This window comes from Mytilus galloprovincialis, chromosome 5, assembly GCF_965363235.1.
Source record: "Mytilus galloprovincialis chromosome 5, xbMytGall1.hap1.1, whole genome shotgun sequence".
NCBI lineage: Eukaryota > Metazoa > Mollusca > Bivalvia > Mytilida > Mytilidae > Mytilus > Mytilus galloprovincialis.
The window spans coordinates 97,658,204-97,725,431 of record NC_134842.1 but is presented as its reverse complement, the minus strand read 5'-3'; the positions used below and the strand labels follow the sequence as shown (position 1 = coordinate 97,725,431).

The 67,228-nt window shown below is 32.7% G+C and overlaps 1 protein-coding gene and 2 long non-coding RNA genes across 4 annotated transcripts in view; all 3 read right to left on the bottom strand.

Moving 5' to 3' along the window:
* The window catches only part of LOC143076843 (uncharacterized), a 5,553-nt gene extending 547 nt beyond the window's left edge, over positions 1 to 5,006 (bottom strand). Inside the window, exons 1-2 of the long non-coding RNA XR_012978804.1 lie at positions 4,957 to 5,006; positions 421 to 609 (exon numbers count right to left, since the gene is read on the bottom strand). This is a non-coding gene — a long non-coding RNA (uncharacterized LOC143076843). The remainder of the gene's footprint in view (positions 1 to 420; positions 610 to 4,956) is intronic.
* A 4,603-nt stretch (positions 5,007 to 9,609) lies between these two features.
* Positions 9,610 to 13,871, bottom strand: LOC143076835 (uncharacterized). Of its 2 annotated transcripts, XR_012978803.1 has the most exons (3): positions 13,530 to 13,871; positions 12,554 to 12,699; positions 9,610 to 9,976 (listed from the first exon to the last, which is right to left on the bottom strand). It is a non-coding gene; the product is annotated as an uncharacterized LOC143076835 (long non-coding RNA). The 2 variants fall into 2 exon arrangements; XR_012978802.1 differs by having other exon boundaries at positions 12,554 to 13,871.
* A 15,843-nt stretch (positions 13,872 to 29,714) lies between these two features.
* LOC143074874 (uncharacterized) lies at positions 29,715 to 41,328 on the bottom strand. The gene is made up of 8 exons (XM_076250099.1): positions 41,285 to 41,328; positions 40,322 to 40,389; positions 39,606 to 39,731; positions 38,135 to 38,259; positions 36,938 to 37,025; positions 34,292 to 34,402; positions 32,037 to 32,161; positions 29,715 to 29,826 (listed from the first exon to the last, which is right to left on the bottom strand). Exons 2-6 carry the CDS (start codon positions 40,383 to 40,385, stop codon positions 34,296 to 34,298), a joined length of 510 nt encoding a protein of 169 aa, XP_076106214.1. The 5' UTR covers positions 40,386 to 40,389; positions 41,285 to 41,328; the 3' UTR covers positions 29,715 to 29,826; positions 32,037 to 32,161; positions 34,292 to 34,295.
* Positions 41,329 to 67,228: the final 25,900 nt, after the last annotated feature.

Below are 67,228 nucleotides of genomic sequence, written 5' to 3'. Positions count from 1 at the left end.
CGAGGTAAAGTTGTATGCAAAATTTTACAAAAATCTATGACATAGCCCATTTTCTTTACCTTGACCTTAAAACCTGTTCTCGTCCGGAATAAGATCGTTAGATTAACATATGGACGCTAAACATATTGTTTGTGTAATAGAATAATGGGTGCACCGGTGGATTTTTATATTAATCTTTTGTTGAACATGTTTTTCTCTTTTTTTTTTTGTTTTGAGGGGAGGATTTATATCTTACTTGCTTCAACAAAAAAATATTCGATGGCTAATACAGCTGCAATTTTTTTTTTCAAATTTCAACTAAAAAAAAAAGCTGATTGAAACAAACAATTCTTTGAAACTGACATCACCAAGATGCTTGATTGTTTTATTCTATTTCATTTAATGTATTGCTACATATGGAGACAAAACGTATTTACTCACATTAGTAATTCCTTTCCGAGCAAGCCTGGTTTTTGTCATTGTACCGATTCCTGGCACCTTTTCTACTCCTATACCTTGCATAGACCGGCAAACAAAACTAATATGTTTCGCTGTTGGTGTCACCTCTTCAAAAGACATGAATTGTTTTTGCTTTTTCGTTGCCATTATGAAAATGATGATTAGAAGACGCTGTAATTAAAAAACCAAACATGTGTAAGACCATTGGTCAATGATTATAGCTATGGTCAATACACGTACCTTATCGATATTTATTCCATTACTGTTAAGTTCTGAAATTATACATTTTTAAACTGTAACTTAAAATGCACTGTGCTTTGTTTTTGCAAGACTTGACCAAAACTGTTTATGCAACACTTGGCCAAAACAGGAAGTCGTTTAAATGACTTCTCTCCCCCCCCCCCCCCCCCCCCCGGATCGGACTGAAAAGCGATAAGGTGTTTGTGGTTGCTGTGGTTTTATAAGTTCAGTGTATTATTAACTTTACTTCTCAACCCGAACTTAATTATGATGTCTGCAATCGCGTATGACTGTAAAGGCCGTAATTTGGATTTTATCTAAAAATATTTGTGGCCGACAAAATAATTAATCTGATACAGTTTTTTTAAGTATACCATCCACAATTCATAGCAAGTCTCTTTTCAGTCTAAGACTAGTTCCCTGTCCTATATGTGTTTCACTCTGGCAACAAGAGGGACTCAGATACCCGTATGTTGCCAGGGAGAGAACCAGCCTAGTGCTAGTTAATTTATTACGATCTGAGTTCATTTGATGACATCTTTATATAATACTGTTATTTTGCAAGTGCATAAAATGTATATTGTGCGTTACAAAATGGAAAAGTTTATATCAAACCAATACGGAATAATAACCGTGTAGCATTTATATTTCACTTAACTTTTAAAAGGTGGTACATTTGTACCTAACACTACAGGGAGATAACTCTGTAAAATCAGCTAAACGTTTTAATTACGTTGTGTTGTTAAAAGAATATTATTAAGTTTCTCAATGATCAAAATTATTTGGCAAACTGCTATATAACCAGTGTAATTTTTCTGATTAATTCGTTGGTTCAAATTTTTTGAAATTTTCAAATTTTGTCAAAGGGTCAAAGTAAATACTTTGTCAAAATTTCATGAAAATTAAAGGAATCAAACAAATTTCAGTGATGCTGTTGGGTACAACCTTAAGTGACAGTCCCTCAATAAAACAGAAGTTACTGACAGATTTTAGGCCAATAACGTATATAGTGCTTTAACATTAGCAATCAAATACGGCATATCCAGGGTACATATATACTAAGGGAACGGAAGAAGTCCATTTTATCTAAAAGGACAAATTTTGTTAATTACAGGTTCATGTGTCATGTATTTATAGCCTCTTCTTTTCGACTCGTCCTGAACATACATGAAGTATTTGCCACTGGACGTTAGACAAACTACAATCAATCAATCTCCTTTTCATGAAAACAAAAATGCGATGACTTAACACCTCTTCTTTTATATGAGCCAGTCCATGCGAAAAGGTACAAAAAAGAAAAATTTACGAAATTCTAAAAAGTGTGCATAATTATTGGTAGTAGACTTGTGATTTATAAAACACATTTACTTTCCCTCATATCATCAAGCTGTGAGCTACACGCACCTGCGAGTGTTGAGACCCCCCCCCCCCCCTAGTTTTATCAAGATTTTATCATATTAACTCCGCCTCATTCTGTTTATTAACTCCGCCTCATTATGTTTGTGTCTGTCCCAAGTCAGGAGCCTGTAATTCGGTGGTTGTAGGGTTTTTTTTTATGTATCATGATTGTTTTTGTCCAATATGTTGTACATACATTAGGTCTTTAATTTTCTCATCTGCCTTTTGTAGTTGACTATGCGGTACACATGCACGGGTTTTGATAATTGTTGAAGACCGTACTGTGACCTATACTTGTTAATTTCTGTCTGTGTCATTTGGTTTCTTGTTGAGAGTTGTCTCATTTGCAATCATACCACATCTTCTTATGTTTATATATATATATATTGTATCGACGAGGAGAGTAATATTACAAATATTGAAGGTCAGAATACAGGACGGTCTGCTTAAAAAATCGACAATGAGAGTAGTCTGAAAACTAAATTTCGACAAAATAGATGAACTAAACTTCCTATCATGAAGCTTCTTCCATATACGTAGAAGAAATCAAAACTTTTCTCTTTATATACACAGGGGTTTATTATAGAAAGGAGACGTGGTTATCTTCTAGACAACTCATGTTAGATCGTTTCTGGGAGATTTTTATATGAAGTTAGGAGGTGTGATTGACAATGAGACAATTATCATCAAGAGTCTATAATGATTGGAGTCTCATTGGGGGGTTCCGATCCCGGATCCCGCTTACTGTTTCGTCAGATTCCCGTATCCCGCTTACACTATGTACGTAAGCAATTCTCATTTTTTGTCATTTCCCGGGTCCCGCTAGACCTCATTTCCCGTTTTCACGACACAATAATTTGACTTTCACGTGTCACGCTTACAAAAAATCGGCAATCCCGCGTCACGCTTAGACCCCAATGAGACCCACTATAATATACAATGTACAAGGTACTTTACTTTTACAGCATAAACACGGTTGTCATTCGATATTTCGAAAACAACTATCTTGAAAAAATACGTTCCTGTTGTCAATTATTAAGACTTGATCATGAAAGATCCGGTATGGGGTCATGAAGTTGACCGTATTGAGAAAAAAAATCTAAATTTAATCAAACCGTTTCATGGTAGTTTAGCGTTTTTTACCTCAGAAACTTTATAGCTATCATCACCATGTTAAAAATTACTCCTGAAATCAGACTAAGTTAATTGTAACACCACTGTAAAGGAAGGGTGGGTTGTGCGCTGTAATTTAGTGCATGGTTGTCGTTGGTTCATGACCGTTATATTTCTGTTTTAGATTAAGATGTTAGTTTTCTGAATTGAATTGTTTCGTATTTAACATGTCGGAGACTTTTATAGCCAACTTTATGGTATGGATTTTTCTCTTTGTTGAAGACCGTATGATTGCCTTTGCGTACATCCAATTCATTTAACTCAATCTGCAAGACGAGCGCGAAATAAAATTGTCATTTCATGATGAACGAACAATCAAAAATGTCCTGCACGTTGATCGTTTTATCGATTTCACGAAACACGGCGAATAACGAACCTTTTTCACGGCTGCACTTGTGACATGAAATAAAACGTCAAAACACGATGCACGAAAATAACCCTTTACTACCCTCATTGAATTCTGAGGAGGCCTGGTATATTTGTTGAAGTCACCCAAGATTATTTATTTCCAACTTAAAATTGGCCGATATCTCCAATATTTACTTTTTTCCATTCCTCTCACAGATCAGGGCCAGAAAACTTATTCCTGTTCGTCAAACAATTGACACAATAACGTCATCCTTTTTGAATGAAATTGATCCCTGAAATTATTTTACTTTTTAATGTGATACCTTTTTGGTAGGGATACACATATAACTCCAAACAAATATAGCAATCAAATTGAAGTCTATATAATTTCAGTTCTATAGAAATATGAAAATATATTAGTATAACAATCCCAATGGCAAAATCAAATCGCGGAGCACAGGGAGGAAGTATTTTTTTTTAATTCAATTTTCTTTAAAAGCAAAACAAAATGATATTATTCTGCTCAAATGTGAGGGCAGTAAGTCAAGATCATTTATTCCATAGTAATTGGATTCAGTATATATTTATTTCAATTAACGTTAAACATGTTCAATACTTTCAGGAGGGGGATGGACCTTTATCGGGACTCCGGTGTCGGGTGTTTTTAAGCTCCGGATTTCAGAAATGATCCTTTCTTGATCAGATTTTCGGGATGTCGGGATTTATGTTTCTTTAGATTCGGGACCTCGGGATTTTAAATTTTAAAGACCAGGATTTCGGGACCCCTCCGACCCCCTTTACAGCTTGCTTTCAAACAGCTGTGGTACTGTGTACATTCAGATACACACTTACTTGGATGACAATTTTTTGAAACATGTATAGGATTTCCCATACATTGATACTCTATATCTCTATCCCAAAAATCTGTCCCCTATTCTGGTCCAAATATTTATGACGTCTTGAAAGATATTATTTATTTTTAGGCGTCAAATTTAAAGCAAAACAATAAAATATCCTTTCAAGACATCATTATCATAATTATTTATGACGTCTTGAAACGCTATTAGGCTATACTTGTTTAGGCGTCAAAGCAAAAAACATAAATAGCCTTTCAAGACGTTAAATAATTATTTGGAATACCCCTATTCAAGATGGTGGCAAATAAGGTCAGTAGTGTCAGTAAGGAGCTAATTAAGGGTTTTGTCTATAATTTTTAAAATTTCTTTTTCATTGTGATAAGTTGTTATGATATTCACAAAACGAATGGATCCGGTTGTTGCTAACTGTATTGAAAACCCCTTTTCTTTTAAAAAATGCTCCAATTTTTCAAAATATAATACTGCAAAATGTTAACTTTACCTGTCCAGACGCACCAACAATCTTTGAACAGCGTTGTTGTGAATTTGAGACTGTTTTGATTGGACAATGCAATTAGGGGTGTTCCGTTATTCTAAAGATAAACGCTTTGCAAATTTTCGGGAAATGGTTTATTTTAAAAAAATGTCATTTTCATTTTAAAATTGAAATGTCGATATAGTTTGCAACACAAACCCGTTGAAAAATTACAACAGGTTGAATGTCTTAAATCTTAGGCTCTCACTGTCTCACAGCAGGTTCAGTTGGTTTTAGTCATTACATATTATGATATTCTGAGATAGGGGAAAAGGGGGGGGGGGTAAAATTTGAAAAAGAATAACTTGACCTGGACAGAAGAGAAAATTAATGACTTGGCACAAGATGGGAGGGAAATTAATATCTCGCAGTATAAATTATAAGGATAGCTGGAGGATACACATGACACTGAGAAGTGATCTCGCGTTTATTTCACGAAAACGTGGCAGTAACCAGTACTGTAAATGTGTACGAAAGTGAAAAAAAAAAAAATGCTACTGACAAATAAGCATGCATAGTTACGGATGAAAATAAACGATCAATCCAGATAAACTCCTCCTTTGGATTATGTGTAGATATATTTTTTTAAGTTTGTACTTTGATACTAGATCAGTCTATGCATTTGTGAGCCAAAATGTGTCCCTGTGATAAAAGTTCCAGAGGAACTAATATCACATGAAATATGTTCTGGGAGAACTTTTTTTACAGATGATTTCTATATAATTTGTTCCATTGCTGTAAAATAAGCTCCACACTTTACCTGGTGAAATAAGTACCGGTTTGGTGAAATTTGTTTCTTACCTGATGAAATAAGTTCTGGGTTTGTGAGATTTGTTCCTCACCTGGTGAAAAAAGTTCTTTGTCTGTGAAATATGTTCCACTGGTTAAACAAGTAATCTTATAAATTGAGCATTTGTCATCAGTAAATTTATCATTGAAGTGCATTATAAAAAAATAGAAATTAAAATAGAAATCTTTTTTAGTGTATTGATTTTTTCGCTAAAAACAAATGTTGAGATTAGACTGATACCCGTCCGGTATTTAACCAGTTTGAAAATGTCCTTTCTTCATTTTTTTTTTAAATTCTTGTATATGTATATTCCACGGGTATACTGAGTATTTAAGAGAGAAGATCGTGCGAGGATCACGTCGCGCAACAACCGCATTACAGTCTTTGGAAAGTCTCAATGGGCTCTAATATTCTATAGACCATATATTCGAGTTCGGTGTAATTTTGTTAAGTTTATTGAACATTATTCGTGCGTTTTATTGATTTTGACCTCCCTTCTTTCCCTATATCCCTGACCTCCCCGTAAATTAAATGGTCGTCCCCTTAAACTAAAGGAAAGGTTTTTCTTTTTTCTTCTTAGTATCTTCTATTTCAGTGAACCCCTACGCGACTGTTTTTAAGTTTTTTTTTTTTAGAAAAATAAAGGATTTCACTCGAAAATAGTTTTAAACTCCTGTTAAAAGTTCAGTAGAAATAGGCAAACGCCACGCACAATTTAATCTGTTAAAACAAAACTGCACCTTTTGTTTTAATCCCACCTTAATATCTCAAAATATGTCACATCTTATGTCATTCTGCATTTTGTAAAAAAGCAAATTTTGTTCATTTGAAAAAAAAAATGACAATATATTGACGTATATGTACACATGTATTATGGTTTGGTGTATGTAGATTTAATTGGTCGGTACTTGAGGAACAGTCGGAGTGTGAGTCAAGTAGACACAGTCTGTCAAAAGTTGTTATGGTAACGTATCTAATTAATTCAGAAATCTAAAAATATAAGAGTTAATTACTGTGTTTTTGAGAATATAAACACAAAATTGAAGCAACTGACGATCCCATCTTGAGCAAGATTCATCGCTTGCACGCGTCATGCAAAATACAATATCCATACGCTTTGGTATAAATCAAAAACTAAAAAAAAACAGCATTGAATTCAATGAACAGCAACAACCCCGTTCAAACTAAAATTGAAAATGGAAGTGGGGTATTTGTCAAAGAGACAAGAAATAGTCGAAGGCCATCAAAAGTTCTTCCACGCAGCGGGAAAATCCCGCAGCCGCGGATTGGGGATTCAGTTGGCCCCTACACAAAAATGTGTACTACCAAGTTTAGTGAAAATGGACGTAATGTGTACTACCACGTTTAGTTAAAATGGACCTTTTACTTAACTCCAAAACGTATAAATTAACAAAAATGAAATCAAACATCAAGACTAACCAAGGCCGGAGGCTCCTGACTTGAGACACGCACAAAAAATACTGCGGGATAAAAAACGTTTTGAGAGATCTTAACCCTCCCCTTATAACTCTAGTCAATGTAGATAAACAAACACACAGCAATACGCACAGCAAAACTCACTTTAAAAGAATTCAGAATCCGATGTCAGAATAGGTAACACTAGAAACTAAACAAAACGACAATGATACATAATTTAACAAAAGACAAATAGCAGTTAGTGACATGCCAGCTCCATGTTGATTTGAATTTACAAATGATGTCCTTGTACCGACGATAAACTTTAGAAAATGTTTTGATAAGTTTGTGATATCGAAAACTTTGGTGTAATAATTTTTTAATGAATGGCTATTATCTATTTTGAATTTATTGAACCATAAAACTAATTTTTGACTCTTCACATTGAATAATCCGCGAGGCGGATTATGTAAAATGTGAAGAGTCAAAAATTAGTTTTATGGTTCAATAAAGTCAAAATAAATTATTGCCATTCATTATAAATAAATTTCTATCAATAATAAGGCTCAAAGAACTTTTTATATTATTTATATTACCAATAACAACGTACACACATGTTGGCGTATGAATACACATCGTCAGAGTGGGCGTGTCGCCATCAAAATTGACAACATTGAAAATAAAACTAATAATTTTAACCAATCAGAATACAGTAAAAACACCAAATTTATTTATTCGGCAATACAGAGAAAAACCAAGTTTTCCAAGTTATAAGAATAGTTGACGAATGCCCAGAATCTCTTGGGTAAGCATTTCGTGTCTCTTCGTTGAAGCATTATTTCTGTTTTATACTTCCATATCTACATGAGTGTTGTATGTAGGTTAATTGTTCTAATTGCCCTTACTTTGCATCTTTGAATTACTTTGATATATCTCTTTTAATTGTCTGTCTGTATGGCTCTACCACTGCGCGCTGGTTTATAAGAATATTGCTTTAACTGCCTTTATGTCAAACATGATTCTCTCTTTTATTCGATAATTCATAAAATTATACGAAAGAACAAACTCGTACCAACAAAAGTCTAACAAAGTCGAGCATATTTTCATCTAAAACGTGATACTGCTACTTTCTCCCGTGCGACGAGTTGGACATAAAAACACCGTCCATCCTCACGTGAAATCGTGGACCCCCCCCTTCCGTTTGTGTGTCCGTTTGTCCGTTTGGTCTTGTAAACATTCTCACGTGTACAATTCTTGTAAGATTTTGAAAAAATGTATACCAAAAGTAAGTTTCAACAATGTCTCCAACAAGCTAAGATTGAAATTTAGTGCCTATCCAATATTTTCATAGGTATGGTCCTTAAAAATATAAATAATGGGACATTGGATTGTGAACACACTTACGTGTATACTACTTACCTGATAGAATTTATTTTACAAATCAATGTATCAAATAACTCGAACAAAATGGAAATATCAGTGCCGATCAACTATTAAGAAAAAACAAAGATATACCCTTGAAGTAATGTATTGTTTTAATTCAAAATATCATTGTAAGACTCTCAATCTTATATTTCTCAAAGATATCTATAAAGAAAGTTTAAAAGAAGCAAAACAAATTTAAAATACAAGGTATTACACATTGAAAGATAAAATACGTGGCACTGTATTATTTTCTTGATACATACAAAATATTGAAAAGTTCTTGGTGTTGTGTATTTTTTTATATTGATAATTTCATTTTTTCTGCGGCAGATCGATAGAATAATGCCTTAAGTTATAACATGAAACATAAGACTATTAAAAGTATAAAGAATTATATGAAGAATACTAAATAATTTCAAGAATTGTTTTTTATGATGTGAATTTCAAAAGAAAGGCTAATAAAAGGGTTTTTAAGGTGGTACCCAACACTTTCACTAAAATTAATTTGGCTCGTTTAATTTTCATAAAATTTTGTCAAAGTATTTACTTTGAGACTATAATAAAAATATAAAAATTTAAAACTTTTTGAACCAACCGTTTTGTCATAAAAATTACACTGGTTATATAGCAAATTGACAAACACCAATTTTGATCATTGAGAAGCTTTATATTCATTTAACAACGCAACGTAATTAAAACGTTTAGCTGACTTTACAGAGTTATCTCCCTGTAGTGTTAGGTACCACCTTAAGGTGGCACGGTAGTATTTCCCTGCCATAGGCGACAATGTTAACATTTTTCAGATTTTCATGACTTTCTAACACTCTCCAAGACCTAAAACCTACTGTAACTTGAAGTACTTTCATTCAGATATTCAAAAATAAATGAGAAACACCATCATGACCGTTTACTTTTTTAGCTATTGTCACCAGTCTAAGGGAACCAGTCATTTACATCATATTTGGCCGCAGTAAATGCAATATTCTAAAAAAATTGTAAAAGATTTATTTCAATAGTTACATTTGAAAATTGCTATTTTTCAGACTCATAATTGGTTAAAATACTTGAAAAAAATGTTTCTGGTTGATAATCCATTTTAATGTCCAATCACAGTGTCATAAGTATTCACCTAAGTAGGGTACACAAAGGAGCAACCTAAAACGTTGGAAGCAAATACTACCGTGCCACCTTAACCACCACTTAATTAAAAGAATATGCTGTAAATGTCTTTTATTCACTATCTATAATCATTTCTTAAACTGTCTGAAAAATCTTGAGGTGTTCTTACATCCATTCCATGAAAACAGAGGAAAATCAAACGACTACCCATATGCTGCGGAAATCCAGTTTTCAACTCTGAAAAAGAAGAAATAAGACTAATTAGTATTTTATAATTTTTGACATTAAATACAATGAGCACTGCATCTTATTATGTTTTATTTCAAGTAGAAATGAAATGCACTTCAATTCAAGGTAAAATGGAGACTGATGGTCACATTTAAGGCCAGCTTGAGGCCTTTTAGTATCATTATTTGTAATTATTTCAGGTGTTTTTTTGTCAAATTTCAAAGTATTTATTCCTATTTCATATAAAAAGTGACAAGTAGAGAGCTTTTTTCTAGTGTAATATTAAAACAGTTTATAACTTAATGCATTTCTGTCAATTAGAGGTAAATTATTATTGAAATGGCATTTTATTGGATGTATGATGTCAGAGGTATATATATCTATTACTTTCTTGCACTATAAATCACTCAACACACTCTGACTAACTAGATGCTGAGTCAACGTTTATGCTACTATTGACAGATCCAATTCCACCTGTCCTGACCTTTCCCTGATACAAAAACCCAATTAAATTTCTCTAACTGTAGACAAAGATAAGCTTTTTATGAAAATTTGTGAAATATTTAACCATGAAAGGCAATACTAAAAGAAAAAAAGGACACTTTTCTACCTTAAAACAACCTGATTCAAACAGAAATGGAAGTTCCAAAGGCCTTAAAGTTAAGGATGTTAAGAGGACTTATTTGAGACTTAAAAAGACAACACAAAAAAAAGTGAATTGCATTCCAAGAAGTGTGCAGCTGGTTGCGGCCAATAATGAACTGCCCGAAAACTTTGAAACTACTGTACTTCTAAGACCCAAGCAGGACTCTTCATTTCTGGACTGTAAATCAATGACAGCGGAAAATATCATTAGGTAAATACTAATATTATTATTTTTTTACCCATTTAAATCATTTATTTAAGAAATAGGGGAATGACAAAATAAAAATCAACTGAATTGTACTGTTATTTTACCCCTTAAATAAAATAAATTCAATTATTTTTATGAAAAAAAAGCAAACTTTAACAAAAATAGTTGTTAAACTTACTACAATTAATACTTTAAGACTTCTTTTCTACTTTTATAACGCAAATAATACCTGTACAGCTGTCAAAATATATTTTTACATTAATTTAAACATCTGGTGTAAGGGAGGTAATTCTCGTTGAAAACTACAGTCTTGAAAAATTTCTATTTTCCCATTTAAATAAATTTTAACACTATTCCTGAACATTTTTTTTGTTACGGTAGGGCAGAACAAGACACGTACAGACTGGTACATTTACAAAAAAGCAGTGAAATGTGGAATGAAAGCTTTCGACAACATTTAAGTAAAAGACCAACCTGTAAAGGCAATCTCCAGTGGAATACCCATAAAGAAGAACAAAGAGGCTTTGTATGGAGAGCTACACTCAATTGTGATAATTGCAACTTCATTTCCAAAAAGTACAAGTTATATAAAGAAGTCCAAACAACAAAAAAGGGGCCAAAGCCTGCCGCAATTAATTATGGCATGCAAGTAGGACTTTCGCAAGTTTCAATGGGTTCGTCAGGACTTCGAAAAATTTTATTGAGCGGCAATATTCCTGCTCCTTCAACAAAGGGTATGCAAAATTCTGCCAACAAAGTGAATGAAAAGATTGAAATTCAAAATGTAGCTGATATGGCTGATATAAGAACTGAACTAAAAACAATAAATAAAATGCGGGGTCATCCTGAATCTCATATTGATGTTGAAGGCGACGGATGTTATAATAATCCCCTATACAGTGGTATTGGTAAAACTCCATTTCAGCCGGCAACCCAAAGTTGTTATGTTGTTGTTGAAAACATGACAGATAAAAAGCTAGTAATCAATCTTGTCACAAAAAATAAACTGTGCAGTCATGGAAAGGATCATAGTAATGAAAACATCAATAAAAAAAATTGTAAATGTACACAAAACTTACAAATGGTCGAAAGCATAGGGAATGAGCAGCGGAGTGCAAGTGAGAGCTTATCCAAACTGTACAGTGAGGGTTTTGAAGTAAGACATATAACTACAGATCCTGACAGCAGTGCCTATAGAGCAGCTGAGCAATTGGCATCTAATTATAATTCAAAAGTAACACCTGAGCATTTAATTGATACGCGACACTTTTCTGACAATCACCGAAAACAGATAAAGAAAAATGAAATTTTAACTAGTTTGATGCCGGCTAGGACTAAAAAACAGCGAGAGGATCTAATCGGCAGATTCGCTTTAGATCTAAGCCAAAGATGTCATGCCGAATACAAATCTGCATTAAAACATTGTGATGGGAATTTCCAAACCTTCAAAAGAAAGCTGTCTCACACAGTTGATGCTATTATTCTTTGTTATCAAAGTAAACATTGTATCTGTAAAAGAAATTCTTTTGTTTGCAAGGGGATAGAAGATCCATGGATCAACAAGAGCATCTATTTGCCTAAAACCTTTAAATTAAATCTAACTCTGAAACAGCAGTCAGAATTAAGAAAATGTATTAATTACAGACTAGGCCCAAAAGAATTAGAGCGCACTAAACTGGGAACAAATACCCAAAAATCTGAATGTGTCAACAGAATAATTAGGCGTTCCTTACCTAGAAGTAATACATTCAGCAAAAATTTCCAAGGCAGGGCGAATAGCGCTGTTTCTTCAGCAAACCATGGCCCAGGTGAATCCGTGATGGCTTTATGCTTGTCCGTTGGTGCCCCGGTCACAGCTGGATCTAAAGTTCACACACACCTACAGCAAGAACAAAAAATTTATGAGAACCACAAACAATATAAAAAATTAGCTAAATATATGAAGAACAGGAAACAGAAAGCTAAAGCAAAATTTGAATTATATTCTAAAAATCAGGAGGTAAATAAATATGAAAAGGGTATGCTACTTAAGAGCCAAAAAAATATTCGACAAAAACTGGCCGACACAGCAAGAGGTGATCATGAAGCGTACACGAAGAAGGCTAAAAAATCATAGGATAAGAATACCTTTTGTATCATACCATGCAGTAGGGATAGTGCAGTTTCGAACAGTTTCCTTTTTTAAAACATTCATGTCTGTTCATATTTATACAATGAGGCTCATGCACAAGATGTTCAATTAGGATACATTTCTTATTGTTGCATAGATGACTGACATCTAATTGTTCTCCATATTCATTTTTATTTTGTAAATGAGGATGTAATATTTTATTGTGTGCCATATATACAAGTCTGTGAGTCTTTTCAACAGTTTTTTTTCCATCTGGCCAGGTTACTCTCTTCCTGCCATAGCCAGCTTCAGAACAGGCACCATTCCACTGCATGCATTTATTGCCGAGGGGTAAAATAGAGCTTTTTCTGCATAATTCAAGTAAAATGTTTTCAAAGAATGCTTCCATAATTAATGACTTAGGCTACATGTGTCAAAAAACAGAAAAGAATTTGAATACAGCGGCAATTACTATGACAACATGGGAGACATGTATCTCGGTTAAGGTGGCACGGTAGTATTTCCCTGCCATAGGCGACAATGTTAACATTTTTCAGATTTTCATGACTTTCTAACACTCCCCAAGACCTAAAACCTACTGTAACTTGAAGTACTTTCATTCAGATATTCAAAAATAAATGAGAAACACCATCATGACCGTTTACTTTTTTAGCTATTGTCACCAGTCTAAGGGAACCAGTCATTTACATCATATTTGGCCGCAGTAAATGCAATATTCTAAAAAAAATGTAAAAGATTTATTTCAATAGTTACATTTGAAAATTGCTATTTTTCAGACTCATAATTGGTTAAAATACTTGAAAAAAATGTTTCTGGTTGATAATCCATTTTAATGTCCAATCACAGTGTCATAAGTATTCACCTAAGTAGGGTACACAAAGGAGCAACCTAAAACGTTGGAAGCAAATACTACCGTGCCACCTTAAGTTAAATATTTGTATGCCTGGTTAGCAAAAAGGCGTTTAAACCAACACACGGAAATAATAAATACATTTCGGAATACTTATTGTGTCCCTTCATTTACATAAAAATGTACACATTTCGAAATGTTCGTAGTCCATTGTTAAAATAAGAGGAAGTCACAACATATTACATTTACACATTTATCTATGGTTGAACGAATATCAGTTGTAATAATTTGTTAATTATTCTACGCACTTCATTTATTTAAAACATATCCTCAAAAATGAATAAAACACAAAAAAAAGTAACTTCCCGTACAGTTTAGTATGTATCAAATAATTCTTGTGCACAACGTTTACTAGGATTTATTAATATTTATCGAAGTAAGTTGATTTGACGTTTTGTAAATGAATTGTTAGCAGTTTCAAAATTTAAAAGATATAACATCGTAATGGAATTTGCCTGTTGAAATTAAGAATCTATTTTATAAACAAAAAAAATTGTTATACTCATAATACAGTTTTGAATAATCCCATTTGTACAAAAAATTATGCTGTTTATCTTTTTCCTTACAGGAAATATGAAGCTTTCAAGTCTATTGCTGGTTGCAGTTTTATTTCATAGTGGAACAACTCATGATTGTTTTATTGATAACGGAAGTCATTTCAGAGCAGATTGCCATAATCAAAATTTAACAGGTATTCCGCAAGATTTACCGATAGACATTGAATTCTTGGATCTGAGTGAAAACAACTTGGGAGTTATTCTAAATAAATCATTTGCAAGATACAGCCAATTGAAAGCACTTGAGATTCAATACAGTAAAATACACACAGTACAACCCGAAGGCTTTGGTGGTTTGAATAGTCTGGAAAATTTATCGTTAGCCGGAAATGCACTAAATATATCGACGGATGGTTTATTTATATTGAAAAGTATCCGAAATATTATCAACCTTGATTTTAGTTTAAATATGGATTCACCGAATAAAAAAGGGTTTCTATTTTATCCCGATACGGCATTTCAACAGCTCACACAATTACGTAACTTGAGTATTGACTTGTACGGACAACCAGTTTTTGGACCCGGATTTAGATATTTGAAACTCGATCATTTACAATTCAAAAGCTGTAGTATCAAGGCTTTACATAATAAGACGTTTGTTAATTTTCCGGAATCAATTAAAGAACTCCATCTGACGGAATGTAAACTTATAGAAAATAAAGACATAGAAATTAATGTACTATTTCCTTTTTCGAAGCTGTCCATATTAAGTTTATCCGGTACTTCAATATATCTGACCAAAGGACTAGAATTGCTATACCCGTTTAGAAACAAAAGTTTGGAGATTTTGGATTTATCACATATGGTAAAACCACCTAACTACGATAAACAATCCATCACACCAGATGCCATCATATTAACAGCAGAAAAGACGCAGTATTTGAAAACAATATGTGTTAAAACTCTTTCCTTAGCTGACAACAACATTGTTGACATTCTACCTCATTCATTTTTTGATTCGGATTGGAATCATCTTGACTGTTTGGAACATGTAGATTTGTCGGGTAATCGTTTTGGATTTTCTTCCTTAGGCTTCCAAATGAGAAAAACTAGTCCAAAACTTGCGAATCTAAAAATATTTGATTTTTCATATATTCCTCTTAGATATAAAAGCGCAAATTACCTACCAGTGACTACCGATGTCAACCCAAACCAGTTTCGATTCAAACACGAAGATGAAAGTTGTTCCGATGCAGCTCATAGTATTCTGACACTTAATGTACCAATTCCGTCACGGTTAGAGTTTGTTCGTATAACACACGTTCTTGGTGCACCACCTCTTATCAAACTGAATTTACAGAATACTGCTAGCGTACGATATGTTGATATGTCCTATTATGACGTTAAATGCTTTCCTGTAATCTTAATAAACGAAACAGAAAACAATCTGGAATATCTAGATCTTTCAGGAATTGATTGTAAATTATATTACAAAAACATTCCTTTCTTTCGTGCACTGAAAACATTGATAATGAAAGGAGCGCATTTTTATCGGGCTGTTGAGAATAGCATTAATTTGTTACTCAATGTTCCTAACCTAACCAAATTAGATTTAAGCTCGAACAGCTTGTTTACGATTCCGGCATCGTTTTTAAAGCATTTGAAATATCTCGGAACTTTACGACTGTCACACAACTATTTAAATAATGTTCCGAGTGCAATTGCAGATCTTCGAAATCTAAGGTCCCTCGACTTAACTGGCAACAGAATTTTTACAGTGTTTCCTAATTTTACTTCGTGGTTCAATTCCCAAAGGACCGTAAATACCACTTTCCATCTTCAAATACTTGGAAACGATTTTTCCTGTTCCTGTGAACACCAAGGGTTTATTCGATGGTTAAATACTACAAAGATCACTTTGGATAATGTCAAACCTTACAAATGCCGGCTGACTAACGGGTCAATTACTACCACACAGGTCGTTTTACAGAACTTCCATTCATTATTTAGTCACTGTTACGCAACGACGTGGTTGTATATAGGAATAAGTATAGTTATTTCTGCCTTCATAATTATTCTTCCAACTGCTGTTATTTTTAACTTCCGATGGCGCATACTATTTTTCTTATATAGAAAGTTTCGCAGAATTGTAGAAAGCAATATGAATCTTTCGTATGAATACGATGTTTTTGTGTCGTACGGATACAATGGTTATACATGGGTACAGAGCACGTTGATAGATAAATTAGAAACTGAATGGAGACTAAATGTGTGTCTTGAGGATAGAAATTTTGTTGGTGGGAGGTCAATCTATGAACAAATTGCGCATTCGATTTCTAGAAGCCGTCATATTATATTTGTTGTGACTTCCGATTTTATGTCTAAACCATTTGCTGCTTACGAAATAGATCAAGCAAAAGAAGCTAAATCGTATCGTACTCTCCAGAAAGTAATAATTGTTGCACTTGATATTTGCATCCAAGACATTCCAACAGATTTACGGTCAATATGGAGTGATGTGTCAGTAATTGAATTATCGGAAAACAATAGGGATGACCAATTGTCTTTTGAGAATCTGAGAACGAGGCTTCTTTTGAATTTTTGAGAGTATATGCAACATTAGTTTTTTTTTAAACAAAAGTTTCTTGCATTTTTTTTGTCTCTATTAAAACGACGTGTATATGTTCCAGACCGTATGAGTATTTGGACCGTACGCGTACGGTCTGGACCGTATGCGTACTTTTTCAAAATACGTATACGGTCGGACCGTACGCGTACGGTCTGACTAATATTAAGAAGTTGGTCAAGTTTATTAGATACAAATGTATATAACAGATCAACATAACTTATATCTCAAACTAATATAAAAAGTTCAATAGTAATTGAAATAAAAACTTAATATTTTAACTCCTGAATTAGCATGTCAGTAATTCAGCAATTGCAGCCCAGTATGCTCATTGAAATTGAAGTTATCGGAAGTAAACATAATGTGGGAGGACAATTGTTATAGAATATTTAGGAACTTTAAAAAAAATGCATATGCAAAGGAACATGCATGAACAAAACATGTTAATGTAAAAAAAAAATATGACGTTCCTTGTGGTAGCAAGACTAGTGTCACCTTGGGCCAGAGTAACAAAATAGGATTCAGATATACAATTAAACAAATATTTAATGTCAATTGTTCGCTTATTTACATCATCCATCTATTTGTAATAATAACAATTTGTATAACTAAAAATAAAGATTTTGATAAATGATTGTTTAAAGATTAACCCATATGATCTCAAAACATGTCTGGTCAGCTGGTCGCGTATGGTCGGACCGTACGAGTATACGCATATGGTCTAAATACTCATATGGTCTGGAACATATATACATGTATATATAAAATTGAGAATGGAAATTGGGAATGTGTCAAAGAGACAACATCCCGACCATAGAAAAAACAACAGCAGAAGGTTACCAACAGGTCTTCAAGGTAGCGAGAAATTCCCTCACTTGGAGGCGTCCTTCAGCTGGCCCCTAAACAAATATGTACTAGTTCAGTGATAATGAACGCCATACTAATTTCCAAATTGTACACAAGAAACTAAAAGTTAAAATAATACAAGACTAATAAAGGCCAGAGACTCCTGACTTGGGACAGGCGCAAAAATGCTCAACCTTCCCCATATACTTCTAGCCAATGTAGAAAAGTAAACGCATAACAATACGCACATTTAAAATTCATTTCAAAAGAAGTCCGAGTCTGATGTCAGAAAATGTAACCAAAGAAAATAACAAAATGACAATAATACATTAATAACGTTAACAACAGACTTCTATCAGTTAACTGACATGCCAGCTCCAGACTTCAATTTAACTGATTGAAAGATTATGATTTTATCATACGAATATCAGGCACAATCCTTCCCGTTAGGGGTTTAGTATCATACCATCATAACATATATAAGAAAAAACATAACCCGTGTCATGCCAAAAACTGGTTTTTGAATACAAGTTTTTAGTTTCGATGCAAAGACCCTATAAGTGAATCAATATTAACGCCAAAATATGCAATTTGTAATGACCTGACAACAGTATCGTAACTATATCCCTTCTTAATAAGTCTATTTAAAGGTTTTGTTAGGTTCTGAGGTGAATACTGACATTATTGTGCTTTATAAAGAATATTTCCATAAAAAATTGGATGTGAAATACCTGAACGTATAAGAAGTCTGCATGTTGAGCTATATTTACGAATGATTTCCTTATACCGATGATAAAATTTAGTAAATGTTTTGACTAGTTTGTGATATCGAAAACCCTGGTGTAATAATTTGTCAGTAATACATAAATTTCTCTCATTAAAATCTAAAACATTGTTACATACACGAGCGAATCGTACAAGTTGAGATATATAAACACCGTAAAATGGTGACAAGGGAACGTCACCATCTAAAAATGAATAATTAATGATAGGAAATGAAAAATCTTCTCTTTTATCATAAATTTTAGTATTAAGCTTTCCGTTAGTAATATAGATATCAAGATCGAGAAAAGAGCAGTGATCATTGTAAGTATTAGCTTTATTTAAAGTAAGTTCAACAGGACAAATTTCTTTAGTATACATACTGAAGTCGACATTATTGAGAGCCAAAGTATCATCCAAATATTTAAAAATATTAGTAAATTTGTTTATCATGTGTTGTTTCGATGGGTCTTTGCTGATTTTTGTCATAAATTGTAACTCACAGCAATACAAAAACAGGTTCGCAAAAAGTGGTGCACAGTTAGTCCCCATTTGAATTACGATAACCTGACGTTATACGGAATCTCCAAAGCGAACAAAAATGTTATCTAGTAAAAATTCAAGGGTATATATAGTATCAAAGCATGTCCAATTGACATAGTTTTTTTTGTTCATTGCTACTAAAAAATAACCTGGCGGCCTAGCCAAGATCAGATGTGCATTTCATATTGGGTCTATGTTATAAGCTTGTAAAGACAAGAAGATGAACTTTACATAAGTAATACATCTTTGAACTGAAGAAGAGAATGTAGGGTTTTACAATGAATATCAAATATCATGTATAGGTCTTACCGTTTTGAAAAAAAACCACTAAAATACACGCTGAAAATGGGCAAAATTTCACGTTATGTTGTTTCAGTTAAAATTTCTCTGTTTTTATCAATTGATAGTTAAAAAGTGAAATTAATTTGAACTACATTATTGGTTCACTGTTATAGACAATTTATTCATCTTTCTTATACTGTTTGTTGCAACAAAAAATCTTCAGTGGTTACAAAGTTATGATAAAAAGTTAAATACTATGCAGGTGTTATGAAATTTTGTACTTTTGTTTTTAGCCTTCTCAGTGTAGTGATAAAAGAGAAGAATAAATCAAATTTATGCTATTATGTGTTTTGTTTCCTCTTTTAGTATATACATTATCATAAACTACCTCATTTATCAAAATTGTAGTACCCTAGCTGGAGATATATGCCATCAAAGTTGGATATACAAATAAAGTGAAAACATGTCTTGTCCGTAGACATGCATTCCCTAGTAAACTGGAAGCATAATTACATTACTGTTGCATTGCTAAGTTCCTGTTCTTTTGTAGATATGAAAACACTACTAACATTTTTTTCTACCATCTATTAATAGAGGAAAAAATACAAAAATATGTCAGAATGTCTTGTCCGTAGACACATGTCTTGTCCGTAGACACATGTCTTGTCCGTAGACATGTCTTTTTATCAATATTGCTTGGATTTATGGGTCTTTATTAGTTCTATGTGTTGTTTAAGCTTAAAAATATCTTATTTTTAATAAATAAATTGTAATTTAAGTGTTCTCAATTTTTGTAAAATTACTTTGCAGGAGTGGATTATCAGTCATAAAACTTGTATGTAGTATTCCTCATCATTAAGCTGTTCCAAAACTTTTTCCTTATAAAAGTTGGTATCCATAATGATAATGGCTCCTCCTTTATCTGCTTCTTTAATGATAACGGAGTCGTCATCTTTAAGACTTTTTTTAACGCATCCTGTTCATTTCGGGTTAAATTCTGTTTACATTTACGTGTACGGACGGGAAATTTTGTTATTGTCTCAATGTAAGTATCTAAATAATCATCTTTCCCAGGTTTTGGGGTGTAAGTTGATTTGTTTCTTACGAGAGATTTATCATGGTCCTTTTTATTTCCGAATTCTTCTTTTAAACGGAGGCGTCTAGAGAAATTGTTGATATCAGCTTTTCATTCCGGAACATTTGAATATGGAACGGGAGCAAATTTAAAACCTTTTGATAGCAAATAAATTTCATTTTCGTTTAATGTTCTTTGTGAGATGTTTATATTTTGGGGTCTTTCGTCGGTTTGGATGTTGGGTTGCAGTTGGAATCGGTACGGGTGGTTGTAAGTTTTGGCCTCTCTCTACAAAAGGCACTCGCGCACCTCTTCCTCGACCTCTGCTGTTTCCACCATGTTGGTGATGCCCCCACCTCTACCACCGCGATTAGAGTTATCTATTCTTCCACGACCTCGTCCACGTCTTCCTCCGCGTCCTCTGCCTCTATTATTTACAACTTTCCATTCATCATTATTTTGTTGAAAATTTTCTGAGGACGGATTGCGGCTTTGAGTGTTCGGTCTCTTTGACGATTTATTCCTTAATGCGCTGTTGTCAATTTTCTTGAGAGTTGATTTGGAAGCAACGGCGGCATATGTTCCAGTATTTGTATTCTGTGAAACATTTGGTTGATTAGGGGTTGTATTGCTATTTACATTATTCATGTGTATATCGTTGTTTCTAGCTGGTCGTTGTGGTTTTAGTTTCATTATGGACTCATCGCCATAATTCTTTTCGTAATTATCGAAATGTTCTTGATGTTTCTGCCACACAGCTTTGGATTTTTCTTTTATGTCCTGTGTCCACATCTCGTGAATTTTGCTTCAATATTGCTTTTACATTTTTCGGATATCTCGGCTAATACTGTTGCGTCTATTGACCGAAATGTTTCTTCAAATCGTTTTTGTCTGGATTGAAGCAGTGATATATCCGTAAATACGTTGAAGGGCTAGTTGTCCACGGATTTCTGTTTCTTCACAGTGTTCTCCTTTAATTTCACGTATAAGACATTTTTCCGGTAGACTCAGGTTTTTCATTGTTTGCCACTTTATGTATATTTCTGCGTTTTTATCACACCTCAACGCATTGTAGTACGTATGCTAGTGGTAAGCTCTTGGTGGAATTGAGGGTTAGGCCAATGAAACAAATCAATATTGTGGTGAGACGGATGGACAAGCTGACAGCAACTGAGGAAGTAGACACAGTTCAACTTCAAAGTGTATTTGCACAGTAGGGTACTTTCAAACAAATGGCGTATGTTGTAAGTGTGTATAAGTGGACAAAGCGAAATAAAGAAGTTAAAATTCCTGCAATGGATACATCATCTAAGCCAAAATTTTACCTTAGCTAGTACAACACAAGTACACCAAAAGTACATAACAAACTCCCTGCCTCGGGTATTTCCCCAATAAGTTCGCATGAACTATCAACTACACCAACTTTGTTGAAAGCACAATTGGTGTCTTCCCCTTAGGTCAGAAGTCCTATATCAGGGCACTTGGCCTTGCATTACACTGTTCAAATTATTCAACAATAATCTCCATTTCTGAACATGCCAGACACTTCTAGTACTGATCAAGGATAACAGCAAATGGCTTTCGTGTTTTCTTACAGAATTTCAGAATTTCAAATGTGACGTAATTTTTGTGCCTTTTCACCACTTTTGTGACGTCACTTTTTTCACTTTTTGCGTTGAGGCCTTGACTAAGTCGGGTGTGTCTGTTTTTGTGTTGGTTTATATAATTTATCCACGTTTTGTTTTCTGTAATTAGTTAATACTTTAGTTTTATCATGTATATCTTTTATATTACTTTGATAAAATTTACTGTTTGCAATAGCACAAATTGTTCTAAATAATAATGATGTTCGTATCCCAAGCAGAAAACCCTAGCCGTATTTGGCACAACCTTTTTGAACTTTAGATCCTCAGTGCTGTACAACTTTGTAGTTGTTATGAATTTTGAACTTTTATATCTTGGCGTCACTGGTAAGTCTCTTGTGGACGAGGCGCGTTTCTGGCGTATTGAATTTTAAACCTGATGCATTTTGTTAGATATTTTTCTTGTGTTTCTTTGTCTAATCATGTCTAATATGTTTTCCTATTTATTTGTATTGTAGTCCTGTAATATTATGTTGTCATTTTAATGTTATATTTCACATTGCCATTAAAGTGCGAGGTTTGGCATGCCACAAAATGACAAAACCAGGTTCAAGCCACCATTTGTTTCTTTACAAATATCCTGTACCAATTCAGGAATATGGCCATTGTTATGTTATAGTTCGTTTCTGTGTGTGTTACATTTTAACGTTATGTTTTCGTTGTGTCGATTGATTTCTCTTATGTTTGAGTGTGAATTCACATTACTATAAGACGTTTCACGGTACTTTTCTATCCCAAATTCATGTGTTTGTTTTTGATGTTATATTTGTTGTTCTAATCGGATTTTGTCTAATGCTTAGTCCGTTTCTGTGTGTGTTACATTTTAATGTTGTGTCGTTGTTCTCCTCTTATATTTAATGCGTTTCCCCCAGTTTTAGTTTGTTACCCCGGTTTTGTTTTTTGTCCATGGATTTACGAGTTTTGAACAGCAGTATACTACTGTTGCATGTACTTACACACTCTAACCGACTAATATGAGTCAATCATAATTGGTTCAGAGCAGCACACCATTACACAAACAATTGGCTTCAAGAGGATCCTATTAAATTTATCCAATACAGAACCAACGATGTCGAGTCAATGGCAAATCCTCCTTCTGCCACATTTATGACTCCAATTATGACAAACTCGTCATTTCCTTGAGCTCTACATGCTTGCAAAATAGCAAGCTGACTCCACTAACGATCCATACCAGGGATGCTGGTGCCCGAGACAGGGACCGAAGCCAACAACTCCCAAAAATGCAAATATTCCATCAAAGAGAAGTAATGACTTGGATGGCGTTTATTAACCAATAAAAGTGATTGCCTGGCTGATGTTACTTTTGGGTACGCTCGCAAGGTAAACATAGAGAGAAACTCAGAAACGATCAAGCAAGCGTTAAGACAATTAAAAAACTCAAATGGCGATACATGGATAAAAAATTCCCAATTATGCCAATCGGCAAGTGTTCTTTGTTAATGGCGCAGTATCACCGCCCGCTAAAGGGAATATAAGCAGTCCTTATGTAAATGAGATGAGTAACCACGCTCAAATTGTCACAAAACTATGTATTGTTATGATTTCAACTAATAAGCATAACCTTGGATTGGCTTATCAATATAACTTTTGTCCTTCTGATTAATATAAACATGGAAGACTACCAGATCAATGGAAGATCACCTGATCAATATGCACGTAGAATATCCCATGAACAATATAAAAGCTGTAGATCGCCAGATAGAAATACATCCAAGTTTAATATATATCGACAAATATCACTCCCTTCAAGCTAGAGATCATATTGTCCTTAAGGACAACAGTCAGCATCTCCACGGATAAACTCCAAACATCTCGGTTATGTTAGGCAACGTTCACCTTCACCTGGACACAGAGCAAATTAAAGAGTACCCTAACAACGGAGTCTTTACACAACAATGAGTCGGGCCAGCAGGCCAACGCTCGGCTCCCAAGTCCATTTGCCACACAACATCACCTAATGACAAAACCGAACAGAGGTCTACGTCCTCGTCCGATATGTCATCAAACGAACCATTAAAAATGCCTAGCAGTACGAGGAACTCTATATGACCACAATTTTAGCATGATTATGGACACTGCTGCAATGATAACATTAGTGAATTGCAAAACTAATTCTAGAAGATATTGAAGATTCTGATACCGAAACGCTTCGTGGTTTGGGTGTACAGGGGGTTAATAGGAATATTATAAAGAACACCTCTCTCGACATTGATAGAGAAAACATACAATGGGATGTGTGGAAAGCGCCGTTAACGGACGATGTCATACATGGGCTAGATATTTTGGACACAATGGAGGCAAAGAAACATCAGAGTACTCCCACACTTACCACCAACAACACAGTGATAAATACGGCATTTGTTAACAGTAGGGGTGAGATTTCAACTCAGCAAGTTCCGCCAAACTCTATAATGACTGTTACCATTCAAACTAATAAAAGAACCGACAAGTGGTTTATTTTAGAACAATGGCAAGTTACGTATTGCCCTCGCACATAGTTGGAAAAGACAATAGTTGTCCTTAACAATTTCCAATAATAGCAATCATTATATCCGCCTAAAGAAAGGTACACATATTGGTTACATATAATAATCTGACTATATGGTGGGTACGAGAGATGAAATATGGATAAGTGACGTAAGACATGGTATTGCAGAGACACGAGACAAGGTCTCCTCGACACTATCTCAAACAATGTCAAAGTTCACACAAGTAAATTAATAAGACACCACATTTAACCAACCTATAGCAACGGTCAATTGATTCAATTCAACCTATTCCATTTCAACCATTACAACTGAAAGCTAATACAGAACAATTACAATATGTTACATATTGATTAAAATTTTGATTTTCACTATTTCTTTTTTTATATGCAGCCATATTTTCAAATGTATGCTTTCTAAAAATAACCAAACTGTTTTATCTATATTTTGAAATATATTGACAACAAATTCAAGAACATGAAGACTTTATAAAAAAACCATTACTTTTATATCCGAAATTATATAGAATACCTTGCGGACAGGACAATCTTGATATTTATAACGTTTTTCCGCCATCTTGAAAATGGCCCCAATTTTGGATTTTTCTGAGTGGGTCAACAGCTGAAATCAAAGGGTATACAACCAAGAACTGCTGTGCAAAGTATCATGTTTTCTTAAACAAGTGAGCAATTCTGCACCAATTAGCCGGAATAAAACAGAAGTATGTAACTAATGAAAATAACATTCGGAAACACATTGCATATTTACGTCTTGTTAATTTTTTGTCGATGATCACAAGCCACGAACCATTATCCGGCTCTTTGTAATTAAAATCGTATAAATATAACCGGAAGAAAAGTGACTTTAGGAACTTTTACAATAATTTGCAAAGTGCTTTATATGAACTCTCGTGTTGAATTGAATATTTCCCATTTTAGATTTAAGTTAAATATTTCTTGTTTTAAATATTCCTGTTTTCTTAAATACAATGTTTCTTATTTCAAATATCCAAAGAGATTATAGATTAACTATTTTACAACTTAATCCGATGGCTGTCAAAAGTGTGAGAGATAATACATGTATCTAACACTCGAACAACAAAAGCAATTATCGCTATTTTATAAAGTTAAGCCGGAGGACAATAATCAGCTTATTATTACATAAGATTGGACACTTATATTTATATTTAATGAAAACCTTTTATAATGTTTTAATACCATTATCTTTAACTTAATTTATATGTTTTTTAAACTGTTGCTGGGGCAGTCTTCCCCTAGATTTCGAACTGTAAACTTGGGTTAATAAATTTGTATATATTTTATACGGTCTTGCGTTTAAAGCATCCATAGTGTCAATTATAGACCTAAAAGCTGTAATGTAACCCGTGCCGAAGTTCACGGACTGATGCCGGAATTCACGGGGTTATATAAACATACTGTGTAAACAAGGAATGTATACCATCGCATAGTATAATGTCATTCAACTGGGAAGTCTAACATTGAGAAAGAAACCACCATTCTACTTCTTTGTGTTCAAAATTAACATTGGGTGTAATTTAATTAAATTTGTTTGATATTGTACAATTTTTGTAATACACAATTTCACTATAATAAACGTATTTGTATTGTATTGTGCAAAATGAAAAATAAGAAATAATTATTTATATATGATGATACTTATTTTCTAAATAATAGAATTAGGATTTTTTTTGTTTGCACAGCCTGATGTTAGAGGGTTCGTGTAATGTCCAAAGTCAAGGTCCTATACTGCAATAGTTTTGATGTAACTGTAGGATACATCAGGAACAGACTGATTTGGAAAATATGGCGGAATTAGAAAATCTACCTCCCTGAAATGTCGAACATTGCAGATGCTTATTACATTTATTCCTTAATCATTTTAATTGTAAACTAAATAGGGATGATTTACTTTTTTCATCATGTAAAGGTTTTGATCTGACTGGTTTAAAAAGACGGAAATTAAAGAGCTACACCACAAATTATACTGTACATTGGAGGACACTTTATGAATCTTTTGTCAAGTGTGAAGTCTCTCGGACATTTTTGAAACAGGCAGTGCATAGTTCTGATTTTGTGTAAGCCTAGCGGAGTACGAAAATGTAAAAGACTGTCATCAAAGCTCACAAGAAAAATCTACATTAAGGAGACTTTCTTTATATTAGTCATTTGACATTATCATTGCAATCATACGTCATTGCAATACCTAGTTCCCTTTTTTAGACATTTTCTCTAAATTTTTTGGAAAAGGGTACGTAGTGTTAAGGCGTTAGGAAGAGGAGCGAAAAATATGAGAGGTGCAATCAAACTCATAGATCGGAAATAAAGTGACAACGCCATGGTTAAAAAATAAAAATAAATAATAGATACAGGAAGATGTGGTGTGAGTGCCAATGAGACATCTCTCCAACCAAATAACAATTTAAAAAAGTAAACCATTATAGGTCAATGTACGGCCTTCAACACAGAGCCTTGGCTCACACCGGACAACAAGCTATAAAGGGCCCCAAAATTACTAGTGTTAAACCATTCAAACAGGAAAACCAACGGTCTAATCTATATAAAAAACGAGAAACGAGAAACATGTATAAATTTCATAAGCAGACGACAACTACTATACACTAGATTACTGACTTAGGACAGGTGCAAACATTTGCAGCGGGATTAAACGTTTTTATAGTACCAAACCTTCTCTTTTTTTCTGAAACAATAGCATAACATCACAATAATAGTACACATATTTTTACTGTGATGATAAAATTTTCTCGAGGATGCGTTATATCATTTTAAAAGAAATATCATGATGCGGTTGATTAACATGGCTATAAAGAAATATGAAGTAAGGATCTTTATTATCAGATCGCTGATGAATCATCCTTTACGCAAAGTACATTGTACTATTTACTAAATATTTCTTGTTAATTATCATTACTATGTGTTTGAGAAATAGATATAGGGAGATGTGGTGTGCGTGTCCTTCAAATAACAATTTAAAAAAATAGACCATTATAGGAAATGTTTGAATGATGCATTTTTAAATGTTATCTCGTATCATCGTCATATACTGAGTGTTAAATTTCAGTCTCAACAATAAACTTTCCATTCATAAACTAACATATTATATATATATTATTCAAATCCGTCAAATATCAACCAGTCAAACTAATACAAAAACCGAAAACACATGAATCATGAATTTACCAAAAATATGTATCAATGCAAACATTGATGTTCACTTGTGTTAATATACATTTTGATTGGGTAAGATCTTTACAGTTGACATTTGATTGGGTAAGATCTTTACAGTTGACATTTGATTGGGTAAGATCTTTACAGTTGACATTTTATAGTGTGTCTTTCCATGTTGTGATGTAACACTATTGTTCAAGATAAGGATGAACGTCAGTACCTATTAAAACGGTTAAACCCACTGCATCTGTAAGCACCTGTCATAAGTCAAGAATCTGATGTTTAGAGGTTTCGTTTGTTGATGTGTTTTATACGTGTTTTTCTTTCTCGTTTTTATATGGATTAAACCGTTGAGTTGCTTAAAAAAGAGGGTTTACGATAGTGAAGGCTTCATGATTTGTCCATCTTAAAAAGATTAGATACGAGTTTTTTTTTATTATTAATTAGACGAAGGAAGATGTGATATGAGTTCTAATGAAACAACTATCCAACCAAGTCCCAATTTATATAAGCAAATCATTAAAGGTAAAAATTCGGTCTTCAACATGAAGGTGTGCATTAAACTAAACAGGAAGCTAAACAATGTACTAAGGGTCCCAACAATGACACGTGTTAAGCTATATAAACGGGAAAATCAACGGTTTAATCCATATAAAAACGAGAAAGAAAAATACGTATAAACCACAAAAACAAACGAAACCACTAAACATCAGATTCTTGACTTATGACAAGTGCATACAGATGCAGTGGGTTTAACCGTTTTAATAGATATTGACGTTCATCCTTATCTTGAACAATAGTGTTACATCACAACATGGAAAGACACACTATAAAATGTCAACTGTAATAGCCTTACTCAATCAAAATGCATATTAACACAAGTGAACATAAACTAATCGAATACATTTGATGTATGACACAAGGTTAATACCTATTTGAAAAAAATATATACAATTCTAGCTGTTTGAATTGTTTTTTGCAAGTAAAATTAGTTTAGCAGCTCTTGTCTATGAGCTATTTGTCTTTTAATTGCCAAAGTTTCTATTTTCATTTCCTCTAGTGTGTTGTCTATAAAGAAGCTTTATAAACCATGGGTTTTTGTTTTAGTTTACGTTTAATGAATGCAATTTAATTTCTCCTTTTAGAATATCAGTGTCAACATAGACTACGAATATATGCTATCGTCGCGGCCACAATTCTTAGATTTGCTCCTCGATAAGGGTGGTACATAACACTACGAGGATATAACTTTGTAAAAACAGCTGACCTTTTTAACAACGTTCTATTAATAATGAAACATTAAGCTTCCCGATGATCAAAATTAATATTTGTCCAATTTCAATGAAATTTTTCATAGAAAGTGTGTAATTCGGTGGTTGACGTTTGGCCCCCGAGGGTATCATCAGCTCAGTAGTCAACAATTCGGTGTTAACATGAATATCAATTATAAGGTCATTTTTATAAATTTCCAGTTTACAAAATTATGAATTTTTCCAACTACTAAGGATTTTCTTTTTATTTCAGGCATAGATTACCTTACCGGTATTTGGTATAACGCTTTGGAATTTTGGGTCCTCAATGCTTCTCAACTTTGAACTTGTTTAGCTTTTTAACTATTTTGATTTTATCAACAATGACGAGCCTTATGTAGACGAAACGCGCGTCTATCATAGTAAATTATAAGTTTGGTGACTTTTATAAATATCAAGCTTTTCGATTTTTCTTCTTATATTTGACAAAATTGTCAAAGTAAATATTTTGTCAAAATATTATGAAAATTAAACGAGTCACATTGATTTAAATCAAGGTATTTGGTATCAAGCCGAAATCGACGTACTATTTAAACACTCACATCTGAAAGCATGTTTATGGTATATTTCATTTCTATTTTATTTTTCAATGAAAAGAAAAATCTGCTTCAACGATTTTATTACATCAAGTACTGCAATGGCATACATCCTCTCTACGGACAAACTCTCTGAAAACACAATACTATAAATCAACAGACACATAAAAATAACTACTATCTGATTAAAAAATGGAGATCACATGATATGTATTTGTATAGGTTGAAAAATATTTGTCAACAAGTGATTCTGTGCGCTATTGCTCACTAATAATACCCCCGCCTGTCAATCAATAATGCTATAAATATTTGACTGTTTGTGAATTGAAATCAGCAAGTTGCAGTAAACTTAAGAGGAGCACAGGTTTGATTCAAATTAGATTTTTTTTATCAATGTTTTGAAAGGAATCGATTCCCTTAATCCAAGCCAAGACAAGATAGTTATTCTTGAAATCGGTGCGTAATCCACGATTATTGACCTCGTTAGGCAAAGATGTCATTTTCGCACACCGGTGTTAATAATGTAATATTTAAAACAGAGTATCAATACAAAGGAGGTTAAGCAATTTTTTAAATTTAAAAAAAAATGTATAGTTTCAAAAAATGCGTATATATTGGCATACAGTTGCATCTTATGTAATAATGCTGAATTTTGATTGGATGAGAGATATAGTATTTTTCAATTATTTCCTATATATTGAGAAATGTTTTTCTCTGTTGGTGTTTTTTTTTTAATGGACTTCCACGTGCCAGCCGGGTACTGGCTAAAAAATACCCCGGTATATGGGAAATACCAGATCCCAAAATAACGCGACTTCCAAAGACCTCCGCTAGACTTTTCGTAGAAAACATGTTGACAATGATAAAATTGGGAATGGAAATGGGGTATGTGTCAAAGAGAAAACATTCCGATAAAAGAGCAGACAACAGCCGAATGCCATAAATGAGTCTTCAATTAACATTCCGTCAAAGTGGATACAACGAACATTTGGTAGAATTGAAATAATTATATCGTGCTTACAAGTGGCATCTGCAAACAATACCGGTATCGAGGTCATTTTTACTTTGCCGAACGGATTTAGAAATTTGCTCTTAACCAGGGTTATTTTGCAAATACCCCTTATACGAATGAAAGCACCAAAACATTATTTTTAAACAAAACATAATATATGTGTATGGAATAACAGGCGGTTGTAACCTATCGGTGACATGTACTGAAGCTATGTGTATCGAATACCAGGCGGTTGTAACATATCGGTGACATGTACTGAAGCTATGTGTATCGAATACCAGGCGGTTGTAACCTATCTGTGACATGTACTGAAGCTATGTGTATCGAATACCAGGCGGTTGTAACCTATCTGTCACATGTACTGAAGCTATGTGTATCGAATATCAGGCGGTTGTAACCTATCTGTGACATGTACTGAAGCTATGTGTATCGAATACCAGGCGGTTGTAACCTATCTGTGACATGTACTGAAGCTATGTGTGTGGAATACCAGGCGGTTATAACCTATCTGTCACATGTACTGAAGCTATGTGTATGGAATACCAGGCGGTTGTAACCTATCTGTGACATGTACTGAAGCTTTCATTATGTGTATGGAATACCAGGCGGTTGTAACCTATCTGTGACATGTACTGAAGCTATGTGTGTGGAATACCAGGCGGTTATAACCTATCTGTCACATGTACTGAAGCTATGTGTATGGAATACCAGGCGGTTGTAACCTATCTGTGACATGTACTGAAGCTTTCATTATGTGTATGGAATACCAGGCGGTTGTAACCTATCTGTGACATGTACTGAAGCTATGTGTGTGGAATACCAGGCGGTTATAACCTATCTGTCACATGTACTGAAGCTATGTGTATGGAATACCAGGCGGTTGTAACCTATCTGTGACATGTACTGAAGCTTTCATTATGTGTATGGAATACCAGGCGGTTGTAACCTATCTGTGACATGTACTGAAGCTATGTGTGTGGAATACCAGGCGGTTATAACCTATCTGTCACATGTACTGAAGCTATGTGTATCGAATACCAGGCGGTTGTAACCTATCTGTGACATGTACTGAAGCTATGTGTATGGAATACCAGGCGGTTATAACCTATCTGTGACATGTACTGAAGCTATGTGTATGGAATACCAGGCGGTTATAACCTATCTGTGACATGTACTGAAGCTATGTGTATGGAATACCAGGCGGTTATAACCTATCTGTGACATGTACTGAAGCTTTCATTATGCATGATGATGTTGCAGTTATGTATTAATATTTTGAAGGAAATTTAATATATTTACAATTAAAGGCTAAACGAAAGAGTATACTTACTCGTTGATACTCGCATATGTAATGAAACACAGAAGATTTATGCCAATACTCCCAAAACCACGTACGTTGACCAATGTTATACTTTATCGTCACATAGACCATGTCACCCCAAGTTCTAGGAACGTCTGAAATAATGAACCGAATATTTTGTACGTATTAAAAAACGCAAAAAAGACAATTCCAATGTGACAGACAATCTTGCGCAACCCTCCTATTAAATTAAAAAAAAAGCTTCAATGTATACTCTGCCTCGTTTTGTGGAAGATCTATCTGCTGCTAGTTTCGTATTCTCGTAAATAAATTGTTCCTTACTGTTCCTTAGAGGCACTGTTATATTCGAATATTTTTTCCACTATAGTTGGAAGAATATATCTGTCCACAATAGTCACCGATATCTATTCAAGTGTCATTAAACCCGATTCTTTCTCCAATCATTTTTTTTCGAATTTCAAAAAGAATAATTGTATTCCTTTTTAACATGGAAATAACGTCACGTCATTGGTTGAATTTCAAATGTTTTGGACGTTTTTAACAAATCAAGACGCTTTGGTGTACACTTTTGAAATATTCCAAGAATGTATTAGAATCTGGAACGGCAAATTAAATGATAATATATGATTTGCTATGTTTAACCTCAAATAATTCTTATCTGAAAACATATTCCTGAATGTAATGTCAATGAAAAGTACCTATCTAATTTAAATAATACAAAAAAAAAAAGATGTGTTATGATTGCCAATAAGACAACAAGAGACCAAAATGACACAGACATTTACAGCTATAGGTCACCGTATGCATATGGCCGTCAACAATGAGCAAGGCCCATACCGCATAGTCAGCTATAAAAGGCCCCGATTTGTCTTTGGTATATTTTTGTAATTTTGTTAAATGAGCTCACTTTTATTGTGTATTTTAAAGCGACACATCGATATATTAAACTACATGGACAGCAGCGTTAATGCTGCAATTGATTGCACTAGTCATAACAATTGTCTTTTTCGATACCATTTATTGAATTAAATCATAGTAAGATTGTATAAAAAAAACATGCGAAATATACAAAACCGATTGCATTTCAACCCCATTAGTCGAAAAAAAAAACGTTATTGCTGGTCAGTTTGAACAAAAGTTACGTACTTCAGGACCGTACTTTGACCTATAATGGTTTACCTTTGCAAATTTTTGAAAAATGGGTGTGTAACACAATTTGTGTTCCAATCGTAATAACAATGTAGACGAATATTATAGACATATACCCTGCAGCAAATAATTGACCATGTCTACTGTGAAATAACATGTATCCTTCAGAGGTTAATTGCATAGTTTGACAATTAACCACAGACTAGTATTATTCAACATCCAGACTACTACGTAACCGGCCTACAGCTATGGGCCATGTTTATGGACCACTGGACTATATAAGATTTAGCTTTGGACTTGACGAGATGACAGATTGGTACCGGGGATTCCACCAAGGTCTCCCCCCTAGTGGGTAGGCTGGAACTCATGCGCTTAATATCCGAAGTACTCCAACAGGAACGAATGAACCACTATACGATCACGTGTCCGTGTGACAATTTATTGAACGTTTGAACAATTCAACTTTAAAGACAGTTTGTGAACATTCGAACATTTGAACTTTAGAAAATGCTTGACTTTGTAATTACATAATAAAATATTTAATCATTACTGTCTTCGTCACAGATGGAGAGTTGTGTCTCATTGGCACTCATACTACATCTTCTTATATATATTGACAATGCCATTAAAAAAAAGAAATTTAACTAAAAGAAAACAGCAGTAAACGAAACACTACATCTAAAGACTAGCGGTGATATCAAGTGCTCTGGAAGTGTAAAAACATTCAGCACAAACAAATAGTGCCCACCGTCGGGTTGTGAATGTAAGAACAAAACCGTTGTTCTGTCCAAATCAGTAGATAACATTCGAAAAAAAATACTACTAGTATTTGTTTTCATTCTTTTTTCTAGTTGTACATGTTGTACCTAATGTAAAAGTGCTTATCTTTATTAGTCTATTAACTTTGTTTATACCTTGCGTATACACATCTATTGTTTGTTCCATGTACTGTTCTATATTAGTCTATTAACTTTGTTTATACCTTGCGTATACACATCTTTTGTTTGTTCCATGTACTGTTCTATATTTATTCTTTTTGGTGTTGTTTGTTTACTGTCTCATCGCCGTATGGTTTATATACGGTTAATGAACCATCCAAAGTGAGTCAAATTTACCTGATCAAAATGGAAGAGAATTTTGTGAAAATGGACCATTTTCTTTGTAAAATGTAAAGGTCCCATCCCCATCTCTATCATTTGCACCAGTCCATAAAGTTTGTTCAGGGGCTGTAAAATGAATTAAATGTAAAATTAAAAAATCAGTAGAATAAAAATAAAGTATGAATAAAAATATCAACTACAATGAATTTAAAAAAAAATCCTTTACACTTTATAAACGTATTACTTAGCGAAACTGATTGGAAACAACTCTCTTTATCCTGACTAGAATTTTTCAAAGACACAAGATCAATTGACACTGTTGAGGTTTAAGGGAACGAAAAAAATAAGTTACAACGATGTAAACTGTTATGGTGCGTAACCGTATGGGTACAAATTTTAAAAAAATGTTTGCCGGTATAAAAATTAGTTTTGTAAATATAGAAAATATATACTATATAAAATGAACATATCAAATGAGATACTTATTCATCATTGACTAAGTTAAATATGTTTATAAAATCGCCTTCGTAGCTCACGAGCATTACCGGTTTTTGACACCCGGGTGAAAATATAAAAATTGTTTCCACTTCATGTTCAATGTAAAGTACAACGTATCGAATCTACATAATCAAAGATTAATTATTTTCTTGATTGAGTTATTAGAGCAAGAAAGTGATTTTTTGTTCGCTGATCTTTCCTTTATTTTTCTATCTAACAATGTACCTCAAATACTTGGAAGCAAGTCGTTTTGTAACTTGACCATTTCGTACCTCTGCAACTTCCTACCCAAAATTTTCATGTTGTACCCATGTTCAAAATCATTTCGTACCTCATAGGTAATTAAATGTAAATTTTTTTTTATCATATATATTTTTTAACTAATGACATTGTGTCCGAACATCGTTAATTGACAAAACTGAAAAAGGGAAGGATTGTCCATACTACCCAATTGTAAGTTTTGAAGTGTTTTTATATTTAATTTTTACTGTTTCATTTATCGAAATATATGAATAAATATGTAGAACACATGTATGAACTGAATCTTTGGAGATCATTTTAATTTGAAATAAAAATACATTTAACACAGATGAAATAATTCTAAGCATTATAAAATTTCTAAAGAGCTACAATTGGTTGAATGAGGCAATACATAGAAATTTTGATATTTTGTATTGTACTTTGTTTTGTTTGAAGGGTTTATCTTGAACCAACTTTCAACTAACATTTTTTTAAATGAAGTTAATTAACAAAGGAATTATTTTCTGAACAATTTTTAAAGTTATTAACAGTTGCTTTATCGTGAAATGCAGTGTCACGAAATGCAGTTAATTCAGATATAAATCAAAGAAGAAAGCCGTGAATATAAATGTTTGAATAATACACCTTATGTGACTAGTGTCATACATACACATGTATATCTTCCGTACTGTACGAAATGGCACACATATAAATCTGTACTGTACGAAATGGTACACATATAAATCTGCACTGTGGCAGGAAATGGTAAACAAAGATATATTCTATTGCGTACGAAATAAAAAAAAAAACATATGTCTCTTTCACGAAACACGAAATGGTATGCATATAAATATTAAATTAATTACAAAATTTCATTCGTATAAATCTACCGAACGGTACAAAATGATTTACATATAAATATTCCTTGGTCATCGAACGAAATAATCATGGTACGAAATGTTTTTTGGTGAGGGTACAAAATCGGGGAATGAAATGACTATAATTCTATGACTTACAAAGATAAATATACATATATATTTAACAAAATAAAACTCAATTTTAATTAAAGAAGTTGCCTAATATTTTTCAAGTTCTATTATTAACTCACCTCTTGTTGAATTACAAACGATTTGTACTGTCAACTATGTTTTAAAGAACATGTGATTCAATTTTTGAAATACTAAATTATTGCGAAAATAATGAAAATTGTTGACATGATGTGAGAATTAATGGTCTTGTATAAAACGATTGATGATTTGCACGATACAATGGTGTCTGCACCAAATGGTCATGATCGAGGCTAAATTATCAAAAATTCAAAACACAAGGCAAACATTCAAAAATAGCCGATAGAAACAAAACGGGGGAAAATGTTATTTTCTTTATCATAAAATCAACCGATTTTATATTTCACAGGAGGTTCAACTCAATCAGATTGTTTAGTATAGTTTGTGTATGTATATGTCCATGGTAAACACACTCCTATATACTTGTATGCATAATCCAGCAAAACAACGAAATTAAATAATAACGAAAATGTAAGTTTTCCTTAATCCACGAAAATCGGTCCCCACGAAAATATTTGAACCACCGTAGTCAATATTTAATCAGTCAAAGGCAACTTCATAAAATTTTCCCTGATCTTTCGATAAGGTCAAAATCACGATTTTAATTCGTTATCACGAAATGTAAAACTCGTTATCACAAATTAAATTTGACATCACTAATGTGTGGGACTAGTTATAACAGTTTTTCGTATATCTTAATAACGGATTATATTCGTTGTCACATTTTTTGTATTACGTGATACCGGATTAAGATCGTTAACACGAATTGCATTGATTGGTTGTCACAGCTTTTGTTGTAATTCGTGATTACTGAATAACTTCATCTAAACAAAATTATTGTATATTCTCAACTTACGATGAATAAATTCCTGGTTAACATCATTGGCTTCTTGTTCCGTGTTCGGTCTCCACAGGTTGGCACCTGGTGTACTGGCACAAATCGACTGCAATTTAGTAAGCTTACATTCATATTCTTTTGTACATTTCGTTCACTGAATTTGTTTGTTCATTGTACTGTGGTTTCATTAATATCTGTTGAATACCAAGTTTTGTTGATTTCGTGGGAACAGATGAACCCCGAAATTAAATCTTTAACCAATGACACATTTTTTAGAGGCTTTATGATGACGTCAGCAAAAACACCATATTAAGTATCCACGAACATGCAAGTTTTCCTTTATCCACGACAATAAACGAATATATACAGTAGATAATATATTTTAAGCAGAAAAATGTTCTTAGAGTGTCAATACTAGTCATCGTTAATGCCCAGCCAGTATTGTTAAAAGTTTAAGCATATACTTTATATTTGTTTTTGATTTCTTTTTGGGGAGGGGGGGGGGGGTAAATAGACTGTTTTTCATCTACATATGACTCCCATATCGTGACAGCAGTAGACTATTATCATACTACCGACTTTTAACTCCCGGTTTATATTTTTTCGACAGGTTTCAACTGTGGTAGGATACCTTGGTACTCAGGCAATAGCAAGCAACCAATAAAAGACAAAAATCAAATATATAATCTGTGCAATTTTTGGGTAATGTTTACTGTTGTATTAAGTCCCTCAAAATTGTGCAGATTGATATATTTGTTCTTGCTTGACCGAGTACCAGGATATTCTTCCACAGAGAAGGTAACCTATAGAAAACAATAACAATCACAACCAATGAGTAAACAAAGACTTACAAATCCTTATTGTACTATTATTCTATAATCAAAGTATCATTGTTGACTTTGATTAAATGTTGTTCAACTGATTTCGGCTTCGTTCAACATCACGAAAAGTCGTCACATATCTATGATGAGTTTATTCTCAAAGTTGAAAAACTAATAAAATCGGGTTTGAGAGTCGTCATTCTTCGTATAATAAATCTGGTTATCTTTCGTTATACCTATAATGCAATGATAACGTAGTATATTACCCAAGCCAGGGATTAAAACAGACTTCTATAGTCTCACTTGATAAAAACAACAAAGATACCTTTATTGTAATCTCTTATTAGTTTTATTTTCTGCCTCCAGATTAATAGTGATTTATAAACATTCTCACCTGAGCACTCTCCCACTGTATTTTGGAACTGTTACGATATAAATAACAATTTGTACTACTGGTTTGGTTTGGTAACAGCCTGTAACCCTCTGGGCAAGTTTCTGGAACACATGTCGGTTTTAAAACTAAAAAACATATGGATTAAATTTAATCCACAGTTGCAATTAAAACACAAAAAGAAAAAGCGATGGCATATAGAAAATAACGTAATGAATGAACCACCATAATCAAATACATAACGCCATTATAACATAAACGGTACAAATATTTCTGCACCAGATTCGCAATTCGATAATCAATGTCTCGTCAGAGATGCTGAATTCAAATAAAGACAACAGTAGTATACAACTATAATTGAAAATCCAAACCTTATATAAAACACGAAGAGCTGTGAACCAAAAAAGGAAAAGAAAGTATAACCAAAGCTTGACAAAGAATCGGAGCCTTGCATGCGGTAAATATATTCATTCATTGTTAATAATACGAATATACATGCTATATGTATATAGAAGATACAGTTATTTCTTTGATTAAGAAGATTTGGAATGATTGCAAATGAAACAACACTTCAAAATAAACCACATTGTTGTGCATGAACATTTGTATCTTTCACAGCAGTTAATGATAGCAAAAAACTAACACTGAACATAGGGAAGAAAAAAAGAAAAAAAGGAAAGAAAAAATAAGAAAAGAAATATAAACAACAAAAAAGAATAGAAGAACAAAAGAAAAACGAAAAGGAAAACAAAAGAAGATAGGCCTATACTTACATTGCAAGTAAATATCAAATTCATTGTAAAAGGGAACGTATGTAAAGTGCACAATTATAAAATGTGTTACTGTAAATTTAGAAATTAGTACGTGTATACATTTTTATGATTCTATCATTTTAGACTAAATGTTCGTTGACATTTATTATCGTGGTTTTTGCGTAAGTCTGTATTCAAGCCTATATAAGATCGGTCATTCTTTGAAATTGTAATTGAGTGGTATCCAACGAATAATAATGATTTTCAGAGTATGTTAAAACATTACAGCTGACGTAATGCATTTTAGTTATTTATTGTATATTAATCGTCGTTTCGATTGAAAGTAAGTCGACATTCATTTATGAATATAAAAATAATTGCAAAATAATCACATGTAAACATATAAACGTGCTTCCCAAGTGTGTACTAAAATGTATGCAGAAGAATAGAAAAAAAAATTCTGAAAATTGTAACAAAAAATATTCAAGGACACAACTGAAACAACTTTCATTAATTTCTTTTTCCTTGACTGGAACATCGCAAATGTGATATTTTAAAACAAATATGTCATACTTATATGTTTTGTCTTTGTTTAGTACAAAATATTTCAGGAAAGGGAATGAATAACTGTTCCATGTTTCTTTTTTCCCCAAAAAATTAACTATCTCTGTCTATTAAATTCTTTGCACGTCATTCGATGCTTGACTTATTTGTTTACTTACATTTGCAACATGGTCGTTCATTGCAGCATTTTCCGGTATACGTCCATTCAGACCCGAATGTCTGATTACATGGAACACCTTTTTTTCCACAGGTACCATTGGAGGCGTGGCACATTCCAGAAAGAACTAAATAGTACAGTAATCCGATACACTATAGCATGATTTACTTTGATATATACATTAACATTACACACTAGGAATATAGATATAAAGTCATTGTTTATTTCTCAAATTCATTAACCATGTTGAATATAGGACACAAAGAAGAATTTTGTTAATTTTTAGAAAAACATGTACATATATATTGTTGTTGCGTTATGATTTCACCTAAATAGAATTTACTAAATTTGCCCGAGATGCTTGTAACACTGCTTAGAGGTTTTACAAATCAGTTCTTCCTAAATGCAGATTTTTTTTTATTGTTCTTATGTCAGCCTAGGAAAGTAGTGTTGGACAGTTTTGCACAGCTCTGTAGCCACCAAGGTACTGATATTATCGTAATAACTGGACGTGATTAACTCCAAATTACTATAAAAACAAATGGTAGATAATTGAATAATTGTAACATAAAAAGGTTCTAACTCTGTTTGTCTCATTTGGCTCTCAAAAGAAGTACTTTTGATCAAAGTGAAAGGATCGTACCTTTTATGTTATGAGAGAGTGTAGCAGCTTAATCTTTATCTTCACTACAGCAGTTTAAACATTAAATTACTTACTGCCGCCATTTGACACATCAATTGTGCAAAAGATTAAAACAATAAAACAACAACACTTCATCATATGTCTGAAATGAAAACTCGTCTATATCAATTTAGATTCCAGGTAATTTAGAAATAAACTCATAATCCGTGCATCATTGGAATTTTATATTTGCGACAGACGCGAGATTCGTCTACAAATACGGAATTATGTAGAAGAATCGTACAGCAGAAGTAAGCGCAGTGAGCCTATATGCACTAAATATTATATTTTGATCGCCAATTTCAAGTTCCAAAAACATGTTACAGTTTTTAAACTAAAGTCCAAACTTACTAATACAAGGGTTTGGATTATGTATGAAAGCACTTTCAGGATGTTAGCATTGAAGTGTTTATAGTTTTGCTTTCAAAATATTTTGATAACGAGCAAAACTTATCAAGACCACAGTAGTTCACTGTTCATGTGTTAAAATCGGAAGTAGGTAATCGGACTGCCAAAAAGAAAAAGGGTGCATAACTTATTTCAGGGTGATAACTCCTTAAATCGGTGGTTCGTTTGTAAAATTCAAGTTTCATCAATATATTTAAGCATTAACCTGAAACAGATGGGATCTTTGTAATATAGAAGCTTAGAATGTATATTTCTGAAATGATTGAAGCAAACGTACTGATAATTTTAAGAGTTATTTCCTTACCTTATGTCTACATCCTTAAGTAAGGAAAGAATTTTGTCTTTCAATTAAAGTTTACTTGCACATTGACGTTTTGTTGTGAGTGTCAATATCACTCAGCAAACAAGATGGCGGCCGTAAAATCTACGAATGAATGATTTCAACTTCACCATTTGGAACACTACAGCTCTTAGTAAACAAGATAGGTCAAAATTTATCTGATTGAATACTCTGTTATAACCTTTTTAATTGTATCGAATAAATTTTAACAACTAGAATATCGTTTGTACGAAAATAGATAAAAACTTACCACTATGTTTAATAGCAGAGCCGTAGATAGAAGGATGATTTTTGAAATACAGTGGCTACTTAAATACTTAGTTTCATAAAAGTACAAAGTGAATGTTCTGCAAGGTGAATAACATCGATTAGTGACACATGTTGTTTTTCTGTCTTGATATTGACTGAATAAGCAAATATTGTTAAACGTGTTACTTTCTTTCACTGTTAATAAAATCTATTCAATTCTGTATATATATTTGTAATTTAATCAGCAAATAGTAAATTCACAAAAATTCTGAACTCAGAGGAAATCCAACGGAAAGTCTCTAATCAACTGACAATTCAAAAGCTCAAACACGTCATACAACTTGGTAGAGGCATTTTGTATTGAAGAAAATAATGGATTGAGCCTGGTTTTATAGCTAGCTAAACCTTTTGATTGTATGACAGTCGCATCCAATTTAATCACTTTGACAACGATGTGTGAACAAAACAAACAGACACAACAAGCAAAAATGAAAAAAGGGATACAGAAGTAAACATTGTGTTATGATAATAATCACCACAAAACAAACAAATATGTAACAAAAAAGCAGATAAGATATAAAGACAATATTACCCAGACTCGCGTTTCCTCTCAAAAGGACAAATCCAGGGCGCTCATATCCAAGGAGATAAAATGCTAAATTGAATATACCAAAGCTGCATACAATTGATAACTAGGGGGATGATAAGGATTTGTTTAACCCCACCACATTCTCTTTGTATGTACCTGGCCCAATTCAGGAGCCTGTAATTCAGTGGTTGTCGTTAATAGAAGTTACATAATTGTTTTTCGTTCTTTTTTACATAAATTAGGCTGTTAGTTTTCTCGTTTGAATTATTTTACATTGTCATTTCGGGAACTATTATAGCTGAGTATGCGGTATTGGATTTGCTCATTGTTGAAAGTCGAACGGTGACGTATAGCTATTAATGTCAGTGTCATTTTAGTCTCGTGTGAAGAATTGTCTCATTGGCAGTCATACCATATCTTCTTTTTTATAATCAATTTAAAAAAAAAAACATTTTCGTCTAGATCAGACCAAATGCGGAAATATTTTATATTTTAAATACGTTACTTCCTTTTTATCTTCTAATGTTTTCTATATACAATAGTAACTAAATGGTTTATACAATTTGTGATACTCCTTTAATTGCTAATGTTAAATGTTGTCCTGCAAGTTAGTAAGTAAGCAGGTAAATTGTCTGAATTATGTGTAAAATATGGTTAACAGAAACTGTAATATTTCATAATATGTTATTTTTGAAAAACTAAAGCTTTTCTACCTCAGGCATAGATTACCTTAGCTATATGTGGCATAATTTTTTAGGAATTTTGGTCCTTAATGCTCTTCAACTTCGTACTTTATTTGGCCTTTTTAACTTTTTTGGATTCGAGCGTCACTGATGAGTCTTTTGTAGACGAAACGCGCGTCTGGCGTATATACAACATTTAGTCCTGGTATCTATGATGAGTTTAATTATTACAATATTGATAACGCATTCCAATATATATTCAGATATAAAAGGAAATTAAAAGTACTTTGATGATACAAGCTAATTGCGAAGTATGTACTTCTTGATAATGTACGTGTAACATCTTTCATACTTCGCTATAAATATATATTAATTATGATATAGTCAGCGGAATTTCACACTGATCTTTTAAAGTACACTAGAAATATAGATAGAATATATACAAGTCTAAATTGAAAACAACGTTCAATCCTATGATTGAACTATCAATATGTATAAACAATGAAATGAATTAACTTATTCGGACATTAATATAACAGTAGATTCACAGAAGTTGTAATCAATCGTTCAATACATTTTACATTTAATCATTTAAAAAAATTGCCTGATATATGTGTAGAGTATTGTTTACCGAAACTGTAATATTTCATTTATTCATTTGTATATTATGTTATTATGATATTGATAAGGTATTCTTATATATATTCAGCTGTGATAGTAAATTAAAAGTACTTTGCTGATACTAGCTTATTTTGCAACATCGATATATATATATATATATAGTGACAGCCTTTGTTTTCCATTGTTAATCTAATTGATTTTTCAAGTTATGTACTTCGTGATGATGTACGTGCAACATCTTTCTTACTTCATCATCAATATATTAATTATGATTGCATCAGCGGAATTTTACATGTAACTTTAAAGTATATTAGAAATATAGATAATATGAATATATATTTTATTAGTTACTATTATCTAAATTGTCCTTATATCAGTAGTATCGTCTAGGTTCATCTAACGTTTGCTGTTAAGTATAACATTGTTGGATTGGTATTAAGACAATTATGCATATATAGAATGATGTGTGTTAAGCCTCGTATCAGCATTACTGGTTATATGATTTATAAAAGCTAACAAGCTAGACAAAAACTGATGAGAGCTTTATTAGTTGTATAGAGCTTAGACAGTCGAGTGGTCTAGTGCGTTGGGCATAGTGCAGGGCGATTTTATGCCATGATATCTTATTGTCGTAAGTTCGAGTCCATACCAGAGAAAAACAACAAATTACTTCCGAAAATTTACAGATCTAACATTGTTGGGTTGATATTAAGACGAATATAATATATTATAAGGATTAGATAAAAAAATTCAAATGACAATATTATATATTCTGCATTAGAAAAGTAAAATTTTACTAAACTATCTCACAATTTAAATGAGCTTCCAAAAGTCTATAATAATAGACGTAAATAACGACACCAACATTTTATACCTATCAAAGGTGTAACAGAGAATATATTTCACTGTATCGTTAAATATAAAAAAAATAAGCCTGGTATATTCTCCAATATACCTTCCCTTTATGACACCTTGCTGTGTTTCACTAATTATATCCCCAAGAAAAGGTTTTATTCTATTTGCTAATGCATCTGATGCAATTTTTGTATCAACATTTAATAAAGTGATAGGTCTCCAGTTTTTTAATTGAAATTTTGATTTACCCTCTTTTGGAATGCATGTTATTACTCCTTGTTTCTGACTAACCGAAAAAGATCCAGTTTCTAAGCTATAATTAAAAGATTTTATAATAAACTCATGGAGGTCTATCCAAAAGAATTTATAAAATTCTGTTGTAAATCCATCCATCCCTGGAGATTTACCATTTTTCATAATTTTCAATGTTTTTAAGCATTCAAATTACCCTCTGCCTGTTACCTCTATTCAACAGAAAGTTTGCGGATAAACGGATTATTTTCATCATAAAATAGATTTTTATGTTATGAAGAATAGGATTTGTTGAGGAGTACAATTTTTCATAAAACGATTTTTTGGAATTATCTTTTCATTATAATTTCTTTTTGCAAGATTACAAAAATAGTTTGTACATTTTTCCCCTTCTGCTACCCATCTTGCCTTTGATCTTGCCATAATACCTGTTACTATTTTCTCTCTGAATTTAATAATTCTGAGGGGTCTATTTCATAATTTTCAAGTAATTTAGCTAACTTGAGTTCTAAATCATTTTCAGTTTTTGTGTTTTTCTTTTTTATATAACTGGCATATGATATTGTTTTCCCTCTCATACATTTTAAGAGTTCCCAAAACATGTTTGGGTTTACTGATAGTTCTGTTTCTAGGTCATTCCCAGGCAGAGAGTATTGATTTATAGTTTCCCTAATGCAATTTTTTATTTCAGTTACATAGACCATATCATGTAGTAAGCTATTGTTAAACTTCCATGTTCCTTTACCTTTAATTTGATTGTAAAACTGTAAGGTCAGGTACACTGGAGAATGATCAGACCTGTAACTTATATCCATGTCTAAATTTTTTCCAAATGGTTCATGATCAGAAGAAATCAAAAAGTATTCCAAACGGCTTTGCTTAAGCCCAGGACCACGCCATGTAAATCTTTTTGTATCCGGATTTAATGCTCGCCATATATCAACAAGGTCCAGGGACTCTATCATATCTTAAATTTTATCATGTGCTCTTATATTGTTTTCAGCACTATAATTTGAGGTGTCCTTATCAAAGTCTTGCACCACATTCCAGTCTCCAGCTATTTTTTATACCAAATACAAGACCTTTTATATTTTCAAAAAAAGTCCCATTGGGACAATATATTACAACAAGAGAGAGTCGATAATCTTGAATGGTCATATCTAGAATGATAAAATTGCCTTCCTGATCCTTTTTTTCTTGGTGAAAAGTAAATGTAAAACTATTTTTTATTAGAATTGCTACCCATCTTGAGCGGCTGGAACCAGAGCTAAAGAATGCCTTATACCCCCACTCATGTGCCCATTGATTTTCTTTTTCTTAAGTACAATGTGTATCTGTTAATATAATTATATCATATCTTTTCCTATATCTTGAAAAAAAAATATCTTCTCTTCACCTCCTCTGACAGACCCCTACAGTTAAGAGATCCTATTTTCAAACTAGTCATTTATCAAACAGTTCAATAGGTGTAATATGTAACTCTATCCAACAGTCCAATGTTTTAAGTATACTATGATGGTATGTCATTCCTGATTTTTTTAACATACTGACAAATAAACAATATCATACATTTAGACATCTTTAAAAAATATATAAAGTAAATAAGATCACAATGAGCTTGGTAGCAATTCAGGGTTTTCAAAATAATAATTCCCCACCCTTTTGAATTCCCTCCCTTTTTACTCCCCCCCCCCCATTCCGGGTCATTATAAGTAGTAACCAAATTTGCAAGACCATGAATAAGTTGTTTAAATTCATTAAGGAATAGTTATGGTCCTGGTATAGTAAGAATTTTGATAACAGATCTGCAGGTAAATCATTTTCTCCTCATAAACTATAGAAAACTATATAGCCAAAATTAATTAAACATATATACAATTCCCTGAATCCCTAATATTGTTGGTGTAACATAATACAAAATTCACTTTATAATGAATGCGCAAATTTTACAAGCCACTTAAGCATTTGTTAAGGCCATGATTTAATTACTTTTAAACTAAACAGTGACTTTTAGACAAAGCAAATCCATGTAAAATATGGACAATACACACATGTAAACAGAACTTTACTACTACACGTCATGCATGAGTAACAAACAGTTAAATAAATCATAAGCATAACATGCAGTAAACAAATAAACACATCAAGTAACATGTTATCACAAAAACAAAGCTTAAACTAAAGCAGCAAAAGCAGAATGCAGTAAACAGCTCAGCATTTTGTCAACATGAAAACACAAGATAAATAATGCAATTAAGCATCAAAAGCAGTCAGCATGCTTCAACTTTGGTCTAAGCTGCCACTTAATGTAGGAATTGATTTTGAGAAAGTTCTAAATGTTTCTAGTTACTTAACTATATATTATGGTTTTGCAGCTTACTCCAAAATTGGAAGCATAACGCGTAAATTAACGTAGACCATACCTTGTTACCTAGATTAAATTGTATCCGCCATCTGATTGTATCTAAAAAAAATAGATATTTTTCTGTTTATTATAGTATTGAACAAATCATATAAATATGATTCGGGATCTGAAATTTGGAGAAAAAAAAATCCATGTTTAGGACTTATGTGGAAGGGTAAACCCTGTTTTTATTGTTTGTACCTGTAAACAGCACTTATGTGACGAGACTTATGATTAAATAATAACATGTGTTTATCCATGGAGGCTTTCATTGTGTTGTGATTGTAGCAGAACAAGACTATAGAGATATTTCGAGTATCAAAATGTTTACATTATGAATACACAAGACTCCGCCTACAGGAATGTGAAATGTACAACTATGCCACACCCACTATTTACGTTAAGAAAAGTTAATACCGAGAGGAGAACTCACGATTAACACAAATAGTGTTACATAAAATTTTGCCTGGCGCAATACGAAACTGAGTCAATAGTAAAAATGCATTTAAAATAAAAATATAAACAAACTAACAAAAAAAGTAACTAAAGGTGAGAAGAAAAAAAACTGAAAGAAAAAGTAGCATCATTTTTATTACAATGTTCCAATAAATCTTGTAAGCGATAATTATTCGATTTTCAAAACGATCTCTATACTAGACGCGTAATGTTTATGATCTTTTCTTTACTAGTTGGACGAAATGTGGATCTTTCAAGTATACAAGCCTGAATTTTCTTTTTTCCTCATTGGACATCTTGCTTCTTTCTGTCAGGAGTTAACCGCGACGAACTGCAAGTGAGGGTGGGAGGTCCGGTACCACACTGTATTCGCACTCACTAGGCAGTTTTGTGGCAGCACTAAAGATATTATCCCTATCTATCAAGTTTGATAGCCTAAGGATATTATTGCGTTTCTTTTCAGGACCATTCGGCAATCTATGTTCTGCTGTAAATAGCATACTTTTCACCTGCGGAGCAGTAAACCCAAGCCCCTTTTTATCATTATGCAACCATATTCGGACGATGTTTTCGCTGACTTTAGGGTATTCACCGACTTTCCCCTCAAGCCCACGGATAACCAAAATCCATTTTCTTCCCCACACCTCCAAGTTTAGACGTTCATTTGCCTCCTCGGCAATTAGTGACTCCAAGTTGGGGATTTTAGAGTTATGGATATCATGAAGCTCACCATTGGCAAACTCGACCTGGTTTTCAAGAACTTTAACCCTATCATCGATCTGATCTTGTTTTTCTTTTAGTTTCTCCACTTCAGAATTGATATAGACATGTAGTTTCTGGAAACATTTCCTAATGTCGGCAAAATCTTTGCACTCATAGTCAGCCATTCTTAATGGTTAAAACAGGTAGAGGCGGAAATCGCCGATTAAAGACTGATTAGTTAAGAAGATAATTGAATGAAAGTCACCTTGTTCAGTGTAAAAAGGAAATTCTATATATGCCAAAATGTTTATGGGTAAATTAGAACAAAGAATTCTCAATGCATCTCTTCATCAACCCCTCTCTTGGTTCCGATTTATCGACGATATTGACATAAAGTGGTGGGACAATACTGAACAAGAATTAAATGTGTTCATTCGTCATGCCAACGATGCCCATCCCTCAATGAACTTCACATATGAAATCTCTGACTCTAAGATCACATGTTTTGACACTACAACGCGATTGAGGGATAGAAACACATTAGCAGATCTGTATTGCAAGCCCACAGACAAACATCAATATTTACTTGTTTGAGTTGTCATCCCAAACACTGCACCAAGAGCATTCCCTACAACCAGGCCATACGAATAAAAAGAATTTGCTCCACCAACGATATTGTAAAAAAACTTTTACAAGAACTTCGCGGTCACCTTAAACATCGAGGCTACAAAAGAAAAGACAGTGATAAAGGTTTTTCTCGTGCCGAGATGAGCTTTTACAATATTACCGAACTTACTCCTTTAAATAAAAACATTAAAATATTGATGCACGGTCTAAGAAATGTGAATCTGTTGAAAATAAAATAGTAAGATGTATAACATAATTTGAATTTGCCAAAATGCACTAGATCTTTATCTCACATATTCGTTTCAAAAATTTTTAAGTGCTATGAAAACTCGTGGAATGTAAGTAACGTGTGGTCCCTTGCAATTGCTTACGAAACTTTAGGTATTCCTGTATATTTACCGTTTCTGTTTTTTTGTTTTACTATATTGTACTCGTAAATTAAATATGTCACGGAAATAAAAGTAATTTTACAGAAATTATTCATTGCGTAATAATTTAAATCTTATATTTTCGGTAAACAACAAATATTCACTAGCTGTATATTAATATATGAAATTGCTTGTAATGAAAAACAATGTTGTTGTTAAATAATAAAATTGATGAAGATAATGTTGACATTTGTTGAATTTTAATAACAAACAGTTAAGTCTTGCTCAAAATTGTAAATGAAGTAACAGATCAATGAACTTTTAAAACTGTGTTAAATTGTAATACCGGTCGCTGGAAAAAAAAAACAGGCGTAAAATGTGGAAGAGAACATAGTGGACGAGCATATTGAAGCGTTGTTAGGCAGCAACCATTTGATTTTCTGGGGGGGGCTATGGTTTTTTTTTCTGGACAAATTTTTTTTTCCGCCTGTGGCGAAAAACAATCTATTTTTTTCGCGACAAGTCAAAAACAATTTTTTTCTTTCAATTTTAGCATTACATATAGTGGCAGCTGAGGGTGAAACAAACAATTTTTTTTTCTCAGAATCAAAAACAAATTATTTTTTTCTCCAAAAACTGGAAACAAACTTTTTTTTCCAAAAAAAACCATAGCCCCCCCCAGAAAATCAAATGGTTGCTGCCTTACGATTCTGGAAAGGTATATTATCGTGCTATCATGCACCTTGACGTACAAAAATTCTTGTAATAAATTAGTCGGTATTCTCTTACGCCTTTTAAGGTCAAGGATCAGTAAATGAACTAGTCCATAGACTTTTTTTTAGAATTTAATAGAAAATATACATCAGAAAATGTAAAAAAAAAAGTATATGTCACCGACTTCGTTTTCGAGAAAAAATCACTTTTAAAATGGTCCGAGAGGGTACTAAATTACATTGAATATATAGGGGGAATCTGTATTTTTCTTCTACAATTTTCTGTTTCCGGTATAAATCACGTAAACCGCTCCATAGAATTTTTTTTTAAATTAACATTTTCTTCCTCTTTGTCTTACGAATTAGATGATGTTAAAAAAAATATGGTCACCGACTTCGTTTTCCCTGTAGAAGCAACGCAAACTCAACATTTTGGCAAAAAAAACCATCAAAATTCGTGACGTCGTTATTTTTATTACATAACGTCAAGTTATCATGCTAATTATTTCCAACGTTCTTCGTGTTGATTATGCACGATTAATATGTGTTTCGTATTGATATATTCTTTTTATCTGGATAATTATCATTAATTTTTATCTTGTATTTCTGAAATTCTTTATTCTTTATATTTAGACACCCAATTATGCTCTTTTTCTTTTTTTTTTTTTTTTTTTGCCTTTTATTCTGCAATTTTTGCCCATTATTCTGTATTCCGTTAACCTCAATCAGACCCTCTTTTATGGAACATTTTAAAAAGAAATTATACGTTATAAAAAATATGATACATGTATGTTCATTATCAATACACATGTCTAAAACAATTACTAATTCAAACAAAAATACATTGTAAGTACATGAACGCAAAAATAGTAAAAACATACAAATAGAAATCATCAGGTTTACTGTCTACAATCTACAAGTTGACGCAATAAAAGATGTAATTGAAACTATAATTTGTTATGCCCCCGAAACTGAAAGTTGGGGGGGGGGGGTTACCCCTGTCCCTCTGTTAGCCATCCTTCCCCTATTATAGTTAATCCGCATAACATCTACAGTTTGAATCCTAGAACGTTTTCACTTTGTTGTCTGTTTGTACATATATTGAAGGTGTGCATGTGGTCAGGGTTGTGATCTTTATTAACATTTGCTCTAATGGGAGATTGTTGAATTTTGTCACTTTTTTGGTAACCAATTCGTAAATCTCTAAGACTATCGTGTAGATCATCTGTTTGCATTTTTTCTCCGTTCCGATATATGATTTGGCAAATTTTTGAAAACAACGGTTACTTTAGCAGCGGAACATGTAATACCTCGTTTTTTGGTACTATATCACGACAGATCAAGTTCTGTCCATATACTACTGCTTAACATCGCATATATAAACAAACATTATATCAACGATTCTACAAATTATTGAAAGAGTGTCGTGCGGTTATGTATACATCTGCAAGACAAACTGACATCTTTGTAAATATTTTTTTTTTTTTGTTCTGCATAAAATTTATTGTATAAAAGTCTACAAAAACGTATTAAAAGTTTAGTAAATAGTTATTTTTCCATAAGTGTACATGTGTATGCTCGAAGTATATGTAGAATCAGTACATGATACACAACATGCGACAAAAAAGGGGGTTAGTAATAACAGGAAACTAAATTAAACTAAGGCTTTGATCGATGTAAACTTCAATAAAACTGGAAGTTACACAAGGGGAACAGGAATATATTGCATCACTTACGACAACCTTTGAATTGACCAGTGACTTTTTTTATTTATTACTGACCAGCCACAACGAGATAATCCAACTAATTTTTAAGGGTTCATATGAAGTGTGGACCTAAATGTTCTTTATCTTTAAATATAACGCTTATTCTGTAAAATCCTCAATAAACAATTTTGTAAAATTCTTCTATCATTAAATGATTTCTTAATTCTGTACATGGTTCTTGTCTGTGTCTACACTGTTGTATTAAATTATTATTTTATTTTCTGTTGTTATTCTTTATAATTTTGACAACTTTTTTGTTCAATTTTTACATTCGCCAGTATCCGTTATGCTGCAACTCCCTTTGAGATCTTATTATATGTGACAATAAATTAATGTCCTTCTCTCTCTGATTTTCGCTTTCTCTCAAGACATTGCACGGTCTTTGAAGCACGGTGTATTTTCAAGAAGATACATCGTGTAAAACATTTACAAGGAAACCAAACATACGGAGATTGAGATATAACTTAAAAACAGATGTGCAAATTAATGTTTAATATGCCATCCCCCCCCCCCCCAAAAAAAAAAAAAAAAACACAAAAAAAAAAAAAAAAAAAAAAAAATACAATCGCACACAGGCTGAGACTTGACTCGTAAATGTTTGTTTTGTTATTTAGTTCATCCACACAAATGAGGGAGGGGGGAAGGGGATCGGAACTCCGGGATCAGGTATTTTTAAATACGGGATTTCGGAATTAATCTTTTCGGGATCAGGGAATTCTTTTTTCGAATTTCGGGATGGCGGGATTTATTTTAAATTACTTTAAATTCGGGACCTCTGGATTTCATTTTTTAATGTCCGGGATTTCGGAATCAGGACCCCTCCTATTTTTTTAGTAGGTATATACAATGTAGTAGTAGTATGATAAAGAGATGATCGATATAATCTCGTTCTCGACCTTCAAGTTTCACGGGTGAAATAGAATTGAGAACAGTTCTATTCTATATTTGAGATGCTACTTTCAGGGTACATTTTTATTTTTTATTCGGTTAATTTTTACCCCTATATAGAACAATTTCCTTTGAGGAGACAACCATACGAATCAATACTAGTAAGAAAATTCTTTTAAGGATCCACTGAATGTTCTTTTATAGTGATAATATTCCATGTATAACTCTTTAAACCATAAACTATTTATACATGTATCTATTAAAAAGATGTGTGTTCTATTTTTAACATCGAAACTTTCAACAAAATTGCGGACGTGAAAGAAAACACCATTAGAAAAAAACAAACACGTCAGAATACAAAATGTAGCGATGGATTAATGCTCGTGAAACATCATTTTTGTTTATTTTTCATTTGTTATAGTCTAAAATCTGTTGTATGAATATTAAATTATTGTTCCGACCGTAAAGAAGGTTAAAAATTTAAATGTATTATAGTTTAGTGTCATCTATATGACTGACTGACAGCAGCGGAGAATTTATGACCAGTATTAATTTATGTGGTTCATTTCCTTTTCGCTACTTTGAAAATATTTTTAATTATTCCGAATGGTGTGATAATTTTCAAAATAGGGGATATCTAGTCTTACCGTACAAGACTAAGTTTAGTATTAATGTCCCAAACTTGCACCTCATTCTGCTTATTTCCTGCTACACGATGTCTTTTCCCAGTGAATATAGGGTTTTTGTATTGACAGTTTTGACATACTACATATAGAATAATTCTCAGGGGCGGATCCAGGATTTTGCAAAGTGGGGCGAAGTTTATTAAATTCGCCGAGCGGAGCGAGGCGAACAAATTTTGGGACCTTCTTTTGGCTAAATAACATAAAATAAGTGTAAAATGCACTTTTTAAACGGTTCTTGACGTGGGGCATGTATATCTAATAGTTGCTGTTAAGTGTAAGAGTTGGACATTTTTGATGTTGTATTCTCCCCATAAATTGTCTATCATAAAATTATAGTATGGGTCAAAAGCTATGAACTGATATATTTGATGTGGGACTTCTCAGTAAAAAATTAGACATGGAAAATTCTCGCTTGTTGTATGTTAAGTTAATATCATAAACTCACAGATTTCTTGTTGTAAACAAGATACACGCCGCGCTATTCGATGAATTTTACAATACGAGCGACATGAGTTAAAAAAGACAAACAAGCAATTTTTATACAAATGTTTGGTTGATATGTTTTACCCAACACAATTGCAAATTAACCAAAGGCTACGAATGAGTCTGAAATGACAACGAATTTATGAATGACGGTCGACAAATGGAGACATAAAGGTCACACCAGCAGGCAGGTTGCAGTCTGATCTTGATAAAAGTATTCGATATATCAGTTCATGCAAACCCCCGTCCCGAAAAAAATACGCCCGTTTTTTATTCATTATGTTCATTTAATGCTATATTATTCTGTTGGAAATTTTCGTTTCTATTAGCCAAAAAGTGGACAAGATTATTATTTTCAATCTAAATACGGCCAGACTCTCAGATCTCAGACTGCCTCCTCAAACAATGGCTCGAACCTTGCTCTTTAAATCTATCCAGAGCTTATACTGACTGGGGATAATTATTCAGCTATTTAATTTTAAGATTGGCGCAGGCGTTTGGGGTTAAACATAATTTCGTAGGTAAATAATATTAATGTGGAACTTTTTTAATGAGATTATAATAGAGTATAACTTTTTTTGGTTGAATTGTGAAATAGAAGTCAATACGTTCTTGCTCACTCCTTGATTGCTTTGAAGGTGTCATGATTTTTCATGCTCAGAATTGCAAATGTGTTCCTGTAATTTGAATTTCAAAATGACTGAGTGACGTTTTTTTTTGCCATTTGATTAGGGACTTTCCGTTTTGAACTTTCCTCGGAGTTCAGTATTTTGTAGTTTTACTTTTGAAATAATCAGTAAATACTGGCAAAAAAAAAATCTGTATATGAAAAGAATTGTCTCATAAAAATTAAATACACGGGAAATGGCAAAGTTTACGAAGTCTAGTCTAAGTCCAGACAAAAAGGGGGCGTACGCCCTCATGCCCCCCTCTGTATCCGCCACTACACGCAGTTACTGACAGCTTGTTCAAAGCCAATAACAACTAATAAAAAAATCAAGCATCTAAGACTAAATTCTTACCAAGATTTCTGTAAATCAGTGTTGATTGAGACCCACTGGAAAGAAATGCACCACTATTATTCTGTGTAACAGATTGTCATTGTTGCGTCAACCAGATTGATTTCTTGTTTTACTTCATTTGAATTTTAAAAGTGTAAGAAAAATTGATTTCTTGTCTAAAAATACCGTGTGTTGCACTTATAAACATTTCTTCCTGTTTTAAAACATGCTAAATGTTTATAATTACATGATTGTATAAATTTACATCCAAACATTAGATGAATTGCATTTATTTCAAACGTGCCAGAAAACATGCTCATATTCGAATAAGCTGACAATAATTTAAGTGAAACCGGGATGGGGATATACAAAGTACTGTAAAAGAAAAGTTAGAGTATCTATACTAATAAACGAGAAGACCTAATTTTGTGTGTCGCTTCTCTTCCTTCTACAATGAATTAATCATCATGCCTCTCTGTTCTATATAGGTATAGTCGCATTTGTCATCTTTTCTTATGATTATTCAGTTTGTGTTATTTTGGGAGGAAAACGAAAATAAAGGTGTCAGACCACCAATTAAAAATCCCTATCTGTTCAACCGAATCTTGCAATTTTCACAGCTATCTAAATATTTTACCTTAAGTTTAACTTCAAGAAAACCAGGTATATCCTGAATTGTACATGTATCACCTTTCTACATGCCAATTTTCAATCTTATATGAAATTTCTGATCTTGAAAACACAGGTACTACAAAAATAACTCCCTGTTTTCTGGAAATCTTAAAGTGTACTATGTAGCGCATTAATCCTGAATTTTTAACGCAAACTCATAGACAAGTGAATTTTGACTCAAAATGGTCTAAATATATTTCCCTTTCACCAGAAGTTTCAGTTCTGCATATTTGTTGGTTAGTTTAAGTAAACAATGACATCAAAAGTACTATTTTGTGTCAGAGTTCAATATACTGTCGAGACCGCACTGTTTTTCCTCATCACAATTATGTAGAAATAGTGGTGAGCAACAGTGATCAACAGTTTTCACACTTGTTTTAACTGGTCGGCAGATATCCAAACTCAAACACCTGATTTTCGTTTTGAAAATCGTCTTCATGACTGTTTTCATATTCATTTTCAAAATCCTGTAGCATTTCTTCAATTTTAGCAAACAAGTTTATTCTCCTAGAAGATACATACTTTCCGTCAGATTTACCGTTGTCCCATTGAAAAGTCGCCGGTTGAAATTTTAACATTGCAAAATCTGGTCAAAGGGACGTAATTCGTACAAAACGTCGCAACATTTCGCGGAATCCGCTAGACCGCGTTCATTTACTGTTACCTGACCTTAATAGACTCTAGCGTTACATCAAGTCTGTTTAGACTGTTATGGACAAATTTAGACCAATCATAAAAAGTAACGTTCAAAACTTTCAGATCGGGTTAAGATCCGTTGAATTATATTAGGAGTTGCGCCCTTTCATGTGGATGATACATTGTATTATAAATGCTAAAATAAGAAACGTATATTATTTTTAATTATTAAACATAGAATCATTCGTTGACTTTTTATTTCTGTTGGTCTTTTTTTTAATGGATTAGAGAATTAATAATATATACATACAGTTTTGTTAGTTTGTTTTGTTGGGAAAAAAATTATTCGCCAATAACTGTTTCTGATTTAAGTTTATTTAAAAAAAAAAAGGAATTGAAAATTTCAAACGTAACACTAACAAAAGAGTGACAACAACATCTAATAAATTTCATACGTCCAAATCACGTTTCTGGATTTTACTTCATCAGGAACGATCAACGCAAAATACAAATGTTTTATATGTAAGATCATTTACATAGTTAATTTCGTTATCCTCTTTAGGCCGCATCAGGGAACCGTGTCTCCGTTTGAACTCAGCTTCTGAAACTGCTCTTAGGCCGTGAAGTGAGAGTGATAAAACAATGAATAACATACCATCGGAAAAAAAAAAGAATGTCGATGGTGTTTTACAGAATAGAGAATGATCGGCTATAAATATGAATAATAGAGAAAATGGAACAAAAAAAATAAAGACTAGAAAATAATAAGGTGCTTGAATATAAAGAATTGATAATAATAGACAAAAAGTATAAAGAATAGAAAAATAAAAGGCCTAAACATTAAAGAAAACAGAAATGAAGGACCCCGTCGAGATCCTCATTAAAACATTTAACCTAATTTTAAGTTCAGCATTGAGTATATGTCTTAGTCTTTTAGTACATCTGTTTGTAAATGCGCGTATCCTATCTTTCATTTGAATAAAAAAACTTATTAAATATAAATATGTATTTATTTGTTTGTTAAGATTGCACTATTATAAATAATTCTACTTCGTCTTCTACCTCTAAACAGTAAAAGTAACGTATGTATACGCAAAGATTTGTATAGTAAGATACTATACAAATGGTTTATTCCCGATTGTCCCACTTTTTAAATGTTTAGAATCCTTGGTTCGATGGCACTTGTCAATAATCTAAAGGTAATAAAATCAACGATCCATAAAATAACGTTGCAATTACAATGGATATTTCACAGTTAAAGCATACGTTTACCCGTAATGGTATTGTACATGTACCTCCGTATGTGTAGAATAAGGTTCTAAATCAATTTTTTATAGCTTCTTTCTAACACTATTGACGACGTTGTTCAAACTACATGCACATATCACAAAACCGCAAATTAAATATAGTTAAAATGATATACGATATTGAAAATGCATTAAGTGTTTACTGAAAATGTATTGAATATGAAAAAGATTAGATTTGTTCTCAAATATTTGCCAAAAGAAACATTTTCCGAAAAAAAAACCCATATAATAACGTTTTGTCCTTTAATTCTTTTTTTTTTTTTTGGGTCCATAAAAATACCGCAAAAGTCCCCCTTAGTGCACTAAGAACAAAAAATTGCACTAAAGGACCTAATGGAATGATACAATTGACACAAAGGACATAGCATATATAAGTCAACGTTTCAAAAATATTAAATAATTTCAAATTTTATAATCATATCTTAAGTAATTAGAAAGTTATTTTATATTTTATCGACACGCGCCACACTCAGTTGATTGTAATCTGTAGAAATTCATGTTCGTTCAACCTTGACCCGTTTTGAATACACTAGTATACTTATTAAAAATGTATATATTATGTTATTTCATGTTGTTCTTGTTTTTTTATGGTATAGTTTTTACTGCCATATCTATTTTGCTTTTCTGTCTGTTATAGGTTTTACTTCTACTAGCATGTAAGAGTGTATTTTCTTCTTATTTTTGTTTCTTTAACTTCGTTTGCTTGTTCCGTTAGTTCACTTTTTTAAGTTCTGTAGTAATGTTTTATAAAGATATTTTGAAATAGTAAAAAATGTATAGAGTTTTTTTTTACCAACACATACTGATATAAAAGAAACACATGTTTCGCAAAGTATAATAGTTTATTACATTTTTGTTGAGCCTTCCGACTTTTAATTTGTTGCAATAGCGATCTACAAACCACAAAAAATCACTCTGTGGGTAAAGTGTTTGAAACTTTAATAACTTTCGTAACTATCCTGGATTTCTAATAAACTAGGACAGAAGCTTGTTTATGATCATAAGATAGCTTAAAAAAAAAAAAAATGTTTATCCGTATTTTTATTTATAACTGATTTTTTTTTGGTTTTCAAGTTCTGTAAGCTGATATACATTCACTCTGGTTAGAGTTTAAAAAAAAATCACATTTTCATGTCGGGGCCTTTAAATGATCGGTCGACTATATGGAAGGGATTTTCTCGTTATTGAAGGCCGGATTGTTGCCTATAATTGCTTACATCTACTTCAATTAGGAGGTTGAGCGTACACACACATGCATGTTTATCACGTCACCTTCTTTATGTGCCTTTCCCAAGTCAGTGGCTTGTAGTTCAGTGGTTGCCGTTGGTTCATGTCTGTCATATTGTTGTTTTTTTTTGTAAATTGTTGTTTTTTCTAGATTAGGCCGTTAGTTTTCGAATTTTATTGTTCCAAATTTGTTCATGTTGGGACCTTTAATATATATATATAGCCGATTATAAGGTATGGTCGCCTAATATAGATTACATGTGTACATCCAATTAATTTGATGGATAGTTGTATAATTGCAAATCATATCAAATCTCCTTAATTTTTTTATTGAAAATGAGCTTTGATAAATTGGACAAGTGATTGTACCGGAAAGGCCCAAGTGATAGTACAGTAAACTCGCAAGCGATTGTACAGTCAATTAATTTATCCGATATTGAAAAAAATATTATTTGTGAATCTCTACTGGTGCAATGGCTTTTTAACTTTCCGACAGGTAAGACTATATAATAGAAATGGTACTTTTGAAATTTCTGGACTCAAGGATTTGTATTTCAATGATTATTGACATTTTTATCGCTGTTGTGTGACAGTTCTGATCGATTTATTAAAAGCTCCTCCATTCGACGAAAAACGTTTGTATGCATACGTCGTTTATTATTCGGAGTGTCTATTCGTCCGGCTAGCCGGACGAATAGATAAAAATCTCTATTCGTCCGGCCATCCGTCTGCGGATGCGCAAATATTCAATATCAATAAAAGTGTCATGTGACGTGGAAAGTGTCCCGGATGAGGTGTCGGATAACACACGCGGTGTCGGATAACACACGCGCGTATGCAATGGACGTGTTGAGAATTGGAGATCGTGATTCATATTTAAAGATGTCATAGAGAAACCCAGAGAGAATGTGATTGTTTTAAACAAATGTATATAGGAGTGATTCCAGAGCAATCGCGTATACATGTGAGGATGATAAGCCTGAAATTAAGGTGAAATTGAAGATTTACCCCCATTTACCTGATGGAGGCAAAACGCATTCGGAAAAAATACTAGATCAAACTTGCTTGGATGCATTATTTTTTAGTTATACTACAACGCAGATCTATGAACATACTGATATGCCCGGATTGGGAATAAGACACCAGGGTTTGGGTATCCCCCCTTTTTCTGTTGTATCTAATATATATTTTTGTTCTAAAAAAATCTTATCGAAAACACAATCCTACTTTTGAGGACAGGTTACACGTGCCTGCCCTTCTCAAATTTCATATGAATTAAAATCCCGAACAATTTAAATGAAGAATCGTGCATAATCATATGAGGACCTTACTTTAACCAAACTTCACTGAAACTATAAATTCAGGATCTTTTGAAATCATAGATGAAGCCAATAATGATTGGCCCGACTATTTACCTTACAGGAAATTCAATACCCAAGCTCCTTTAGAATATTAGAATAAGAAAAAAATCTGAATCAAATGTATAGTTTATTTTTTTTCATAAAACGAGGTTAGACAACATATTTTAAAACAACCCGTGCTTCATTCAAAACCTTTAAAACACGATGTTATATCTTCATCATTATATATTTGGCCGGACAAATAGCGAAAAACCGTAAACATGCTATTTGTCCGGCTTGTCGGATGAATAGACATTTTTGACTATTTGTCCGGCTAGCCGGACGAATAGCCACTGCCTTTATTATTTGATTGGTTCATATATACATATAGAATGTTTTGATTACTTAAGCTTCTAGAAGAAGCGTTATATAGTATCATTTGAGGTCATCATTGGAAAACTTTCCATGTTGCAACTTGTTATATTTTCGAATGTTGAAAATGTAAAAACCGTACAGTTCCGTTCCCACACAATATAATAATGATGTAATCGGGTTTTTAAGATCCCCACGGATGCCACATTTTCCCATCTTAATGTCTTTCAATCTCATATGAAAGTATGTACAAATGTAAACTCCTGTGTTGTTAAGAAGGACATAAAATATAGAAAGTAATTTTTCCTCAGATTATAATAAATCAAAATTTGCTTCTTTAGAAAAAAGTTATCTTACAATTTCCCTTAAAACAAAATAAAAACTCTGATAAAATCATCTTTCATCAAGTTGAAAATAAACTACGCTACAACTATCATAAACTTATCAATTAGTAACGATCAAATGACAATTGTTTATTGGATAAGGTTGATTGAACATTGATGCTTGCGAATTTGCAATAAGCCTCCGGTCACGTGCCTGCCACATGGCACGCGCTAATAAAAAAGTAAGTCAACTTCAAAATTATGATATATATTGATACCCAATTTTATATTTATGAGTTATATACTTATATCTTCTCATATCCATGTTTGTGGTCTAATAACATCGTTTTAATGTCCTTAGTGCAAACACTTTGTCCTTAATTACAATGTAATGCACCAATGATTTGTATAGTCCTTCAGTGCACTAAGAAGTCCTTTGTGGTATTTCTACACATCGTACAAAATTTGGCTGTGGTCAAAATGTTAAAAAAGATACCCATTAATTATAACATTTTTCAATTATTTAAGATTAAATTATGCAAGGAAACGTGTCTTTGTTTTCTGTCAAAATAATTTAACTTTTTTGACATAAAGTTGTCGATAAGAGAATATTCTTCACTATTGTCGTGACATTTGTGAAGTTGTTGAAAAATAAATTTTACCGTTCAAATAAAATCCTTAAAATCTGTGACTCCAGTTCATTTGATATAAGTTTATAAGCTGTCCTATTTCTTGAAAATTAAGAGTTTTTGCAGGAGCAAAAAAAGCATGACTGTCCTTGCCAGTACATCCTGTTTTTTTACCAACGACATGACATTTTACAAATACGCAAATCAATACTGAACCGTTTTCAATTTTGTATAATAGAAGTAGGTGAACTATACAGCAGACATATATATGAAGAAGAAAAAAAAGAGGAGGTACACGTATGAGTGCCAAATACGATATATTTCCACCCAAGACACAATCTGTTAAAGTAAGCAGTCATAATTTCAACGCTGAAAAGTAAGCTATACAGGGACCACAATTTACTAGTGTAAACAATTCAAAACAAATCAATCAAAATGAGAAGAAAACAATTATCTGGTAAATAAAAGAAATATAATAGATTTAGATCCAACGCTGCAATTATCGCTAAACATATTAGAGGTCACGTCCTTGTCACACATGCACATGGCTAACATCTTTATGATTTTATAGGGGTTGGCAATTGTCCGAGTCCTTTAAAGGGGTTTGCAATTGTCCGAGTCCTTTAAATTTTATAAAAAAATCCAATATATCCATCAGAACGAAAAACAAAACGAACTCTACAAAGAAGAAAACAAAATGAAACTACAACTGCTTGCTTCATAACCTTCAGAACAAAGTGAACAGTTTAAAAAAGTCCAATATACTGAAATATGTCTAAATCAATACTTATAGAGTTTGTTAACATTGTCAGAAAAGAATTAAAAATGTCTTGAGCAGTTTTGATTGAATATGATGGATGATATAGCTTCATGCATGTTCTGTACCGGTCAAATAATGAACATGAAAATACTTAGTATTCTACAGTAAATATCTTATAATGGAATAACGATCTTTTAAAAAGATGTTTGTATACAAAATAAAGAGATGTGGTATGCAAAAAGTGTTCTCGGATAAGAACTGATTAAACAAATGAGATTTAAGTTGCTAGCATTATTTCTGAGGAAGGAATGAAACTATTAAAATAAGAGCTAGTTCTAGCAAGAGGCGGGTGAACAGTGTTATTTTCATTCCTCAAAGTATCAGGGGTTTGTCTGGGAAGATATGGCTGGACTAACTCATATAAGTATGCAGGTGTCATCCCATTTAATATTTTGTAGAATAGTATAAGCTTATGTTTATAACGTCTATTCTCCAGAGTTTCTAAACCTAATTCAATAAAAAGTTTTTGTCTGGAGGAATTACGTCGTAATCCTGTAATAATTGTAGCAGCTTCTATCTAAATATTTTCAAGAAGCTCAGACTCATGCTGGGAGCAATTGCCCCAAATAACATCACCATATTCTAATATAGGTCTAATAAAAGCATAATAAATACGTATAAGTGAACTCCTATCTAATAAGTGTTTAACTTGACGAAGCACAAAAAGACGAGAGCATGCTTTTTTATAAATATTATATCAATATGCGTGTGCCATGAAGCTGATGACTGAAATGTTATCCCAAGATGACAGTGAATATTTATTTTCTCAACCTCTTCGCCATTTATCCAAAAAAATACAGGTGGATGCTCCCTTTCCCTTCTAGTAAATACAATATTTTTAGTTTTCTTAGAATTAAATTGAACAGCCCATGATTTTGCCCAATTTGAGATAACATCCAAGTCATCAGTCAAAGAAGCAGCCGCTTCAGCATGATCATCATCTACTATGACAAATAAAGAGGTGTAATCTGCAAAAAGTCTAATATCATTAGCAATGTATTTACTATATCATTTATATAAATAAGAAACAGAAAGGGTCCCAAAACTGATCCCTGGGGGACACCTGCATGTATACTTCTTAGAGTTGACGAAAAACCTTCTGAAAGTACATTGTACCTTTTGTTGACGACCCGAAAGATAACTTTCTATCCAATATTAGAGCTGGTCATTTAAGCCAGATTGTTTAAGTTTAAATAAAAGTCCTTTATGCCAAACTTTATCGAAAGCTCTAGATGCATCACAAAATACAAACCTTACATCCCTACCACTATCCATATTACTAATAATTTTATGATATATTTCGATTAACTGATTAACAGTAGAATCACTTGGTTAGAATCCAGATTGAAACTTTGACAAAAGGTTATTAATACAAATGTTTAAATAAAACGTTTTCCATAATCTTACAAACAATACTGGTAACAGATATTGGACGATAGTTTAGAGCTGAATGTGGACTACCTTTCCCTTTAAAAATAGGATTAACATGTGCAATTTTCCATAACAGTGGAACCTGTTTAACTGATAGAGACATATTAAATAACTTAGTTAATGGTTTAGAAATAAAGCTAGCAACCTCTTTTAGAATTCTAGGACTGATACCATCAGGTCCAGCTGGTTTATTAACATTCAAAAATTTTAACTGGTCTAACATTTCTTTCTCCGTGATGACAAATTTGTTTAAATGACATGGAGGAGACTCATTATTATCAGGAATTTCTGGTTCTATATCAATATTAGCTATATCAGCAAAATGATTGTTCAGGATCTCTGATTTGTCCAATGGATGAATAAAAATTTGGCCATCATGTTCCAAAAAAGGGGGGAATCTCTGTTTTTAGTACAATTTGATACAGACTTGGCAATGCGCCACCATTTACCAGGAGGAATATTTTTGTCAATAAGTTGTGATGTCAGTTTGCACTTGTAATCATATTTTGCCTTTCTAACTAAACTGATAATTTCATTATGAATTTCTCTAAATTTTTTCAAGTGATCTGGATTATTTGAAGTTTTCGCTTTGTGGTGAATTCTATTACGATGTCTTATCTTGTTTCTTATCAAGTTGTTCATAAATGGTTTATATAGATCTAACTGTAATAGTTTTGTGAGATTTGTTCCTCACCTGGTGAAATAAGTTCCTAGTCTGTGAAATATGTTCCATTGGTTAAACAAGTTATCTTACATGTATATACTGAGCACTTGTCATGAGAGAGTTTTAACTTTAAAGTCATTATAAAAAAACATGTATTATATTGATAATGTAATATATAAAAAGTGTAAACATCCAATTTGGATCCAGTGGGGTAAAGCAAAAATTTAATAGCATACTCAATTAATAATACTAAAAATGACACTTATGAACCAGGAACGAGTAGAATGAAAAATAATGATCAAAGTTATTCCGAAAAAACGGTATTATAGTTAAAGATGAACATTTGGACTACTTAAGTAATTTGAAAAGGACAAAGTGACTGATCAATTATATTAAAAGACATAAAGAAACAAAAGACACACTCTTTTGTAACTGTGCAATGGCCTTAGCTAAGTACATGTATGATTAGAACACCCATGACAGATCAACAGGAAACAAGGAGGTTGAATACCACATACATTGTGTAAATGATAAAACATAGATACAAATTATGATACATTATCATCGTTTAACACATGGCAAGAGTCAAATCTCTTTGTTCTTACTGTGTTATAATCTGGATAATGCACAGCAAAGGTGTGCATTAACTACCTCAGATATACTGCACAGTTCAAATCTATTTTTATCTTAAGGGGCGGTTCTTGGATTTTAAAAGGGGCGCTATTCTATCAAATTAAAAAAAGTATCACCGAGTGTAGCGAGACTAAAGACAAAATTGACCATTTTAAGCTAAAACACGATACTTTGTCCAATCCAAGGGTTAAAGACCTGTTCGCCCCCACCACCGAATCCGCTATCTGCCTTTAAATTACGACAAAGTTGAACTTCGTACAAACATCGTAGTTTCAAAATAGGAAAACGAAAGGTTTCTCATTCCTTTTTTTTTTTATCTAAGCTGGGACATAAACTATTTTATTATATTTTGTGTACAACGTAAATCTAAATCAGTGTTTTAAAGTTAGAAAGATAGTTCAAACAATTTTTGGTAATTTCTGCCAAAAAAGATATGTATCTTAGAATATCCGAATAAAAGAAATCTGATTTGGATTAGTTTCAGACTCAATGGAATTATAACGACTTTTTTGATAGCTATTCCTATAAAAGGACTATTTTTGGATAGAATTTAATGAGGATCATATTTAAGTTAGTTTCAAAACGGGGATTAGCTGGTTAGCTGGAGATCAATCAGACTTTATTTAGATGGACGTGTCTTAAGAAATTGGTTGGGGGGGGGGGGGGGGGGGTAAAATGTTTTAAAAGAGAAATGTATTTTCTGTTTATTTAACATTTAAAATTTAGGTAATATAACATCTTCCTCGGTTCTTTTTTTCTCTAAGCATATCATTGAGGGAAAGAAATTCAAAAGCAATTAATCTCATTTAAACTCAATAACCCTTGCAGTTATTTTTCTTTTCATACACCAATTTGAAAGTACACAATTTGTCAAAGTCTTAATCGTCAACAATTAAATAAAAATTGGGAATACATTTAACGGAAACGATAAAAATAAATACACCATTAAATCGCAATTTTAGAATGAGTCTAAATATAAAAAAAAATATTAATTTTAAACTTACCAAAGTCGTATTTCCCCTACAAGAAACTTTCCTAGGATCAGTGGATTGCGGAATAACGTCCACATTTCTAAAACGTTCACGTAAATTGATTGCGTCATGTGTTAAAACAGTTATTGTCCAATCAAATCGGTATATGTAATTTAATCTGCACAGCACGAGATGACCCAATAACCCGAACTCCTACGTCGTTCGGGTTATTGGGTCATCTCGTGCTGTGCAGATTAAATGGCATATACCGACTTGCTTGGTCAATAACTATAACATATAGCATATTTTTTACACTTTCAGTATATTGATATTTAGAGCATACATATAGCTTGCTGCACTGCCAAGAAACGAGCGAGGCCACTTAGCATTATTATTGTGAATAAACATCCACAGTTACATGTATATGGAGAAATGGTAAAGAGTTTTGTTTATTAAGGTTATATGCAAGCTTATATATGAAAAACGGTTGTATATGTTAAAACTTTCATCTCTTTAAGTCGGATGATTATGATTAAATCTAACTGTAGAAACTATGTACCAAATGAGTCTATCATAATTTGATTAATGTTAAAAAATCACAAATACTCCTTTAGATAACGAAATACAAATGAACAACACAGTTAATAACAAGAGACATTGCATCGATTCTGTTAGCTCCACAGCTGCTAACATTTGGACGAATGACCGCATAGTTTAAAAGAGAAAAAAACTATTTTAATCAAACTTATTGTTACATGGAATAATAGTTCATGTGTATTTGCTGATAATAACAGCATTAAATACATAGGCTTTTTTTTTCTGCTGAATGTACCATAAAGGAGAGCGGAAGATCATACCAAAGACATATTCAAATTAATGTCGAAAACAAATTGACAATGCCATAGCGCGCAAACAAACGAAAAAGGTCAATGCATGGAACACAGCACAGAACAATAAAGATTTAGCAACACAAACCCCGCCAAAAAAAGTAACTTCGAAGAATTCCTGATCCAAATGTGACACTCGTTGCCGTCGTGCTGTTCATGTAAGTACATACTCGGTATCAATTATAACATGTAAATTGTCATCTGCATGTGGAAACATTGATATTCCATAAAGGTTAACCAGGTAGTGGTACCGTCCATGAAATATTTGAAGGATAACTGCAACTCCAACTATTGGAACCCTTGGTTTGATAGCTCCATTGTTAGCACAAATCTGGCCTCATTGAAGGAAACCATAATATAGGAAATACAACCTCTTTAATATAGAGTACCAAAAAAGAGTACCAACTGGTAGATATATACTCAACATTGCTACATTGTAATGGAAAGTTCACAACTAGGAAGCCGAACTGATCTCTTTTGTCGTAAAGTTTTGTTCTCAACCCTCATTGTCTATTTCTAGATGTAATTCAAGATACATATATGAGTCAAGCATAACGGTTTTATACTATATTTCAAGTTAGATGGGATAGATGTGTGAATTTTCTTACTACGTGTATATAAATGTAAGGAGATGTGGTACGATTGGGTCAATGAGACAACTTTCTACCAAAGTTAAAATGAAGTGGATGTGAGCAGTTATAGATAACCATACAGCTAGGCTCCAAACGAGAATAACCAATACTGTATAGTCGGCTTTAAAGGTGTCAACATGATAAATCTTAAACAATTCAATTGATTCTAACAGATTTAATTATTTTTAACAGAACAATTTACGTGAAAAAAACCACCAACATGACAGACACAAACAACGATGCTCTTGACTTCTTACAGGCACATACAGAATATGGCGGGCTAAACAGTTATTAATGTGTTTTTGCT

Bases quoted from the DNA above. Each gene is read 5' to 3' on its own strand.
- LOC143074874 (XM_076250099.1), bottom strand. From the start codon at position 40,385: ATGATGAAGTGTTGTTGTTTTATTGTTTTAATCTTTTGCACAATTGAT. The intron at 39,732-40,321 runs GTAAGTAATTTA...TGTACTATTTAG, and splicing joins TGATGTGTCAAATGGCGGCA to TTCTTTCTGGAATGTGCCAC. The intron at 34,403-36,937 runs GTAAGTTGAGAA...TTCATTTTACAG, and splicing joins TAACCAGGAATTTATTCATC to CCCCTGAACAAACTTTATGG.